Raw genomic sequence first — 72089 nt, 5'->3', positions numbered from 1 at the left:
CTCTTCCGCCGTGCCATCGGTCTCAACGCCATTCTCTGCGGCGGGGAGGGGATCTCGCTTGCCCTCTCACGATGCCTTGAGAGGGCGGGTGGGTTTTATTTGTCGTGGGTGTTGCCATGCCGCATTTAATAGCGAACTTCATCTCGAAGGTGTTTGCGCTCTTTTTGATGCATGATGGACTCCGACTTCAGCACGGCCGGAACTTTAACAAACACATATTCATGTTGCATGGAGCAGGATTCATATATTATGTATTTAGTAATGTTTGTATGCTTTCTTATAATTCGCAGTGTGATGCATATGTGGGTGCTTCAATTACTGGTGCAATGATGGTTGGGGCGGGGGCATTTTAATTTTTGATTTTGTCTCACTGCAGGGCTGCGGCATCAGAGAAGGTGACGCACGCTATATAGCTCACACGCCATGCATTAAAATTAACAATCTAGCGCCTTCATGTAATTTAACTGTTTCAGGAAATACAATGTACAACAAATAATCTTGCATGAAAAGGAACAGTTCTTGGAATATAATTAACTGTGCAGGGTTGAATTGGAGGGGTGCGGGCATAGGGAACTTATGTCTCTAATGTTAGTACTGCAGGACAACAGCAAGAGGAGGTTGTTGGAGCAGATATCATGGGTTTAAGGTGGGTACACAGGTTTGGCGTACTGTGGTCAGTGTGCCGGCAATGGTAAAATAATTGTGGTGCTAGGCGAATAGAATTTTATACTTTCAGATAGGTGGTTGCTGAAGAATATAAACACTGGGTAGACTGTGGAAACAGGATCGGGAGCAGGTATAACGGAAACGCATCGGGCAAGGGTTATTGGATTGTGCAAGGAGGGACTGGGCTCAGTCCTCACTTATAGGTATGATACTAGTGGCAGCATATTATCGTGGTGACCCCATGGGTTCAAATGTATACTTTTTCATTTTATATTCAAGCCATGATTGCTGCTTAATTTTCTTAGGCAGCGACCAGCCACTGATAAGCCAATAGTCCTGACTGTAGGTATGATGCTGGAAATATATAGCTAGGGGTAATGGCAGAGAAACAACAATTGTGCGGCACAATAGGCTAGACCCCAGTTTTTGCTTTTACATTTGCTGCACCTTCTTAATTTGTAGTAGGGGAAGAGGTGTGTCGGCTAGGGCGACTGACTCGAATCTGGGGATCACGGTACGATCCCCGGCACCGGCGGAAGATTAGTCAATGCAACAATTGAAACTTTGGGCAATAGCTTGCTTTATCTTTGTTACTGCAGCAGAACGCCATTTAGGTTGATTATATTTCATTTAAAGGCTAATAACACTGTGGGGGGCCTACTGTGAATTCGGTGTGTTGGACATTCATGGTAGTGCACAAGGAACCTTATCCATAAGACCGTTAATACTCCAACGGTCCACATATGTTAGGAATGTAACCCCAGTAATGGATGGCAAACTCTCTGCTTCCTTTTGGCTACAAGCAATGCCTGGGGAAGCTTTACATAATATTCAAAGTGCCCACCTATATTCTGTTACTTTCACTATTGGATGGTTCCGTCACCGGGCAGGAGGTATTAGTGGAGTTATGCATCCACTAATGGGGGCCCTTGTTTGACCTCTTGTCACGGATTCAAATCAAGTAGAGGTATAATACTACAATAAATGGAAGAAACGCAAGCAATAGAATACACTATATGTAGGCAATGGTGGCACTTGTGCAAGCACCGGAACCAAACACTATGTAATGGGTAGCAATCAGTGTGCTAAAAGAGAATAGTGACGTGTGCATGTTACAATAAATGGAGGACACTTAAATCATTGAACATACGTTACGTAGGCAATGGTGGCACTTGTGCAAGTACCGGAACCAAACACAATGTAAGAGGTAACAATCAGTGTGTTTCAAGAGTATAGTGATGTGTGCATGTTACAATTAATGGAGGACACTCTAAACACAAGAACAAACGTTACGGAGGCAATGGTGGCACTTGTGCAAGTACCGGAACCAAACAACTAAAGAGGTAGCAATCACTGGCTCACAAGAGAGAAGGGACGCATGCATGGTATAAGAAAGTACCTAACACAGGTAGAAGGAGAATACTTCATAAATGGCAGACTCTTATGACACAGGAACACACCGGGAGGACACTTCCATTGTCAAGGGGAATAGAATTTTATATATATCAAGGTCCTTCCATCAGATAAGAGAGGGCATAAATTAAATTGGGAGGTGTTTTGGAAGGAGGAGAACTTTGAGGTCTGTTTTTAAGGCATGAGAGGAGGAGGTGTTTCTGAGCAGAATAAGAATGGGACAAGTTAAGAAGTGACTCTAAATCACACACTCCAAAGGGCAGTGGTCATTATCAAACTTAGCATGTGTATAATTGACTTAGTTTCAGGACGCTACACTTCTGCATCAGGCATTGGAGGTATGCAAGTATGTGCCACACCCAATTCCTTACGATAATGTATTGGGGGAAAACTATTCCTCGTACTGACAAACTAGCCTGGCCTCGGTGGTGTGGGGGGCATTGATGTCCCTGTCTCATTGCAGAGAACCCATATTGATATACGGAGGGGGGCAGGAATGCTAATGAATGTGTTATGTCTCAAACGCAGGATCAGTGCTGGAGAACCACCCAACTGACATGAGGGTTCACCTGAACTATCAACAGGTTTAAGTGGCGAATCTGAAAGGAGCAGGTAGCTCCTGTACAATAATTGGATGTTTCTCTTGAAACATCGCTTGAACCTGGGCAATTTGTTGATTTACTGGGCAAATCATGCATGCCCTGGGACAAATGTTGAAATGCTTTGTCTTTTACACATGTGATGTGTCGAGGCACATTTTGCAACCTATGTGCAATAAAGGAATGTGTTCTTTTGTACAAGCAACTGGGGCACAAGTAAGGGCTCTGATCCTGGCGATCAAGTTAGCAAACTAGTCTTGTATCCGACAAACGGACTTGGCCTTGGTAGCGTGGTGGGCATTGATGACCCCTATCTCTGCAGAGAATCCATTTGGTATACCAGGGGGTATGGCTTCTAATGGATGTTTTATGTCTCAAATGCAGGATCCGCGCTGGAGGACCGTCCTACACTCATGGTGGGCCAACTGAACTATCAACAGGTAGAAGGGTCATAGCACAATGGGGGCAGTGTGCTAGGGTCTGGGGATTCCAGTTTCTCCCCAGATGTCTTTACTGTCCCTGTTGTTGGGCGCGCAGGTTACACCCCATGGAAGTATGAAATGCGTTTTTTTTTAAACAACTGGTGTATCTGGGCATATCATGCATCCCCATGTGCAATAAGGGAATGTGTTCTTTTGAACAGCAACTGGTGCGCAAGCAAGGGGCTCTGAGCCTGGCAATCGAGCGAGCTATAGGCTTACCTGTCAATGCTGGTTGGGGGCTGTTTGCATGGATTTGTTATTTCTTCCATAAACGCACAGGTTTCGTTCTATGTTGGTCAAAGCACGCCTAGCAGGCTGGCCTGCCAGGGTTCAGGGCGGGAACAGGGGAAGAACACACTGGGGCCAGTGTGTGGGTTTCTGGATCAGCACGTCCGGGTTTGAAGTATAACCTGTTTTCTAATTTCAGGACAATCGGATCAAGGACACAGGCACCACTCTGAGAAGGACAGGTGGGAACGGAAGCAGGAATGGCCAGGGGTGCTCCGGGTTCAGAGCATGAATGCTGTTCCCGGTTAAGTGCCCTAGGGGGGCAATGTGTCAACCCGGTTCTGACTTCTTGAAGGGGAGAGTAGAAAAAGTCTCAAGTGTGGAGGTTGAATTATTTCCTTGACTCCCTTACACCTCAGCCCCAGTTGTGCTCAAGTACCCTAGGCGATTACTGGCCTCAGCTCTTAGGTCACAGGAGGGGTAACCACAAGGGTAGATGGGCAGAAGACTAGTAAGGTATCTTTAGGAGGGTGCCCAGGGGTCTTTTCCAGAAGTTGTCTAAGGGTCTGTACTTGTGACACACTATAGGGTTTGCACACAGCAGGGGAGAGGGGACGTATGCTCCCTGGGGTGGAGCTCCTTAGAGTAAGATGGGTGCAGCATTGACCTGGGGTAGTTAGCTCAGACATGCTCCTGGGTTTCTAAAATTGATTGATGTGCCAAGGGGGCTGCACCATATGTTAGTGGTATAGTACAGCACCAAGTGTTCCAGTTCCGTATAGGACCGTCATTAGCAACAGCAGCTGCTTCTGTTAGTGATCCAGCGGGCCTTAGGAAATTCTGTCTCATAACATTTACCCTACTTTACAATACTCACCAAAATCATAATTTTAATACAAGGCCCATATTTGACTGAGACAAGAATTGGCCAACTGAATCATGTGACCTAATTAAACAAACTATTTACAAATCTATTTATATTTATATACAACTGCAGTTTATCTTCATCATGTTTATTAATTAATGTCATTTAATTAAGCCACATAGGCAATGGATTAACTAATGGTAACTAGACTCAAAATAACCAAGACCAGCTTGTCATTTCAAAATCTATTTTATTACCTTTATTTTCAAATAAGGAGCATTTTTAAAATTAATAAATCTTTATTAGCATATAATAAGCATCATTTTAATCAGTAAGGCACATTAGACTGTCAGTTTCAAACAAAATCGATCAGCATGAAAAATATTTTAGCAGAAAGAATTCTCATTCTCTAAACCCTATTTCCCTAACAAAACTAATAGAAACCTAAAGGGAAAAACATAAGTTCTGATATATCTTACGTGAGTCAAAAGTCCATCAGCATCTCAGGCTCTGGAGGATTCAGGAACGAGCCAGCAGGCTCTTCCCAAAGGGCCAAGTTTTGTACCTTTTCTCTATCTAAAAACTAACTAAAAGAATACATTCTAATGACATTCAACGCAGCCATTGGCTGACAGCCGTCAAGCCACATTAGCTCATCGCCTTCACGAACCAAATTTGTGCCATTCAGAGACACCATTGTCTTTCGACACTTCCGAGGAAGTTTGTAACAGTTTATTAAAACAAGTGTTCGCTGCTTCCTCAGCTTGACGATTCCGCCGCTTCCTGTCCTTGGACAAAGCACATCTCCGCACAGTTCCATTTATTAAATTCTTTTCTACGGACTTCATTTTGTGTCAACCTTGACCACGTCCTTTCACTGTGCTCGGCTCATCATAACAGGACAGGATATCAGTCACCCTTTCAGAAACTAGGCCTCAGGCCTCTTTTTCGAAGTAATGAAGAATATTCTGTTACCCACCCTCCTTGCTAATGTTAACCCATTAGTCTATGTTACCCTGCTTTAAGCACAAGAAAAGCAACAAACCTTTGCCACAATAAAGACACGACATTAAACAAAAGCACATTTAAAAATAAGCACATGCTATTATTTAAAACAGCCGCAATTAATGATGACAAAACAAAAAAACAAAGTTAGCTTATTATTCAAACGTACTGGCAAATGCAACAAGAGCACATAATGTTAACCCCTCATGTTTATGAAAGTGCACATTATTCTAGGTTGAATTAATACAAATCATGCAACACTCAATAATAATATTATTTAACTATGGAAGTACAACTCAGCGAGTAAAGTCGCAATCCATTTTAAAAACTAGCTTCATCAACTCCCTCATCTGGTGATTTCAAAATCACCAAACAACACCCAAACATTTTTACCAAAATTTTAATTTAGAAAACATCAAATTTTGAACACTCTCTGTGTTAGTATTTCTAAACCCCTGTCTCATCAGTTTGTCTGGAACTCTCATATTGAGCTCTATGAAACTCTTCCATTTCTATCTCCTTCTCTTGAGCCTTTCTGAGTTTATAGATCCTTCTCTTTTCCCTCACATGCTTCTTCCTCTTGTGAATCATGCAACTAATTTTTAACAAACGTGTTACTATAACTATGATTATTACAGGATAAAGCACTTTGCCAATGATTGAACTGCCAATTTGTCTAAACCAATTCCCAATTGCCTCAAATCTTTTGCCATTTTCCATGGGTTCTATTTCTGAGTGAAATTCAGTGATATTTTTGATAAGCATCTCAATATTCTGGCTTTTGTCTGGGATATATGTGCAGCAATGCTGAACATGCAAAATCCCACAAACTCCTCCTTCTTTTGCTAGCAGAATGTCTAGCGCAAGACGGTTCTGCATAACCATGCTTCTGGAGGCGACAAGTTCAGTATTAACTAATTGAAATCCACTTGCTGTATCTGTGGACAACCTATCTACAATTGTGGAAGCCTTTGTGATTTTAATTGAATTCAGAGTTAGTCCCACCATAGGAATTATTGCACCAAATATGTCACCCATAATTTCTGAGAAACTCTCTCTCTTGTACCTATTCAGGTGTCTGCCAATTTCAAATGAACCTTCTGCATTTCTGTCCACATGAAATTTTTTTGAAAAAAACAATCCAAGGTAGCACGTCCCATACCAATGGTCTGGGAGGTTAAAGTAGGCTTTGTTCCCACAAATAAAATAAATTCCAGGGAAAATTGGGTCTTTTCCACCTTTAAATCCCCATCCCCTACAATACGATAAGTATCTCCACATTGACTAGCACCGACAAAATAATTGTCGTATAATGTGTTGTCTCTTCTAATACAGAATTTTCCACTAACAGGATCATCTATGTGAATAGCAGCATTACTATATCCACCATTAAGCTTCTCATCCTCTTGCTGCCAAAACCTGGATTTTGTTTGTTTCAGCATCTCATTTCTCTTATAAATTGCCCTTCTATCCTCAACTAAATTAAGAAAAGATTTCTCTTCAGCTCTCATTTTGCAGGTTAAATTATTTTTGTAAGCATATTCATAAGTGAGTTCATTAGTCACCAGAAAGAATTCCCTCAGCTTAGCAGTTCTTACTTTGTTTAAGCTATTTACAACTTTCAGGTTAGCAAATATCTCATTGTGGTCTGAGTAATAATACTCCAGACGACCTGTTTGATAAAACAAACTAGCTATCACACTGCACGTTATGCCATAAGTAAGGGGTAGCATGTTATATTTGACCCCTTCAGAAACTGAAGCAGGAAGCTTCACACAGACGTAGCAATCCTTCACATCCATGACCTTTACGTACTCTGCCAGAAGTCTTGAAAAAGAATTAGTAGAAAAATCACCAACAGATCTATCTTGGTGGATCTCTGGTTTATGCTCAATATCTCTATTAGTTTTGCCTGCAACATCATGAATATCTTGTTTAGATTCAGCTTTGCTTGTCATGTTAATCTTATAATCTTCTTCATCAATGCCAAAAGGAAAGATAACTGCCAAAATTAGCCAAACCAAGATAATTAGAATCACACAAATAGAAGACATTTTACAACATCTTCTAAAGATAGCACACCTTGAATTGTCATAAATAGTCATATTCTCTCATTTTTTTTTTTACTTAAAACAAAATTTTAAAAAATAGTAGTAGTACTATATATACAACACCTCCCCTTTTTAATTTTTTTTAGTAACCCTCTAACAGCTTTTCTTCGACCTTGCGTCTTACATCAAAGTGTTTTTCCAGCTAACACAATTTCTTCGACCTTGTGTCACCTAACACAATTTCTTCAGCCTTATGCCAAAAATAAAACCTCAACTTGAAAGGAAAATAATTTCAATCGTTGTCACTAGTTTCTTCCAAATCTTCCTGACTACTATTACTGATTTCCACAACTGGTGGAATTATAATGTAGGTCCACTCAGGGGACTTGTACTTTTGATTTGGTTTTAATGGTCTTTTGCTCCTACTGCTAATTACTTCAATTTTTTTCCAGCTTGACTTTTCTTATCAGAGTTACCCTTTTGACTTGATATCTCATTGACCTGTTCTTTTGCCAATTTGAATTTCAAATTTTCCCTTGGCCAACTGTCTCCCTTTCTTAAGAGTTTCTTCTTTGGCACAGTTTCATTAGATTCAGTTTTCCAAGTTCTTTTTCTGAATTTTCCCACTTGAGATTCTTCATCACTCTCATCAGTCTCATCTTCTGTTTCTGAGACTTGAAATCTTGTTTCAGGAACTTCTTTACTCGGCAGCTTCACTCCGTTAGGAACAGCATCCTTGTAGCTGGTACTCGGTAATTCGTCTTCTTCTTCTGGAATTACTTCTAACTTCCCAGTTTCAGAATTCTTGTTACTGCTTTCAGAGCTTTCAATCTGCTTTTCAATACTCTCCTGATTTTTAATCTTTCTTGACTCAGATTCTTTTTCTGCTTCTTTTTCTAGAACATTTTCATCATTTTCCGAATCTAGAATCACAATCTCTAGATCTTTTTCATTCAATGCCTGACCCACAACAGAATCTTCCAGATGTCGACTACAAGGTCGATCTTCAGAATCTGGATTTTCATATTCTCCTTCAGAGTCTGAATCAGTTGTTGTCTCGTCACTATCCTCATCAGGATTATCTGGAGGTGGTACACAAATGGTGTGACTTGCATGCACCCACCTTTTCAAACCCTTACATTTAACTGCATTAGTTGTGACCAATATCACCTGTCTTGCTTTTTGCCACCTGGGTGCTAAGCAGTTTCTTCTCTGGTGAACTTTTGTCCTGACCCAGTCTCCTGGTAACAGATCATGAGCTTGCTCCTTTTCTTTTGAAATCACATCTGTTCCCACCTAATGGAATACAGAAATTACCACGTCAGAAAGACTTTTACAATAGTCCATAATTGCACTTTCATTGATGGCTAAAATTTTCCCAACTGGAATAAATGCTTGTCTCATTACTCTTCCCATAAGTATGTCATGGGGGCTTAGACCTGTCTTTTTATCTGGTGTGCTTCTCAAAGACATTAAAACAAGTGGAAGTGCATCCGTCCACTTCATACCTGTAGCTAAGCACATCTTTCCAATTCTGTTTTTAATTGTTCCATTAATTTGCTCAACAACTCCTGATGCCTCGGGTCTGTATGCACAATGTAACTTTTGTTTTATGTTGAAGGCTTCACAAATCAATTTTAGCAATCTGTTTTCAAAGTGTGTGCCACGATCACTTTCAACAGTAACTGGAAATCCATACCTTGGTATGATCTCCCTTAAAAGCAATTTTGTCACAGTAACTGAGTCATTGTGACGAGTTGGGAACGCTTCCACCCATCTTGAAAACAGACACACAATCACAAGGACATATCTAAGTCTATTGTGGGGTGGCATGTCAATGAAATCCATTTGCAACCTGGTAAAAGGACCACCCTCCCGTCCTATGGTCACAATATGGTTCCCATGCTCACAACTGTTTTTCTGTTTGGATTAATCTGTTGGCAGATCAAACATCTCTGGCAAAGTGACTCTGCAATAATCCTAAATTTTGGATTATACCAAATTTGCCTAAATGACCTTATCATAGAATCTCTTACCAAATGTCCTGGACCATGGTACATCTGTGCCATGTCAGCAATCATGCAGTTTGGCATTTCCGGTCTGTCATCTTTATAAACCCAAACTTCATCTTCCTCCCTCTGTCTGCAACCTTCTTTTAGCCATGTGTTTTTCTCGTCATCATCTGCCTCATCTTGTAGATCTTTTACTCCCTGCCATATTTCAACTACAGATATTAGCATGAGAGAGTTCAAAATGTGATCATTGTCTTTTTCTTGATTGATTGAAAAATTGTTTTTCGCACAATAACGTGCAATTTCATCTGCAAAGGAATTACCTTTAGTTATATAATCCTCGCCCTTTTTATGAGCTGAACATTTCACAACAGCAATTTTCTCAGGTAACTGAATGCCATCGATCAATCTTTTGATCAATTTTGCATTCCTGATTAGTGTTCCCGCAGAAGTTAAGTAACCTCTTTGAGACCAGAGCTGGCCATAGTCATGGACTACGCCATATCCATACTGACTATCAGTCACTATGGTAACCTTTTTTCCCTTTGCTTTCTCACATGCACGAATCAAAGCAATTAATTCTGCCACTTGAGCTGTACTAATTCCTTCAAGAGTTGAACCTTCAACTACTTCTGCAACCGTGCAAACTGAATATGCTGCTCTCAGAATGCCCTCATCTGTTCTTAAACAGGAGCCATCAACAAAGTAAACAATGTCTGACTCTGGTAAGGGCACATCTTTTATGTCTTTTCTCGGTTTAGTACAGTATTCCAAAACATCTAAACACTCGTAATCAACATCAGTTTCATTTTTGATTTCAGTAATAACACCGTCAGGCAATAATGTAGAAGGATTTAGATTCACGCATCTAGCAATAGAAACATTATCTGATCCTAGAATAACCCTCTTATATTTGGTTAGCCTGTTACACGACAGGTGTTGAGTTTTGCTTCTGGTCAGGAGAGTTTCAACCGAATGAGGTACATACACCTTTACAGGAAACCCCATTATGATTCCTTCATTTTGCTCAAGGCTTACACTTGTTGCAGCCACTGCTTTTAAGTAACCTGGCAATGCTTTAGCAACAGGATCAAGAACAGCTGAAAAATAAGCTATTGGCTTTCTCATTTTTCCATGTCTCTGAATCAGAACTGATAATGCACAACCTTCCCTTTCACTGCAGTACAGCTCACATTCCTTGTCATAGTCTGGCATCCCCAATGCTGGAGCTTCACACAGACTTTTCTTTAGCTTTTCAAAGCTTCTAACTCAGTTTTAGTCAAAGTAATCGGGTCTTTTATGTCTGCTTTTGTCAGTCTTTGTAATGGTTTTGCAATTACTGAAAACCCACTAATCCATTGACGGCAATAACCTACCATTCCTAGAAACATTCTGACCTGTTTCTGTGTTGTTGGAGGTTTTATTGCTCGAATCATTTTGATTCTTTCAACTGTCACTTGTCTGATTCCCTTTGCAATTCTGTGACCAAGGTATTTTACTTCTTGCTTGCAAAATTGTAATTTTGCAGGTGACACTTTATGCCCTTCATCTGCTAAACGATTCAAAAGTGTAATGGTGTCTGGTGCTTTGGCATCCTTAAAACTTTAAGGAAAGTCCTTCCACTTCTGCCTCTAGAAGCCAAGAAAGTGGCAGTACAAGACCTCATCCAGTCCCGCCTGGACTCAAACAATGCCCTATATGTAGGGGCTCCCGAGATGACTCTCCGGAAACTCCAGGTGGTGCAAAACTGCGCAGCACGCACCCTGCTACAGATTCCACGAGCCCAGTCAGCCAGACCTGCATTAAAAAGTCTTCACTGGCTACCAGTCAAGCACAGGGTGACATTCAAGGCGCTGTGCATTGCGCACCGGGCCTTTTGGAAAACAGGACCCGCAATCAATAGCAATCTTGTCATCCCCTATCACCCAAATAGGAACCTCCGCTCCACTGAGGCTTTCCTGGCAGTGGTTCCTAGAGTGAAGAGAGCTAGATCCGGGGGCAGGTTGTTCTCATTAAACACAGCTAAACTTTGGAACACCCTCCCCCTCTCACTTCGTTCCAACCCGGACCTGCTCTCATTCCGTAAAAAGCTGAAGACTTTATTATTCGCCAAAGCCTCCGAGCTCTAATCTGTCACTCAGCATGTCTCTCCAATTCTTACCTCAGCGCTTGGACGCCCTTGGGCAGCAACCGCGCTCTAGAAATCTATTTCTAATTCTTCTAATTCTAATTCTTACACAATTTTCTCGTGTTTTTGCAGCTACTAGCAGATCGTCAATGTACTGAACCAATGTAGAGTTTCCTGTCAAATCTAGATCTTCCAAAGATTTCTTTAACAATTGATTAAAGATAGATGGACTCTCAGTATACCCTTGAGGGATACGGCACCATGCTAAGATACGATCTCGAAATCTGAACGCAAACATTTGTTGGCTCTCTGGATACAGTGGAACTGTAAAGAAGGCATTACATAGGCCTATGACCGTATACCATTCTGCATCGTGCGGAATCTGATATAGAATTACCGCTGGGTTTGGTACAACTGGACAACAAGGAACAACAATTTGATTAATCTTTCTCAGGTCCTGAACTATTCTGTAAGTTCCATTTGGCTTTTTGATTCCCATAATCGGTGAATTACATGGACTACTCTCGATTTCTTTTAAAACACCTTGTTTTATGAATTTCTCAATCACAGGAATGACACCCTCTATAGTCTCAGCTTTCATTTTGTACTGAGGAATGTTTGGAAAATCCATCCCTTGCTTTACAGTAATTTTTACTGGGTCGATATGTTTCATTAAGTCCATTTCATCACCAGTCAAATCCCAAATTTCCGGATTAACCACTTCTTTCAGTTCTTCAGGCAAATTGTTTTTATCAAAAGCAGGAAACAGCTTGTTTTCTTCCTCAACCATTAACATTGTTAATTTGTACAGACCATCTTCTTCTAAGGTTTGTAGCTCGATACCATCCTGTGAGCAATATATTTTACAGTTCATCTTACACAATATTGCCCTTCCTAACAAGTTAATTGGACTGCTGTTACAGACAACAAATCTGTGTTTATCTTTGAAATTTCCCATTTCTATTTTGACTTGCTGAGAAACATTTGGCACATTCACTCTTTGCGATCTATTTACCTCGTCACCTCCGCAGAATCCCGTCTCAGGACTGAACCTCTGTGCATTCACACAATTAGGAAGAGGCGGCTGTGGAATTTGGCTCTGCTGATTCAATTGGCTCTGCTGATTCACTAACTGTCGCTGTAGTTGTTGCTGCTGACTTATTTCATTTAACTGTCGCTGTAGCTGTTGCTGCTGATTTATCTCCCTCTGCATCTGTGGATTTAATGATGAATTTTTAAAATTTCTGGGCGGATTCTTACACTCCCGCTTCCAGTGTCCAATTTCGCCGCAATTAAAACATGGTAGTTTCTGCTTGAGCTCTTCAATATTAATATTACATTTTGGTTTATTCGGATTTCCCTTGAACTTGCCTTGATTCTGATAAAAAAATTTATTTTCTAAGGTTGCTATTTGCTGTTCAGCTACCTTCACCTGTGCCCACATTGCCTTTTCCTTAAGCTTTTTCTGCTTTGCGTCCATCTCATCACTGCAATATTTTGCTTTTCTCAGGATGTCGTCAACTGAAAGTGATTGCCAACCGACAATACCATTTCTAATCATTTCACTAATTTCAGGTCTCAGGCCATAAACAAATCTATATATGAAGTGGCTCATGTCCTTTTCACTTAATTTTTCATAGCCACTGTATTGTTTAAATACCAGCAGTAATCTTTCATACAATGAATGTACTGACTCTTTTGGTTCCTGGTTTGTTCTGTCAATTTTAACCCAATCTACTTCTTTTGGAGGAATCTTGTTTTTCAGCCACACAATTACCTTGTCATAGAAATCCATGACATCAGCTGAAGGGCACCTGTTATTTTATTTCGGGCTGGTTCTTCTCTGGGCCAACTTACAGAAATTTTACATTCTGTCCAAAGATCTGATGGGACAACAATGTCAAAGAATCCATCAAGATCAATCCACAGAACTTTTGACACTTTGATGAATCTGTCTACCTGACGATACCATTCTACTGGTTTTTCTCTCAGCCGAGGAAAATCATTTGTAAAGAGTAAAATATCCTGCCTTGTCCATGGAACATGAACATAACCTCCACCAGTTATTTCCCTCATAAGAAACTCAGTTACGACTTCCCCTTTTTAGGTCTCGGCTATAACGCGCTGAAAAGCACGTTCTCGCCAGAGAACTATTGTCGGCGTCTCAGCAGTCTGAGAACACCGAAGTGAGACAAGACCTGGCCGCGCCCAGCGTTTCCCCTTAGGATAACGTTGTGCACGCGGCCAGGTCATGTCTCCATGGCATCGTATGCAGAGCGGATCGCGTCGCGCGCCTCTCTGGAATGCAGGGGGAGTCTGCAGAGGGGTGCGCGGCGCTGCCTCTTCTCTCACTCGCCCTCCCACCTTAAGCCTCTACCTCTTCAGTTGTTAACTCCTCCTTGCCTCAGCAGCTGTGAGACCGTAATTGATAAAGTGTACCTTGCAAACTGTGTTATTGTTTTAAGGCTCCAAAGTGGAACTGCTTGGTCTAGGCTCACATCGGTCTATCGAAATGTCTACACTTTTTTTGGTAGAGCTAGCGCGGCGCTGGGCTCGCTCAAAGCGCGGCTTTCACAGGAGGCATTGGAGGCCTGAGGGGGGCGGGGCGGGCAGCTTTGCCGGCGGACACCGGCCGGCTCAGGGGCATTGCTCTCCTCCCTCACGCTGACTATGTCTGTAGACTGCTCACACTCCCGGCAGCTAGCCTTACAGTCTATTGTGAGATCGATCCAAAGCTCCTTGTGACGTGCACTAGGGTGTCGAGGGTGTTGCTGTTTGTTGCTGGGTCGGGTGTTTGTAGCCGGAGTTGTGCACTGGTCCCTTCCCACCCAGCCCCGTTGAACAGGTTAGACTAGTGGCAGTAATGCGCCGTTGTGTGAGGTGGGTGTGCCCGAAGGGGTGCTTGTACCATATTATGCATCCCCTTGGCTGGCACTCGTGCCAGCTGCTTTTGTGGCAAGTAGCTGGTGCCAGCGAGGGTTGAGGAGGCATTCGGGGGTTCTGTCCTGATGTGTGCTCTTGTAACTCGCTGTGTATGTTTTCGTGGGCATGGCTGTAGTCAGCACTACTCTACTTCCCTCTGTCAGGCGTGTGTGCAGTGTAGTGCCTGATGCGTGCCCTTCAGGTTATGCGTGTGGTGTGCAGTAGGCAATGTTTATTATGTTACTGTGCTGGATAGGTGTGTGGTCAGCATGACCATTCATGTAGTGCTGGCCACAAAGTATAATTTCTGTTGCCAGTTTTTTAATAGGTGTATTTATCATCCACTCAATGGCATTCATGTTACAAGTCTGACAAGGATGAAAGGCTGCGCTGGGCCCGTATTATCAGAACCTGTGAGCTGGATGTCACACACACAGTGCCCCGCAACAGATGCTCAACCCACTACACTGCATTGCCAGCTTGTTGCATCTGTTGCAGCCATGTCGGGGGGTGGGATTGGAAGTCATGCTTCCGGCTTAGTGTGGTCTGTGTGCAAGGAAACAGTGCTTTGAAGCCGTGCGCACTGAGCCTTGCAATGAAGGAAAGCCTGGTGGTTGTCACATAGTGCTGGACATGCTATATGCCATAGAACTACAGTTACCAGCAAGCCTCAAACTTTCGCTTTTTTAGAGACACCACATTCATCCTTAAGGTTAATGGCAGGCATAGCATCCATGATTCAGTGTAGCTGCAGTGAAGACTTCGCAACACGGATGTGGGATTTTAGTTGTGAACATGTGACTTTTTAAAGGATTATTCATCCGACATACATACTAGTTTACAGAAAAATACCTTAAAGCTGTCTGCTGCTTCAAACCTACTTTACCGCCCCTGCAATACATAAAGTATATGACATGGGGACAGATTTATCTGCTGCAATAAAGGGATCCTGCGAATGGCATCTGTAAACTTCAATATCACATAAGCTGCGCTATAACTTGACATTATTGCATGGGTAAAATACATTGCATATTTAAGGTTCGACTGGCGCTAGACCCTGTTCTTTAATACTTAATATTATAACATTGCAAAATAACACTTTGTTTCACTGTAGATTACATATTGCCTATCTGAGTTGTACACATCTGTGCATCTTCAGAACTATCATACTATCATACTGATTTAGCCTGCAGCGACCATGCAGCGACCATGCCCAGCTGCACATAGCTTCTGCCAAGATCTCTGCAGCAGGCGCACAAGGTCACCAAGCTATCGTACCAGCAGAGTGGTTTATCATCTTAAAAAGAGTCAGTTTAGCACCCCTATCAGTTCTTGCTGACCATTCCTCAAGGTGTAACAATTTGCGCAAGAAATAGGAGTGCAACACAATCGGATATAACAGGGGTCGCTAATGTACGCATCTGCTAAAGAAGAAACACTGTCCTCCGTTGGAAATCGCAGGCAATAAAACAGCGCCCCAGGCCAAAATCAAAACAAACAACGCCCCACCCCAACAAAAACGCATGTACTACAAAAAGTGCGCAACCCCCCCCCCCCCCGCTTCACAGCGCGGGCCCACCATCACTAGTGTTAAAGCGCTATAATAATAAATGTTACTGCCCAAGCACTAACATAAACAGGGAGGAGGGGGTTGGGGCACAAAAAGCCTTTCAGCACAAAAGGACTGATTTTTTTATTATTTATTTATGCTGGTCTCTGTATATATAATTAATGGTCTCATTGTCTTTTCTTGCAAAGCTCTGCTTACTTCAAATTCAAAAAACTTAATTAACCCGAGACCTATTGCATTGCAAATGCTTGTTCTCTTTTGCCTTCTTATCTTTTCTTTGTCTATTTCACTCTCCATTTACTTAATTCACCTAATCTTTTCAGGAACACAATTAATTCTTTTACATGGATAATCCTGCCTGTGGTATTCAGGTTTTCAATGTCTTTCTCTGAGAAATCCACTCTGTAATGTTTTTGCAATTGCTTCTGTCTGCTCAAATCTATGTGTAATTCAGCAGCCATTTCTTCAAATTGATCATATTTGTTTTTCGTTTTCCATTGTATACTCTTACAGATAAACAACAATTCATCATCCTGATATTGTTTCAAACAGTCAGTTCCAATAGTGCCAATAATTAATTTTTCTAAATCTGCTTTTAATTTTGCAACATCTATTTGTTTAGATTCAGGAACTTGTGGAATTAATAGAGTCTGTGTTAAATCTGTTTTATTTATGCTTCTTTCTGAAGATCCAGAATCAGATCCTGCAGCTGATGGTGTCTGGCCATTTGACAAACTTTGATTAAAAGTTAAATTTGGCATTGTTTTTTCTTTATGGATTTCTGATAATTCTGAATAAAAATGTTCAGCTACTTTTTGAATTTCTGCATTCAATGGAACAGTCTGTGCTAAATGTCTATTTTCACTTTGCTCAAAAACCGGTACAACAGGACCAATTGTTACTGGAACTGTTATTGCTTCCATCCCTTTCGTTAATTGCTGTATTAATTCTTCTTTTGCTCTGTAATATTCTGAAATATTTGGTACATTTTCTGGTCTCTCTGCTCTCTTTTCATTTCTCGGGAATTCATTTCTCTGCTCTGGAATCTCTGGATAATTTCTGTTTTCTCTTGGAGTATTAGATGTACTTCTTGACCTTGCTCTTTCAGGTAATCTTAAAAATCTGGGTGAATTCTTCATCAAGATGACCTCTTTTTCGGGTATTCTTTTGACCTGGAGTCTCAGTAACCATTACTCTAACTGGATATAAACCATCACTCATATCATATTTTCTCCAGCGTCGTACCTTATCTTCATGAGTTTCCCTATTAATATCTAATTTTGGGCCTCTTGTTATACCTCTATTTTCTCATTCAAGTTCCATCATTTCAACTTCCCATTCAACTAGAGCTTCAAATTGAGTAGGTCTAGGCTTTGGCACAAGAGTCATCATTTTTTCTCTCAAGTTTCTCAAAACTTTCTGATTAAATGACCCATCTTCCGGCCACGCTAATACACCATCATCCTTGGTATATTGCATCCAATTGTCAAACCAAAGAACAGTATGGTAACCATTTTCACCTTCCATATATGCTGCGGGTGTTTTGTACTTATGAAGTAATTTTCCACCACGTGTTTTAATTTTCTTATCAGAACTGAATACATTTTTTAATTTCTGGAACCATGAAGGCTTCTTTTCCTGTTTTCCGTACCAATAACTCATGTTTTAAAGCTTTTCCGTTTAATTTGAAAAAGATCGTAAATATTTCTTTTGATCCGCTACTTTAGCCAATCCGTGCGCGAAACACACCAACAAGCCAATCAGGTTAAGCCACGTCACTACCTTGCTCAACCAATAGAAATACTGCTTTCAGAAAAGACCAATTAGCTAACAACTCGTCACGATCAAGTGAACCAACCAGTGCGCTTGCTGTGACATATAATAGCCAATCACAGCGCGAACCCTGTGACGTATACTGCCGCTGCAGAGGAGCTGCGCGTGTCACTCCGTAAACTCACCCCTCCTTTATAAAATATTTTCACAGCGCCATTTTAAAAACAATTCTTTTCAATGAATTCAATTAGTAACTACAGAAAAACAAACCATTTGTCTGTTTCGCTAACAAAGTGATAGTTTTTATGAAACATTCAAGTTTTCACACACGTGAAATAGACGACACTATTTTCACAAAATCATTTATACGCACTCAAACGGAAAACCCTAACCACGTATACATGAAATCTTTGGCAGGACTTTAACCAACCAATAGATATCCAGAATCGCCAGTAAGAATAGACGACACTTCCTTACCCTTCACTCAAGCTCGGAAAAATCCTATTACTCTTTTCACAGCGAGTTTTAAAACGGGCTCCTAGTCCCTATGCTCAAAGCTACGATTTCATAGGCAATCCTTACTATACATTTTACCTATCACACCTAAAATCCCTAAACTTGTGCTGTACGTCCACAGCACTAGTGATATGTCAATATCACCATTTTGAAACAGAACAAATGAACTGTGTAACTTCACCTGTCACACTATTCTGCCGGCAACGTAACCAGGAATTTTCGCACTGCTGGAAAAAACTTTTCGACTACATATAAACAACTGAACAAACTTAACATATGTTAAACATGTATCCTATGTATCTTAAGTAGCATGTTAGTTACCATAGTAACCATCAAACTCTGCTACCAGAAAATTGATCCAGCGGGCCTTAGGAAATTCTGTCTCATAACATTTACCCTACTTCACAATACTCACCGAAATCATAATTTTAATACAAGGCCCATATTTGACTGAGACAAGAATTGGCCAACTTAATCATGTGACCTAATTAAACAAACTATTCACAAATCTATTTATATTTATATACAACTGCAGTTTATCTTCATCATGTTTATTAATTAATGTCATTTAATTAAGCCACATAGGCAATGGATTAACTAATGGTAACTAGACTCAAAATAACCAAGACCAGCTTGTCATTTGAAAATCTATTTTATTAACTTTATTTTCAAATAAGGAGCATTTTTAAATTAATAAATCTTTATTAGCATATAATAAGCATCATTTTAATTAGTAAGGCACATTAGACTGTAAGTTTCAAACAAAATCGATCAGCATGAAAAATATTTTAGCAGAAAGAATTCTCATTCCCTAAACCCTATTTCCCTAACAAAACTAATAGAAACCTAAAGGGAAAAACATAAGTTCTGATATATCTTACGTGAGTCAAAAGTCCATCAGCATCTCACGCTCTGGAGGATTCAGGAACGAGCCAGCAGGCTCCTCCCAAAGGGCCAAGTTTTATACCTTTCCTCTATCTAAAAACTAACTAAAAGAATACATTCTAATGACTTTCAACCAAGCCATTGGCTGACAGCCGTCAGGCCACATTAGCTCATCGCCTTCACGAACCAAATTTGTGCCATTCAGAGACACCATTGACTTTCGACCCTTCCGAGGAAGTTTGTAACAGTTTATTAAAACAAGTGTTCGCTGCTTCCTCAGCTTGGCAATTCCGCCGCTTCCTGTCCTTGGACAAAGCACATCTCCGCACAGTTCCATTTATTAAATTCTTTTCTACGGACTTCATTTTGTGTCAACCTTGACCACGTCCTTTCACTGTGCTCGGCTCATCATAACAGGACAGGATATCAGTCACCCTTTCAGAAACTAGGCCTCAGGCCTCTTTTTCGAGGGAAACATCACTTACAACGCAACTTTTACAACGACATACCATTACAACGGAACTTTTACAACGCAAAAACTTTTACAACGCATGTATTTACAACGTAGGTACCTTTACAACGCATACCATTACAACGTAAGTATTGGTAAGTATATAATTATATTTTAAATGTTATATGTTTGGGGTAAAGGGGTATTTTTAGGGTTCAGGGTCAGTTTTGGGTTTTTGGGTAAAGGGGTATTTTTGGGGTTCAGGGTCAGTTTTTAGTTTTTGGGTAAAGGGGTATTTTTGGGGTTCAGGGTCAGTTTTTAGTTTTTGGGTAAAGGGGTATTTTTAGGGTTCAGGGTCAGTTTTTAGTTTTTGGGTAAAGGGGTATTTTTGGGGTTCAGGGTCAGTTTTTAGTTTTTGGGTAAAGGGGTATTTTTGGGGTTCAGGGTCAGTTTTTAGTTTTTTGGTAAAGGGGTATTTTTGTGGTTCAGGGTCAGCTTTTAGTTTTTGGGTAAAGGGGTATTTTTGGGGTTCAGGGTCAGTTTTTAGTTTTTGGGTAAAGGGGTATTTTTGGTGTTCAGGGTCAGTTTTTAGTTTTTGGGTAAAGGGGTATTTTTGGGGTTCAGGGTCAGTTTTTAGTTTTTGGGTAAAGGGGTATTTTTGGGGTTCAGGGTCAGTTTTTAGTTTTTGGGTAAAGGGGTATTTTTGGTGTTCAGGGTCAGTTTTTAGTTTTTGGGTAAAGGGGTATTTTTGGGGTTCAGGGTCAGTTTTTAGTTTTTGGGTAAAGGGGTATTTTTGGGGGTTCAGGGTCAGTTTTTAGTTTTTGGGTAAAGGGGTATTTTTGGGGTTCAGGGTCAGTTTTTAGTTTTTGGGTAAAGGGGTATTTTTGGGGTTCAGGGTCAGTTTTGGGTTTTTGGGTAAAGGGGTATTTTTGGGGTTCAGGGTCAGTTTTGGGTTTTTGGGTAAAGGGGTATTTTTGGGGTTGAGGGTCAGTTTTGGGTTTTTGGGGTACAGTCGTACAGGGTAAAAATAAATTAAAATTAAATTTAAATTAAATTACATTAAATTATATTTTTTAAAATTAATTTACGATTATAAAATTAATATATATTTACCAATACTTACGTTGTAATGGTATGCGTTGTAAAGGTACCTGCGTTGTAAAAACATTCATTGTAAATACATGCGTTGTAAAAGTTTTTGCATTGTAAAAAATGCGATGTAAAAGCATGCGTTGTAATAACATGCGTTGTATCATCATATATCCCTTTTTCGAAGCACTAATAAGCAAGGAAACACAAGACATAAATTAATTTCAGTAATGAAGAATATTCTGTTACCCTCCCCCCTTGCTAATGTTAACCCATTAGTCTATGTTACCTAGCTTTAAGCACAAGAAAAGCAACAAACCTTTGCCACAATAAAGACACGACATTAAACAAAAGCACATTTAAAAATAAGCACATGCTATTATTTAAAACAGCCGCAATTAATGATGACAAAACAAAAAGACAAAGTTAGCTTATTATTCAAACGTACTGGCAAATGCAACAAGAGCACATAATGTTAACCCCTCATGTTTATGAAAGTGCACATTATTCTAGGTTGAATTAATACAAGTCATGCAACACTCATTAATAATATTTTTTAACTATGGAAGTACAACTCAGCGAGTAAAGTCGCAATACATTTTAAAAACTCGCTTCATCATTAGCAATATACCTCTTTTGAGTTCGCCCAGGGTTGGAGCGGGCAAGGCCAGCAGCTTGGCAGCCGGGAACGGAGTAGAGAAAAATCATATCCGGGACAGAGCAATGTGCTCTCGGCAGTCAAGCAAACTATGTGTCAACTAAACCCTGATACACTGTCTGGATTAAATGCAAGGTTATGGGCTACACAGAGACAGGCATTGCCTTGTGCAAGGGGCGCGAGTGAGCCATTCCCAGGAGGGTGCGACTGGCCTTTACAGTGCTAAAAGGGGGAGGATGGAGCAATAACAGGGATATCTCCATAGCATAGTTTGCAGTGATGATTGAGAGGTTCAGGGACATCACTGATACAGTTCACAGTCCTGTGGAGTCGCAGAACTGATGGAGCATTTTGGTTGCTGGACAGCCTGCTGTCCAGAGGGGGAAAGGTCATGTCCTTGATCGAGCCGAGGGAGGCCTCTGATTGAACAGGCTATAGGTAACTAGGTCTTGGCGCGGACACACTAAGGGCCCCATTAGGATGGCTGGCGGGCTTTGCCCGCCTGCCATCCTATCGGAAATCGGGACCGCCCGCCCTAAGGGCGGGGGTCCCGCACGCACCACTAGGATGTGCCCGCCACAATAGCGGGCACATCCTGTATGTATAGTATTGTGGCGGGCGGAGCTCTCTGCTCCGCCCGCCACAATACTAAAAATGCTTAGCAGCATTTACATAATCAAAGCGGCAGGCACCGCGCGGTGCCTGCCGCTTTGATTATGCAAATGCAGGGGGGTACCACAGGTACCCCCGTGTGCCACCCCCCTTTGGCCTTCACTTCGGTGGCCCACAGGGGGCCCCCAGAGTGAACACCGCCTGCCTTTCCGTGGTGGCATTGCCGCCGCGGAAAGGCATTGCACACTTGCCATTGTAATATGGCTGGCGGTGTCTCATAAACACCGCCACCATATTAATCATTTTCCGCCCCGGCCGCAATACGACTGGGGCGGAAAAGTGGCGGGCGGTGTTTCCCTCCGTTGCGGTCCCCCCGCCATTGTAATATGGCGGGGGGAAAAGTGTGGCGGGCGGTCATTTCTGTCGGGCAGGATCGCCACCGCCACCATGGCATCCTAATGGAGCCCCTAGTGTTGTGGCGGCATTACTAAACGATTCAATGGCTGTAAGGTACAGTATGGGTACCCTCCAGGGGAGCACTGTAAGGGTGCGAAAGCCGAAAATCCACAGAGAGGTCCTCACATTGGACCCTGGAGGAGCAACGGGGCTTTGAGGTTCAGGGGATTCACCTGCCCAGAGTTGGAATAGTCCTATGGTTGCTAGAATATGGCCAAGCAGTGGCAGCAGCAGGCCGGAAGTGAAGGGTCAGGGGCTGGGAACTCCCGACATGCACTGGAATAGCTGAAGCGAAAAATTCCTCAAACGACAAAGGGGACTCAGCACCCGATTTATTGGTAGACATCTAAGGGGTGATGAGTTGGTTTCAACTGGGGCGCAGGGGCCTGCTGCAGAGGGTGAGGAGCACTTTGGGCGAATTGAGCGGATCACTGACAGAATATCGACATCATAAATATCGACCTACAAGAATATCGAGTCAACAATATCGAAGGCAAAAATATCGACATCCTATCTACAACATGGTAAGTACAAAAATATCGAAAAAATAATATAGATGTAAAAAATATCGATGTTAAAAATATCGATTTTTTTTCTTTTAATATATAAATGTAAAATTAAGTATATAACACTAATAAATAAAATATACATATTTAAAAGTATCTAATAATGTTTAAAATTAATAAATAATACATATATATTAATAATACATTAATTAAATATATACAGTAAATGTATAATATCTATGTACTGAACAATAATTATTAATAATTATTTTACTAATTTATAAATTAATAAAATATAATCTAAATTTGTAATACATTTACAAACATAAAACAATAAATAAATAAAATGTAAGTAATATAAAAAATAAAATAAACATTTACTTTTTTTACAATTAATCATATAAAACGTTGGATAGCGTAAGGGTAAAAATTACTATTCCCACTCCAGTGGGTGCAACAGTAGGGAAAACTGACCCTGAACCCAAAAATATATCCCTTTACCCAAGAACTGAAAACTGACCCTGAACCCTAAAAAGACCCCTTTACCCAAAAACCCAAAACTGACCCTGAACCCTAAAAATACCCCTGTACCCAAAAACTGAAAACTGACCCTGAACCCCAAAAATACCACTTTACCCAAGAACTGAAAACTGACCCTGAACCCTAAAAATACCCCTTTACCCAAAAACTGAAAACTGACCCTGAACCCTAAAAATACCCCTTTACCCAAAAACTGAAAACTGACCCTGAACCCTAAAAATACCTCTTTACCCAAAAACTGAAAACTGACCCTGAACCCTAAAAATACACCTTTACCCAAAAACTAAAAACTGACCCTGAACCCTAAAAATACCCCTTTACCCAAAAACTGAAAACTGACCCTGAACCCTAAAAATACCCCTTTACCCAAAAACCCAAAACTGACCCAGAACTCTAAAAATACCCCTTTACCCAAAATCCCAAAACTGACCCTGAACCCTAAAAATACTCCTTAACCCAAAATTAATTAATATTACAATTAAACTACTTCCCACCCTATTCCCCTATAAACCCACAACCCGCTCCAGTAGTAAAACATATAATTTACTTAAAAATATACATAAATTATCAATTAATTATTCAATTAATCAATTAAAATAATTAATTGTCAATTAATATTTAATTGCAAAATAAATTAATCATTAAAAAATAATTATTTAATTACAAATAAATTACTTCCCACCCTATTCCCCTATAAACCCACAACCCGCTCCAGTAGTAAAACATATAATTTACTTTTATATATTTTTTATTTATAAAAACATATTAAACAAATATTATAACAATTAATTTAAATACTTAACTAAAATTTCTAACACATATTAGTAAATCGAAATTACTGACATCGATATATATGCTATCGATATAAGTAATTTCGATATTACTTACCTTAGGGTCGATATTCTGGCCATCGATATTCTGGACATCGATATTCTGTCCCTTCGATATTGGCAACTCGATATTAGTGTAAGTCGAAATTAAGGATTCGATATTTTGACTGATTACCGAATTGAGCAACTTCCGGGGGACCTGTGAGTTATGGTGTTCCGAATTTACCCGACGAAGACCTTGTTCATTTTTCTGAAATAGGGATGGCGAATGTTCTGCTTGATATAGCGGAAGCAATGGGAGCAGCGGGTTGTAACTAAAGGAAAGCTAGTATGGGGGGGGGACTCTGGGGCGGCGGCTGCCACACCCAAAACCATGGCGGAGTTACAGGGTGATCCAATGCAGGAAGGTATAGAAGGGTACCCTCTACAGGAGCACCGGAAGGGTGCCAGAGCAAATTATCCCCAGGGAGATCCACGGTGGGATCCTGGAGGAGTGACAGCGCCCCGTTAGTACTTCGGGCAGTTGTGGACCTGAGCAAAAGGGGTTGCCTGCAACGCTCCGCCCCCTGGAGGGGGAGGGGCGTGAGTAAGGGGTGGACTGGAGGTCCGCCGGGGGGAGGGGTTAGACCCTCCCCCAAAACTGACAACGCCCTGCGGTTAACATCACGGGGGTTATGGCTCATCAGGTGGGCGGGTCGCAAGGGGCGGCCTGCTCTTGGATCGCCCGTAAGATAACCAAACATGTTGGCATAATGTATATGCTAATAAAGCTGAAACAACTTTCTCCAACAAATCATAGTGTGGTGTCTGTTAATTGGGAAAGTTAGAGGAGGAACGGTCTGGGGTATGAGCCGATATTGGCACTATAGGACTGTATGGAATAAATGTACTTATGAACCTACTTCAGTATCGTGGAGTCTTTTACTACAGAATTGGTGACAAGCGAGATGCAGCCTTAGATGCAGTGAAGTTCTCTTACCCAAATGTACATAGCATTGTGGAACTTCGCCACACGGACGCATCTGGGCCAGATTTGGAAATTAGCTGTGCGTCGCCTTCACAGACATAGGTGATCCAATGTGGCAGTGGGTGTCGACGCATGAATATCTACGATCTGGTCTTGGACAACCTCTTTGAACCAGAGGGCCTGACCAGATGACTTGACGTCACTGCCAGCTGTACTGCATTCCACAGAGGCTGGGCCAATGGCGAGCATGAATGAGTTCAGCTCAGGCTAGTTGGCTCACGTACGCGTGCTATGTTGTAAAGTGAATGCAGCTTCGTGCTACGCCACAATCCTAGCATTCAGAGTGGTGGCTGACGTTGGAGTTTGTGCAGCAGAAATTATCGCCACATCAGCGCATTCACGGAGAAGTGTGCAGCGAATTGGTAACTGTGTGCATTCAATAGGTTGTCACGCGTATCTCCAGGCTGGGAGCGTGTCTGCTCAGCACTGGGGTCATTGGAAAGCAGGAGCTCGTTAGTGAGGTCTTTTATTTCTATTTTTTATTTCAAATACTTTATTGATTTTCAAAAAGAAAGATGAAAAAAAAGAGCGATCACTGTGTCAAGGTTAGAACATCATATAGATAAAACAAACAGTTCACACATATAAAGCATATATTGAATTATTTAGTCTTATAACGAACACATGGAAACTAACCCCTGATTGAACAATAATGAAGAAGAAAGAAAAAAATTGAGAAGATGAAAGAAAAAAAGAAAAGGAGGAAGGTGAGAGCAAGAGGAGAGCAAAAGTCAAATACTGAAATTTAGCTGGGGTCTTTTGAAAGCAAAAACACTTTGGGAGCCTATGCCTTCTCAGTAACAGTGGCAGCTAACAAAAGAAAATGTTTAACTGGTACAAATGTTGTTTATAATCTTGTCTACCACTACTTGTTATTAATAGTTCTGGTTTGTACCTATTTAGGTAAACAGCTTGAACAGAACAGACTTAACTGCAGTGTAAACATCTTCAAAACCTTAAAGCATTTACTTTGCAGTGTAAGCTGCATATTATTCAAATGTTGTGTTCAGGCAGTGTATCACAAGTAGTTTAGTGAGACTGTCAATAATGTGGGCTGATCGACATTTAAAGTCACCAAAAACAACCAATGGCCGTGGGAGCTGACTTAGTGATCTATTTGTGCACTGATGGTGTAATCTCTGCAAACGAGTTGAAGCTGTTTGAGCTCTGGCAAAAGACCATCAACACTCGTGCTTAACATATAATTCAATGTCCTTCGGCTTTTGCTGCAAAATCTAACGTGTGTCTGTGGACGACCTAAGATCAACAGCTAACCCATCCCATTCCCCTTATGCATTAAACGCTTCTTAGCACACTCAGGTACCCTGACCCATTTCCTTTATTAGAACATTGGAATGTTGAGAGCTCCATTGAATACAATGGAGCAGCAGTGGCATATATGAACTGGTATAGGCCCGCTCCTCTCAACATTTCAGTGTTCTAATGCACAGCCTCTGCCTTTCTCTTTCCCCTGTCTCTCGAAAATATATTAAATAGGCAGAGGAAAGCAGAAAGGCAGTTGCAAGGGGACACACACAGCCTTCACCATACAATCAGGGTCACTAGGACTTGAGAAGGAGAGAGGGGTGTGGGGAAACAGCCTTTACATTGCAGTTTAAAACACGCTCTGCCTTAACAATGTGGTCCGAACCAGGAGTGCATCTTTAAAACGCATTCCTCTACTACACAAGTCGTTACAGCATCTTGCCTTAATGAAAGCGTTGTTGGACTGATGTTGGACTTTAAGTCCAACACTCTCCCTACTGTTGCGCAAACTGGAGTTGGAATATTAAACTATACTATTAAAAAGTCAAGCGCTTTACCTAAGGTAAATCGTTGTGGTTCGGACCCCATTGTTAATGCAGGCATGGTAAATGCCTTAGTGGTTCCAACATACATGGACGCAACATTAAAACATTGTTTTTGATTACATATACCCTGTTTAGGTCTCATGATTTATGTACATGGCTTCCTGATGAAGGCGTACAGCCGAAAAACGTGTGGGATATAGAATCTCTACAGCCACGCCAGAAAAGAATGTCCTCTCATAAAATGAAATGAAAAATTGTATATTTTTAGATCAATAATTAATTACTTGAAACATGTTTTCATATACATAAATGTGTACTGTTAACACTGTAGATAAAAATTCATAGAGCAGTGCTTGGATTCATGATAAGAAATATAACCATATTAAACAAAACAATTGCCAGTACTGCTCGAACAAATTAACCATAGACTTAATAAGATGAGTTGATAATTCTCAACTTAGAATGACCACTCTTTCAGTCCAATATATTTCAAAAATATTTTTTATGTAGGTATCTTATTTCCTACTTACAAAAGTTTTTTAGGAGCTTTTTTCTTTGTTTATATGTATCAACAAAAGACAGAATGAATTAAATTTTTCGTTCTAGAATCTTATTCACAACGGGGGGTGTGGATATGTACAATTTGGTCTGGTAAGGGGTTGTGTAGGCAACACGGGGGGAGACAAACCACATATATTTCAAACTTTACTAATCCACCTCGCAACACTTTCATTCATCCCACAATTATTCTGGATAAATACACAACACATACAAGTGGTGGGGAAGTGAAAAGGTATGTGAAAAAATGTACAGGTATGTGAAAAAAGGGGGGGTTTGTTGAAAAAAATGCTATTTAATATATACAACTAGGATAAGCCTACATAAATACAAATGAAACAGAGTCGGCCTCAGTAAATGAAAATAGATGCATACATTTTGAATTTATCGTCGGTGGTCTTGTTCCCATGAACCTCGTTTGGCAATAGATTCTGGCGCCAGAATCTATTGCCAAATGAGGCCGACTCATAGACGCCATTATTACAGAGGATTGTACGAACAGACCTCATTTCCACCAAAGAAATCTAGAAGAAACCCTGACAGATTGTATCTGTTTTTGGTCCTGAGGAGAATCCCACGGATTCATGGGATTCGAAACGCGTCGACCCATTTACATTTGAATATCTGTTTCATTTGTATTTGATGACTGTGTGTCATCTGATTTATTGAAATGCAACTAAATGATCGCATGTTGTGCATTTGATTCATTTAATTTGTGTTTAATCATACTCTTTGAGAATCAAGCTCTCTAGGCTTATCCTAGTTGTATATATTAAATAGCAACACCAAATTGTACATATCCACACGCCCCGTTGTGAATAAGATTCTAGAACGAAAAATTTAATTCATTCTGTCTTTTGTTGATACATAAAAACAAAGAAAAAAGCTCCTAAAAAACTTTTGTAAGTAGAAAATAAGATACCTACATAAAAAATATTTTTGAAATATATTGGACTGAAAGAGTGGTCATTCTAAGTTGAGAATTATCAACTCAGCTTATTAAGTCTATGGTTAATTTGTTCGAGCAGTACTGGCAATTGTTTTGTTTAATATAGTTGCGGCGTAGCCTTACTGCGCTTAAGCCAAACCCTTCTTTGTTTCCAAGAAATATAACCATGTCATGTAACCAAAATGTGTGAATACAGTGCATGACCTATTGTAGAGGACACACATTTTTCTGTATGTTCTCTTAAATTTGTTCGGAAATACAACTGTGTGACGAACCACTGGCTGCTAACCCCTCCTCCCTCACCCCTTTCACTGACCAAATGCCACCTTACCTGTCACAGAATCCCCTCCTTTCTTTTCAGACTCCTAAGTCTAGGGCAGGCTTTCCCTTTAAGATCTCGCTTTCCCCAGCCGTCTGCACCAATCACGTGACTGCATCAGCTGACGGTCCCGCCTTCAAAGAGCAAGAGACCGAGGAATCGGTGTCTTCAGCGTGGAAGGATCTAGCTACGTGGAAGAAGCCGGCGCCTGAAGTTCAGACCTTCCTTGTCCCACCCGGATTAGGAGCGTTACGGAGCCTTGCAGAGTCGATGCTGTAGCCAGAAGCGGCAGTCGAACCGAGCGAAGGACGAGCAGAGAAAGAGCCAGGAAAGAGGGAGCCGGACCCGCTCCGGCAACGCGCTGAAAGCCGCCACGGCCCTGGAGGGTCATGGCTGACCAAGGTACGGGACCAACTGGGGACCGTGTGGGCTAGAGGGAAGGCGGAAGAAAAGGGCGGGGCACCTGTTAAAGCACTATAATCACAGCTGCATGTCACACGAGTTTTATACACCAGAAAACTAGAGCATCACTGGTGGCGGTCGGGTGCTGACTTCCCCCCACTCCCTCACCCCGAGTTTTCTACGTCTTAAAAAAAACGACGTTCCCCTAACCAGTTCTTTTTTTTTCTTTTCCTTTTTTTTGTTGTTGTTTGACTGAGCCACGGACTGTTGGGCGTTGCCTGAAGACCTACTCCTTGTCGGTGGGAAAAATCCACGAGAACTCCTCAAGTACCCTATGCTCTTTGAAGCACGAGAGCGAAGATTGTAGTTAAAACTTCACATGTTCCTATTGTTTTGACCTATAGTTTGTCTCCGGAGGGAACGCATAAAAGAAATAAAAACTTTTTTTTGTTTCTAAATCAGTCATTGTCTCCTTGGTGTCCCTTCCCCTGAGCCACAAACTGTCTATATAAATAATATAAAATAAAAAATATTTTTGATACCTTACTCTAGAGGGTGTATGTATATTATACTATGTATGCTGTTTAGGTCCATTATTATCTTCTACTTACCTATTTTGTTATGTTTACACTAGGTTCCGACATACAGCCAGCGGTGAATGCTGCTCAGCTCCTGGGTCTCCCTGATGTGGCTGAAGTACAAAAAGCAGTTCAGCCAAGTCAGGGAGAACCAGGGCCTGCTTTCAGCTCCCTTTCTGACTCTTGTTGTGAATGTTCAAAAGCTGACAGCTGGGGGCCCTGCACATGGCTGTTAACTGTAGAACATTCACAGCAAGAGCTGTGAACAAAGGCTTCAGAGCCGAGGGGGATTTCAACCCCCTCTGGCTTCGAGAGGTCTTTGTTTTTCTAATTAGAACATTCTGCCCACATGGGGCGTATGTCCTCATAGCTTTATTGCCTGCTGTAGCAGGGCTAGCCTGGCAATTAAAGGCCAGCTCCCTTGTTAAAGACCCCCCTTATCTAGGACCTTTAACACTGGAGTGGGCCTTTAATGGCCGGTAGAGCTCCTTTCAGTGGGCCATAAAACTATAGTATTAGCTCATCTATCTCTAAGGTGAACTTCCTGACGTTCCTAGTTCCTATTGTTCTCCATCTTTTTCAAACATCCCCACATTCCCATCCAGCTTCTACATGCGAGGCTCAAGTAGGGTGACCAACAGGCATAGGTGCAAATTCAGGACGGTGAGTGTAAAAATTCAGGACAAAGGGTCAAAATTCAGGACAAAAATTCAGGACAAAAGGTCAAAATTCAGGACAAAACGTCGGGACAAAAGGTAAGTTTTACAGATACGTCAGAGGTGGTCGCGCAATAGTATATATGTAAGTAAATAGCCAACCATCTAAGTACAAGTCAAAATAGGTTCATATTAGGTTGAGGCAATCGTGCACTTCATGGTTTTTCACTATGGCTGCAGCTTGCTGCCTTAGACAATTTAAAATTTGCATCTTGCTCCAACAGGTACATTAATCACCAGACAATGGTGAACCACACCTGAATATAAGTGAAGCCGCTTTTATTGTTGATTGAAAACTACTGGATATATAAGGAACTTTGCAGTGCCAGCTCCCAGTAACAAAACCGCTCCCCCCCTTTCCAGCCTCCCAGGGAAACACCCGATGCCCGGTCCGGCCAATCCTGCCTTGCTATCACCCTTCAATGGTGCCCCTCATCTACACTTAGACCGTCTCTCATGTGTATTTAATTTCTCTTATAGTGTTACTCATCCCAATTATGTAGGGCAGGGTGTCGGAGTGCGTTACATCACACACATTATATAGAGACAATGACTCATTAACGTGAAAGTCAATGTATAGGAAAGGCTACTTAAGATAATGGGTGCTACAAGGTGTAATCATTCTTTTATCTATTATTCAGTCTTTCACCATCATTCTGTCCTTTTATCTATGTGCCCATTTATATCCAAACATATTCAACCATTTGCAAACCTATCCACCATATATCCTTCCATCCATCATTACACTCATCCATCCCTCCATCCACCCTTTCAGTCATCCATCCATTATTCATCTATCCACCCTTTCACCCCATCCATCCGTACAGTCATCCATCCACTCTTTCACCCATCCATCCATTCACTCATCCATCCAGCCATTTACCCTTTCACCCATCCAGCCATTCATTCACTTACTCATTCATCCACCCAGTCACTTATCCTTCCTTCCATTCACCCTTTCAGTCATTCATCCTCCCTTTCTCTCTCCATCCCCCTTTCACTTATCCATCCATCCATCCATCATCCACCCATCCATCCATCTACTCATTCATTCATTTATTCCATCCATTGATCCTATTACTCATCCATCCTTTCACTCATCCATCCATCCTTTCTCTCATCCATCCACCCTTTCACTTCTTCACTCATCTATTCATCCTTTTTTCCATCTACCCCTTTCACTCATCCATCCATACATTCACCATTTCACTTATCAATTCAATCCATCCATCCTTTCACTCATCTATCCACCCATTCACTCGCCCATCATCTAAGCTTTCACTCATTCATCCATCCTTTCATACCCCCATCCATCTACCCTTCCACCCATACATTCATCTATTTACCTTTTCCCTCATCCATACTTCCTCTTATCCATCCATCCTTTCTTTTAATTATCCATTCACCCTTTCATTCATCCATTCATCCTTTCAGTCATCCATCCAGCCATTCACACATTTTTTACTTATTTACTCACCCACTTTTTCACATTATGAGCTGAGCCTTTGTCTGCAGAGTTGCAGGCAGAAGAGGCCCATGAAGAACTTCACCTCGCTGTAGTTCCTAAAGCAAGGGGTGGGGTGGGGTGGGGGAAAGTTCACTATGCCCCTGCACATAGGCAGTCTGAAAACGTAGAAGTCATGAGTCACACATGATGCACAGTGCCAGGATGTGAGGTGACTGTGACATGGTGGTGTTTCCAGGGCTTGAAGTGGTGTAAAAAAAAACTGGGGGGTCTCTTCAAAGGGGATGTTCGAAGTAATTAAGGGAGTAGTTTAAAACACCTAGGCTAAAAATCAGCGCTAGCGTAGTGTTCCGCCCGACTGGTATTATGTTGTTTCTGTCATTGTATCCAGATATATAATACAGCAAGTATCATTACACCAACAAAAACCAGGACTATTGGCTTTGTCAATGGTTGTTAGTTGCTTAAAATAAAAAAAAAGCAGCAACCATGGCTTTGTTGGATATAATATTGAAAATACTTCAGTTAAAAAATGATGAGACAGTGAAAGAACGATAACCCGTTCTTTTTAACTTATTTTACAGGCATCTTTATATAAACTGTTTTCTTACGTTGCTAAAGTTGCAGCATTAGCGTTTTGCCTTTTATTTTACAGAACGCCCTGCTGTACACCGAGGCATGAGGAGGCCACCACATGATTTACCAGCCCAGACTGCCCCATTGACATTCTGTATGTGGCAATCAGCCCCATACAGAATGACAATGGGGGGGGAGGGGCTGCTCTTTTGCTCAAGGAGGAGCGCGGGCGCCCCATCAAGAAGGTGAGGCCTCTCACAGGGGAGCAGTGCTGCTCCCTGTGATGGCCAAAATTACAGACAAAAGGCGTCCGTAAAAGGTTTCCTCACGGACAACGGACGTGAGGTCCAAATTACGGACTGTCCGTGAAATTTACGGACGGTTGGTCACTCTAGGCTCAAGATCCCAATTTATTCCACTACAAACGCTCTCTCCCACTTATCCTGATTCAACGACTTTGCCTAATTGCCTTCTAAATAATCTGAGTTCTCTCTATCCCCCTGCTTCCGGTGACAACTCAGAGACACATCACAAAAAGTCTGCCACGCCTGCTTGATATCCCTACAAAAATTGTGTACTAGGGTGTGAGGTGGAGGTTCCAGTGCAGAAGGAATTATTTTCTCTCTGTGCATGCAACAACATGCACCAGTAGTGTGGCAAAAGGTCGCTGTGCCTCACACATTTGTGATGTGGCCTCTTCAGTCCACACTCAAGCACTCTGGTTGAGAGGGTAGTTCCCTTCCCTTTGTCTAGGTTCCTCATTGTACCCAGACCTAAACACCACTATAATTAATTGGACAACGAGGAGGCTGACAAATGGGAAATTAATTTTTTCATCATTTGTAGTCACGAATTAGTTGTTAATGTATCTGAAATCTTTACAAATGAATATGTGTATTTACATAACATAAGCACTCAACATTAAACACTTAGGGGCTTGCTTATGAAATAATGGCGCAGTGCAGCGCAACCTGCTGTGCTGCACTGCGTTACTGAGAAATGTCAGAAATACGCCTTATTTAAGGCATACAGTGCATTCCTGACTTTTCCCCCTGCACTGGCGCACAATGTGCTGCCTAGCACCAATGCCGGCACCACGGCGCAAGCCAGTGTGCCTTTGTTGCAGGCAGGATTGGTTTTGTGCAGACACCTTCCTGCCAAAAACAATCCTGAGATGCATTTTCCTCTTCCCATGTGTGGTGCATTCTGCAGCACTCTTAGAAAGAGGAAGTAACAGGAGAAATAAAGATATCTCTCCTCGTTACGTCTCTCTTGTGGCGCATTCCCAGGTTTGCGAGGTCTTGTGAATATAGGAATGCGTCAAAAACCATGTGAGTTGTGTGGGAACACCCAGGCAACGCCCATGGAACACTTATTATCCAGGGCAGAGTAATGCATCGTAGCGATTTGCGCTGCGGAACTCCAGGTTTTTGGAGCCACTCAATGTTATGCAAAGTTATGCAAAGTGGCTTTTAAAATCTGACTTACGCTTTGCGTCTCAAACCGGGTGATAAACATGCATCCATTTTCTTCTGTAAACTGCCATATTCATTTTAAGCGGATTCTTCCTGTTTCCACATATTCTGTATTTTTTATGACCGTAGCGAAAAGGTTATTCAATATTCAGAAGTTGAAAAATGCATTTCCGATAATGATGGCTAGAACTGAACTTTGGAATTAATGAAGCAAGAAACAAAAGATACACTTAAGTCTTAACTAAATGAGCACATTGTGTTAAAATAAGTCCGTCGCCGTCCGAGTGGCCTGTCTGCTGACAGAAACCGGCCACCCAGCTCCCTCTGGACTGGATTCCGGATCATGGCTCTGCGCATGTGACGGACCGCCACGAGCGGAGTTTATGGAAAGGAGTTATCTGTGAACTTCAAGGGCAAAGATTGTAATAAACAATGAAAGCCGAGAAATCATTTACTTGCTGACGCAACGTTTTCTTTCACGTGCCCTGGAGGGTGAACAGAAGACAGTGGTGGTTAAAAAGAGTTCAGTTTAAAACCGGCCATTTGCTGCAGCCACCCATAAATCTGCTAACTAGAGGCTTTGGTGGCAACTACATTATTTGCAATTATATATAGCGCCCACATGGCCCAAACGTATCAGAGCGCTTTACAACAAGCAGGATACATTGGTTACAGTGGGTTACAGTTATAGGAATTAAACTGAGTCGAATAAAACTGAGAGCATTAGTCACCACAAGAGACAGTTAGCAAGGTTGGGCAGAGTACATACTTGGTTAGGGAATCGATTTAGATGGTGGGGGTCATACAACAAAGCTATTTCCGATCACAGTGGAGGGAGTACTTCTGTCTGGTTCAGGGTGATTAACCAAGATGTCTCTGTCCAATAGGAGGAGCTTGAGACGCTTTTTGAAGGTGACTGGGCAGGTAGGTTAGGCGGTGGGAGAGAGGCAGAGAGTTCCAGATTCTAGTGGCGCTACCAGAGAAAGACTGGTTCATTAATAGTTCTTCATAGATCTGGGGGGTTCAAGGATGAGGGATTGGCCATTTCTGGAAACACAGTTTGCTCCAGAGATTTTTTAGTTTCTTGTTTAGATAGGAGGGTGAAGGTGAGTGTAGCTCCGTGTGGGTAATGTAAGTGGTTTTGAATTGGGCCCACACTTCAATGCGAAGCCATTGGAGTTTTAGCAGGGCTGGGGTAATGCAGTCAAATTTCTCAAGACCTAAAATGAAGCGTGCTGCAGCATGTAGTGTTGCTCTCAGTGAACCTAGGTGAACTTTCGGAATTCCTGAGAGAAGGCCAATTCCATACTCTAGTATGGAGAGAACAAGAGACTGCACCACTGTTTTGAGGTCATGTCCCGGAATTAATTGTCTGATGCCCCACAGCTGCCTTCGTTTGTGTTGTGCGCTGGTGGCCATAGCTGCCATGCATCTGTGAATGTTTAGATGATTATCAAGGGTGATGCCAGGTGATTTGGCACTCCGGACAATGGTAGGGCAGCCATCTAGGGTGGGAAGGTTAGATATCCATTCTTGTACTGGGTTTTTAGAGTTCCGCGCTGAGATCAAAAGAAACTCTTTTCGTTGGGTAGATTTTGAAATGGTGGGTGGACATCCAGTTTTGAATCTTTGAGAGTGTATTTGAGGGGTGGGCGGCATTTTCCGAGGATGAAATTTTCATGTAAATTTGGATGTCGACAGCATAGAGGTGGAAGACAATCCCAGACTTTCTGGGAATCACACATAGTGGCTCTAGGTATAGGTTAAAGAAGGTTGGGGAGAGGATTGAACCTTGAGAGACCCCTTGGTGAACGCTGACTGGTCTAAAAAATGTCTATGTAGTTTCGAAAACCTATTCTCTCTGTTCAAACTAGATGAATACTGCTAAAATATTTACTCTATTATACATAATGAATACTTCAATGAGACAATTTCATACCTTAATTTTTGTGAATAATTTTCTCTAGAGAAATGCTTTGTCTATGCTGTTTTCTCTAGGTATCGCTCGCCCCTTAAAAAAAATCCTGAGGCACAGCGCACACGCCGATTGTGCCAGATTTTAAAGTTATTACAGCACTTAGAATGAGGCACCAAAGTAGTACATTTTGTCTATTGACAATTGCTGCAGTTTCTTTCCTCTGTCAGCTCTTTATTACCACCTTTTCTCCTTCCTCATCCCATTCCTTATATCATGAGTCAATGTGCCCAATAAGGATGCCACCTTTCCAAGAAGTAAATGCCGGTCATTTGCTGTTGTTTTAAGAGTCTGAAAAGGCCCGGGCTTGATACTAAATAACAATTTAAACAAAATTGTATGTATTCATTTGTTTAATTAATTTTCTGCCTTTATGTACTTTAATTCTTTAATGATTAGACATGGATGTTAAGGCAGCCTTAGGACACATTCAAATGTTCTTTCTGTTTATATTTGCTGTTTGAAGTCTGTAGAGATAATGGCTAAAATACAAGCTATAGGTGAATTTGCTTATTTTTTGTACCAGCCAGAAAACCGGCAAGGTGGCAACCCTGGTGCCCAATTAATACACCTTGCTTTCGATTTTCAATTTTTATCCTCAGGATAGAATCAACCTATAAAGCACCTCACTCCCCTCAACACTTCCTGATGACTTTTTATGTGCCCTGTGTGTTCTATGGCTTTTGAAGTTTGCAGAAGGGAACTTTCATCATGTTCTTGGGTGCAATGGCCTTTTGATTTCTTCTGGTTTAAGCAGGATACGTGATTTATTATTTTTAAAGGGTCTGTAGGTCAAAACCTACCAGACAGTGCAGCTTTATGGTTTGCTAGTGACATCTTGGGGACATTTGGAAAACTTTCCTGGGATTGCATTCTGTTGTTTACCATTGGCTTTGTGGTTTGTTACTCACATTTGCTTACTTTCTATTTTCTGGCTCAATTTCTTTTAGGTTGTCCAGCTTTAGTTTGTCCCTTCCGTTGTCCAAACCCTATTCATTGTATTCTTGCACCAGGGCTCAATTTCTGTAAACAGATAATTTTTTTCTTATCTTGCCACATTTACTGTGCACTCAAAGACAGAGGTCAAATGTCAGGCTCCATCTTCCATGGAGTTTGGCGTTTACTTCTTTTTCTATGACTTCAAAGTAAGAGGTTTTATGTAACAATCATGTTGACTATTGGGATGCGCTTGAGGAAGGTTGTACGATGTTATTATTTTTTTCTAGCACATAATAAAATATAAATTAAGCAGACTTCTTGGTAATTCTGAAGTGTTGCGAAAAACAAATATTTTATTAGGATCAAAGCAAATCAATACACTAGGTGATGACATTTCCACACATTATTGTTTGTGCGCTGTATACTTTTATCAGTAAAACTGGATATCTGTGCTAATGTAATGGTCCTTTCAATTAAATATGTGTTGTCAGTAAGGAGGGAGGGATCTCCCCTACTGAAGGAAACCTGTCATGAAGTAACTAGCCTGAGAAAAATTGTAGCAGCTCATAGTCGAATAAACAAGGGGGTCCAAAGGGTTGTCCATCACCACTGCAACATGTTAGGCAAACAACGCTCTGATAGTTGTGTAAGTCATTATTTTCAAAAATGCATATTTGCTGACACCTTCATCGAGTTATGCACTAGCACACTGCACCATTTTGCCACCACTCAATAATTTGCAACCAAATCAAATACATGACTTCATTTTTCGTTGTTGTCCTTGGTCTTGGTTGGTCACCATATTTATTTATAAATGGAAAAAAAAATTACTGCAATTATTGTATGAAGAACAGCGATGATTCCTCGAGACCCTCAGGGTAGTAAGTTGGAATGTCAGAGGTGCCCTGGATAAGATTAGGCAGGGGGAAATTCTTCAGTACGCTAAAAGCGCCCATGCTGATATCCTTATGTTACAGGAAACACACCTATGGGCTCGGAGGCACTCTGTTTTCAGAGACATGGGTTTACCCAGGTGTTTCATGGGGCTTTTCACCGGGGGGGAAATGATCTTGATCCACCGCCGCGTCCTGTGTACGCACATCAAGACGTGGGTAGATATTCAGGGGCGCTATTTGTTTCTGCGGGGCACAATCAGGGAGGAGCCAGTGGTGCTGGGATGTGTATATGCCCCCCCTTGTCATGGGCACTGGTTGAGCGGCTTATGGCTATATGGAAAGATATGCCGGATGGTCTGTTGGTGATCGGGGAGATTGGAATGATGTCCTAGACTTCGCCTTGGATCGTTGTAGACCCGGGGAGGGTGCAGTAGTTTACCAGACTATGAAACTCTCTGCGCTGGTGTCGGGGTTGGATAGGGTGGGTCCCTGGCACCGGATGCACGACCTGGCCCAGGGCTACACCTATCTATCTGCAGTACACAATTCCTTTTGCCGTATTGATTATTTGTCTGTCCCAAGCGTGTCTGCCACCCGGGTGGTGGAGGTGGATATTCTTCCAAGGGGCTTATTGGATCATTCACCGATTACCATTGCCCTGCAAATGGGTTGGGCGGGAAGACTCTTCCGCTGGTGTCTTTCACATGGAATCATCAGAAGACAGTCTATAGGGAGTGCCTAAAGAATGCGAAGGATCAATACTTGATGCTCAATGTGGGGTCGGTCTCAGATGCTGAACGTATGTGGGAGGCGATGAAGCCTACCTTGCGGGGTGCAGATATTTCATATTGCGCGACAGCTTGTAAGACTCGGAGGGAGGCTCTGCTACAAGCAGAGATGAATATTGACGATCTCGAACAACAGGTCCGGACTGGCTGTTGCGGGCACCGGGCAATCCCCCGGTGCGCCGCAAGGGTGGGGGCCGGTGTTGGACCCAGGGGGCTGTTTTTGTTACAGGGCCGTTTTTGTAGCATAGCTGCAAAATCGACCCTGTAACAAAATCGGCAGAAAACCGTCCCGCCAAAGAGCTCGGTCGCACCCCCAGGAGGCCAGCCGAGCACTTTGCATGGGCCGGTTTTGGTTCTCAGTCCGGCCCTGTCGAACAACGTAGTCGGAGCGGGGAGGGACATCTTATACGGCAGCAGTTATTACAGGCGCAGCAAAATTACGCTGCCCTCCTGATGGACGTGGCTCGACTCGCCTGGTTGGCTACCTGCAGCTGGATATATCAATGGGGAGACAAATCCGGTAAGATGCTCCATAGACTCTGTGAGGGGTTGTTCCACGCAGCCCCTTCCTGGGATAGTGGGCCCAGATGGACGGCCCCTTACGGACTCCCTCGAGGTAGCCAAAAGCTTTTCCACATATTTCACGGAGCTGTATGCCCCCAAAGAATGTCTCAGTGAGGACGAGATTGGCTGGTTTATGGATGACCTGCCCCCTCGGGCTTTGCCGGAGGACATGAGCGTGGAATTGGACCTTCCACTTACGGAGGAGGAATTGGGCGCAGCCCTGGGCGACCTCAATTCGGGCAAGGCCACAGGGCCCAACAGGTTCCCCTGCAAGGTATTTTAAGAAGTTCTTTCTACAGTTAGGGGCCCACTATCTTCTGGTAGTGGAGGAGTCACGCGAGCGGGGATGCCTTCCATGGAACTGGAGGCATGCTGAAGTTGTGATGTTCCATAAACCAGGCAGGCCCCCGGAAGGACATGCTTCTTATCACACCATCTCACTGCTCATTGTAGAATCCAAAATGTTCGCCAAGGCGTTAGCCAATCGCCTGCAGGCTCATATCACTACGCTTGTCCACCCAGATCAATCAAGGTTTATGCCGCAGCGGGCAACCCAACACAATATCCCTCGTGCTCAGGTGGCTGTGGAGGCCGTCCAGGGACGATGTGAGCAAGCGGCGCTGCTGCTGGTGGGTATGGACCGGGCATTTTGATTCCCTTAGTTGGGTGTATCTTTTTGCTCTTTTACGCCGTCTCAATCTCGGCCCGCGCTTTCTGTTCTATCTTTGCTTTATACCGATCTTACTGCCTCAGTACGGGTGGCTGGCGCGGTCTCCTCCACCTTCCCCTTGGGGCGTGGCACCCGGCAGGGTTGCCTGCTGTCTCTTTATCTCTTTGCGTTGGCAGTTAAAACATTGGCTGCCTGGGTTCGTATGGATGCGCAAGTGACGGGCTTTGAATGGGATCATGGGTTGTTGGACCGTATCGCACTTCATGCCGATGACGTGTTATTTTTTTTAACAAACATGAATAGAACTGGTCCGCGACTGCTTCGCATTATACAGATCTTTGGAGAATCATTTGGCCTCTACATGAATCCAAGCAAATCCACGCTATGGCTTCTCTGGAATGCGTCGGCTGTAGGCGACAGGGCTGACTCCGGGTGGTTACCAATGGTCTGAAGTATCTTGGGTATTCGTCTCTGAATCTCCCGCTGTGGCCTGGGAGAGGAACCTGTCTACTATCTGGGAACGTGTTCGGGATGATCTGAAGGTCTGGTTGCGCATGCCGCTGTCAATCTATCTACCGATTGGCCATTTTTAAGATGGTTGCACTGCCTCGCTTATTGTATCAGCTGCAGAACTATCCCTACCCGATTACCCCAGATGGTTCCGACAGGTGAAATCATCTCTGGGGCAGTTTTTGTGGGCAGGTGGGCCGGTACGTGTCGCATTGCGGACATGTTTCCTATCCATGTATTACGGAGACTTGGCGACCTCGGATGTCCTGTCCTATTACATGGCATCACAGCTACTTATCCTAAATGAGTGGTGGTGTGGGAGTCGAGATGACCCAGCCTATGCTGTGGAGCGGTGCCTCATGGGGGATCTCTCTCTCCACATGATCCTATACTCTGCTCCACCACGCAGGTCTCTGCTGTCGGTGACTCGGTGGTTTTCATGATCTGGGGGCAGGCATTGCGGCGAATAGGGTGGTGGAACACGCTGACCCAGGAGACCCCACCGTGGAACAACGGGCGCCTGCCACAATTGGCTGCTGTGCTAGGGTTTCGGGGCTGGGATAACATTGGCATTTCTACTCTCAGTGATGTTATGAGGGGGACCACCTTGAAGTCCTTTCAGGACTTGCAGGGCGACTATTAGATATCTCCAATTTCGTCACGCCCTGTGTCCTAGTCAGGTGGATCTGAAGACACTCGCCGAATTCAGTCCTGTGGAAGCCAAGATATTTATGGGGGATCTTCATGACCACAACATTTCCAAGATCTATCAGACATTGGTAACGCACAGCTCCCCCACTTTGCAGAATCTCAGGGGTACATGGAAAGAGGATCTGGGCTCCCTGGATGAGGAGGACTGGACGGAGGCTCTGGCCTCCCCGCGAGGGGAGGGGCTGTCATTGCGGTACCTCTACGTCTCATCCAATTCAAATATCTGGTCTGGTTATGGAGGGCGGGCATGGTGGCTTCTCCGATGTGCCCTTGATGTGAACAGGAAGAGGGGACCCTGATACATATGGTCTGGCATTGCTCCTCCCTGGCGTGGTGCTGGTGAGGGGTGATGTCCTGCCTCTCAGAAGTGTTGGGCTGGAATCTTCCCCGGTCACCAAAATTGGTATTACTACACGTCATGGACGGGATAGGGGCAACATTTATAAGCGTCATCTTATGATGCTGGGATTTACATTAGCACAGAGGGATATCACCAGGGCTTGGAATGCGCCGGCGCCACCTTTGGTGTCGGTATCGAAGAGGGGTCTGAACCTTTGTATGGGCTTGGAACGCCCTATCTTTACAGCTAGAGGTTGCCCGCAGAAACATTATAAAATCTGGAAGCGGTGGGAAGACTATTGTGGGCTGATGTGTGAGCCGATTGTGGGGGGTTCTCCCCCTTCCAGTTTGATGCTACCTCCGCTATTGGGGCGGGGGGGTGTGGTGGGAGGCCGGATTTTAATTGTGATTAAGAGGTTGGTTGTGCGACTTAGGGTGGAGGGGGGTTGTTGGGGGACGGGGCGTTTTCTTCTTTTAAAAGAAAAAGAAAAGGAGGGGGATTATTTTTCATCTGTATTGCACTTCTTCATCCTTGCTACATTTCTTTCCCTTTGTTTTAAAAAAAATTCAAAGCTATGATGTTGATTATTGATTGTGCAGAGGCCTCTGGGGTAGAGAGCCCTGCGATATATGTGTCATTTGATGAATAAAATGTGTTTAAAAAAAAAAAAAAGAACGGCGATGATTGGTTAGATGCAATACTATACCTGACACATTGGCGTGCATATTGCTGTATGAGATAATAAGGAGATGAGACGGAGGATTATTATAATGGATCTTAATCAATGGTGTTTCAAGCATTTACATTTTACCAACTGCCAGTCATTACTCATCTAAAAAGTACATAATGATGCAACTGTTACAGCCCCTGAAATCATCCACATCAGAACAGGAAATTCAATGAAGCGTGCTTTGATTTTCTCAAAGTTAGCTCCTCTTTCACCATGTCACTCCTGCAGAATTTTTCACCAATTGCGAGGTCCATCGATTTATGGTAATGTTCTGTCTGCTGTGCATTCTGGGAAACCAATGAGGACGATCTGCAACCTTGAAATGGCAACCAAGCGACAGAAGCAGCAACCAGCTACAGTGAAGAAATCGATGGTGCAGGCAAACGCAAAGATCTGAGTGATTTGTTTTTACTTATTTGCAAACTTGCCCTTAAAATAGCAAAAGGCATGGGAAATTCACGGATTTGTATTAATTGTCATGATTATGGACATTGTTAAACCATGGTTCTACTTTTACATAATAAGGGAATCTGAATGTAGTGTGCTTTTTACCTCAACAAATGGAGCATTTAAACAAACTATTAAACAGTAATCTGGAAATTCTTGGCAGAGTAATCTACTGGAAAAAGCAGATAAAAAGTTGCATGTGCATTGGATGGAAACTGTGGGAACTTTTTCAGGAGACACTGAAGGTTTCTGAGCTGAGACTGTGTCTATCAGAGTAGTTTCCCACTGTTGTTTGGGGTATTCACCTTATTTCTGGACCCAAAAAACGCCTGTTCACCTCTTTAGCACTTGACGCACAGAGTAGCGAGATCGAGCAGTACCTTTAGTTTACAAAAACTAAAAAGTATTTTATTCTACACGACACAACATTATACATAACATCAAAGGGCAATAATCACATAATCCTGAATATCCTGAAAGTAGTTCAGATAAGACCAAAAAGAAGTCTCAGCAGGATTTACCCCGGGGTTATAAGGGAAGACATGAATCTAGGGGCTAACCCAACCTTATTTGTGCCTTTATGCATCTCTTCTTTCTTCTTCTTTTTCCCCCATATCCTCTAGTTTAGTTTTTTCCCTTGAGCTGGTTGTACGGTGCCTTGTGTGTCCACGTTTAGGCCATCCTTTACAAGAGTTTGGCGTGGGACTGTACAGCAAGTTATCTTGCTGAGCCAGCTATACCAAAGTGAAAGGGCAGGAATGCACCGTATTTATGCAGTACTCCATTCCTGTCCTTTCTCCTTGTGCTGGCGCCATTTCAGCAGCCGAGCGTCAAAGTAGGCACCCTTGCACCATGGTGTAAGGGTGTCTCTGTTGCATGCAGGATTGTTTTTGTACAGCAAAGGGCTCCTTTTTGCACAGAAACAATCCTAAGAACTGTTCGGCAGCACATATAGAAATAGGAAAAAACAAGGAGAAGTAAATATCTCTCTCCTTGTTATGCCTCACCTCAAGGGACATAAAGATTTGGCGCTTCCCCAGGTTTACATGATTTTGTAAATCTGAGGCAGCGTCAAAATCCAGGGGTGTTGCATGGAAACACCCACCGCAACGCCCATGGAAGGCCTCCCGGGCGCAGAGTAATGTGACACAGCGATTTGTGTTGCGTTTCCTTATTCAGGGTTTATGAGGCCACTCAAAGCCACGCAGGGTGGTTTTGCATAGATTCATGAATTTTATTCAGAGCCCTGAGTCAATGCATCTACCACTTTTATGTGGTGCAAAAGTGACACAAGCTCTCATAAATAACCCCATACGTCTCTAGCTTGCAGGCCTCCTTTTCAACCACTTGTACCTCCTTTACTACCCACTGTGGTCTGCATGGTTACTTTCTTATGAAGCATACTGATGAATTCACTATGGTTCTAGACCTATAAACGAGCTCCCTATAGCAACTATTTGTTATAGAATTTGTACATTTGCCTTCCCGGATTCTCATGAATGGCTGCAGATTTCCGTTTCATAAATACTTCCTGGTGTACTCTGGAAATACTGCTGAGAATTCCTATTTATGTGCGATCTGGGGCAGTTCTATGTAGATGTGCACAATGTATGAGTGGGCCTGCCAAAAGGCCTTCATGTCAATGCAATTTCCCTTTATATTTTCCTCAGGGAAAGTTTTTTCCCGCGAATAAACTCCTTCCCCTACACACCCTCAATTGTGGGTGATTTCTTTTCCCATTTTTAGCCTACCAATGGATTTACTCCGCCCAATGACTGCAGTAAATATCTGATTGTCTCCCCAGATGGAACAAGTTTGTGAAAACTAACACATTCCTGAGTGTGTTGGTGTCCACAGACGTTCATGTTATCTAAGCTCTGAAACATCCACTGGCTGCCCACGGGGGATAATGTGACTACGGCCCTAAGTTCCTCATCTGAGAATTTGCCCTTGTGTTTTGTGTAACTCGTGGCCTGCACATTGAGGCACGCATGTACATTTTTGCAGTCAACAGATGACCTGAGATGCCTTCTGTGAGCACAAGGCGATTAACTGAGCAAAGAAAGGTTCTCTGCTTTGAATGCTATATTCAAAATGGATTATATATAAAAAGTACAATTCCAAGAAAAAAGTTTGTTTAATTCATGTTATAAACCTACAATAACGAAATGTAAAAAAAAAAAAAATCGAATTGAAATTATACATTTGCATTGTCCTTAGAAACGTTTAGGCCAGCCAGAGCAAATTAAAGTGCCCATAATTTAGCTGCTATTCCCCAAAAATAATTGGCCCCTGTGCCGCTGTCAGAAGGCATGAAAAAATGAGAACTAACTTTACTTGTAGCACAGCTGTTTTTCTGAGGTGTTGCTAGCGCTACTGTACTCGCAGTTCATCATCGTCATCAAAATAAAGACACTGCTTTAAATGGGCCGGTACGGAGTACAAGCACTTTTTAGGTCTCGCCTGAGCCAGCGCATGTGCTGATTGGGAGACATTTAGTGGGTGGCTTCTAAAAAGTCCTAGCACAGCTTTTTGGCTGGCATAGAGCCTGCGGTTATGCGCACAATGACGAGCAGAGGCGCCATCTGGCTTTCCTCTCTCGCAATGGTGCGCGCACATCGTGCACCACTCGCTAGCCTGCTTTCACTTTTGCTGTTGCGCGCGCACATGCGCACCACTCGCATATCGCTTTCAAGGCCGCGCGGCCGCGTTGCTTTCACGGCCGCACGGCCATTGCTTGTTTTGTGCTTCCTGATGCTATCTTTACTCATGGCGACCCTTTGGAAGCGATTGGTTTTACCAGCACAGGATAATTCTGCTCCGCTTGTCTTGACGAGTAATCATTGCCTTTAATGCTAATATCTGTGCCCCAGGCCCTAGTGGTGAGAGGGCACTTGCTGCGCATCATTTATGTCCGTCTTCTACTACCCATTAAGTATGCGTCATTGCTCAAAGGGAAACTCCAGTTACAAGGAGCGAGACTGGTGCGTTTTGTTTAGGATGCGTGATGCATTTGGGCTTCGCAGCTCTTTAATTATTTACACACCTCCTTTCTTCCTGACGGTGAAAATAGGTCCACTCTGTCAATGTCAATGCGGCGGGCTGTGCAGGGCAAGATGTTTACCATCGGATGAGGCAGTGTCAGCCGCCCCGTGCCTGGATGCAACCTGATGCCTTGCAGAGGGCCCTGTGCTCAGTCACTGAAAGGCTGGCATTCAGAGCCGTGAATCATCATTCTGTATATCAGTATGATAACCCTTTATCTGCGTGTTCAGTACACAAAGTGCAAAACTACAACTTTTTTTGAGCTGCTCTAATCTAGGCTAGTTTTGCGCCATTAAATAGGATTTCCGGTTTTAGCATTATGTGTTTACATTAATAAAGCATGCTGTCAGTAAGATATATTGCATAACCACCACATATAAATCAGGTGCCTTTGTGCTGAGCAGTTAGAGTCGTTCCGGGTAGAACAAGTCTTATTACAATCACTATGCTGTAAAAGCATATATATTTTCTCCTAAAATAGCTCATATCATGTCAGATAAATAACGTATTAACCCATTAGTCAGTAATTAAAGTTGTATTCTGTTAGTATATGCATTTGTAAGTTGCTTAAGTGTAACAGAAGTTCTAGAAGTATTTTTAGAATTGACCTCGGCCAAGACCTTTTAAGTTTACTCAAATTATATATTCTATATACTTATAGCAGCTTTCAATTGGCCTTCTTCAATCTGTTGACCTGTTGTTGTCATTTACATGGTTCTTCTACCCTCTGTAGCATACAGCTTGAGGCAATGGTTCAACCCACTTCAGCCACTGGCACACTTCAAAGTGATGCCATCTATCTATCCTATCTTGCCAGTCATTATGGGTTCATAAACATTCTCTTTTAGCACCAAAAAGAAAAGCAACAAGCATTGGCATAGCCAATAGGGCTGGCCTTTGGGACCTTGTAAGTATTTAGACATGCAACAGTTGTTGTTGCACTAAGAATATTGTGCTGCATACCTAAATACTTATAAGGTCCTAAAAGCAAGACCTATTGGCTATGCCAATGCTTGTTTATTTTGAGAGGAGAGTACAGACACTTCTCAAGAGTGACGTAATACTTTGAATTGGAGAGTACCAGCACTTCTCAGAAACAAGCAGGTACTGTGATACAGAGTACCTGCACTTCTATTTTTCCATTTCAAGCTCCGAACATTTTGTTTACTGTTCGATTGTCCAATAAGATGCCTCCTCCCAATTTATTTTAAAATAAATGGCTTGATGGTCAATTCCTATAAAAAAACAGTGGGCACAAAAGTGAAATCACACACAACGGCCTTGAGGTTTAACCTGTTGTCCCACCTTTCGCCTCTCAACATTGCTCTAGTTGGTGCTGAGGGGCTTGGGGAAAAGCATGAAGTGGAAACCACAAAAGGTAACCATGATTCTACTTCCTGTTCCTCTTGCTTCCTTCACCTAGTTTGAAACCAGGGGCAGCAAGGACAGTGTCAGGGGAATTAAGGGGCAAGTCAGTTACAGCAGCTTCTCCCCCTTGACTCCCATGAATCATGTCCAGAGAGATATGACTATTGCCCAACTCCAGACAGTCCTGCTCTGCTACTGCTGTTGAAAACCAACTTTTATAGAGATACGTAAAATTAAGAACAAGATTAATTGATGGATGAGGTGAAGTCAAGACTAGACAGTCTTGGTACTCAGCAACCACGTACATTTGGCAACAAAGTAGCAGACTCCTTAGAAAAACCTCTGGCTCCTGCACTTAGGTTTTATGTTTTTTGACAGATTAGGGTCACCACTGAGCCTTTCCTTCCTATGAGCCCCCTTGGCCAAGGATTTCTTCTGGTACCCCTTAAGTTCCAGCTCAACATATATGCTTTACTGAAGGCCAGAGGTTAAAGATGTGTGTTCAGGTGAGTGCCTTGCTGTGGGTTGAAGAGCTGTAGGGAACAGACACTGATCCATTGGTACGTACCTGAACAGTGCTCTTGACAAAAGTTCACTCACAGATGCAAATTTACTGGCCGAGATATTGTGGGGCCGTCCTCTTGGTCCTTATTTCTCTATGCGAATGGAGGTGGTTGTGCCCTTACTTCACATAGCGTTCTATATGTATCCCCTATAGAATCAGCAGAGAGGCTGGAGGTGCAAGACACCAGCATCCCCCAGTGGATGAACTATGATGGAAGCTCAGGTAATATCCGCAACCTTGGACGTGGAGTCGATGGTGGTCCCAGAAATCAGATTGGTGTCTTTGACCTTGAACTGCAGGCAAAACATCCCACATCTACTTCGAAAGGAACATACTACTAACTGGCACACGGATGGCTATGCGAAATTCCATGGTAATATTTTTTCATTTTTATAGGAAATTGGGTAAACTCTGCAGGAATGATTTAAGAAATCTGCGGAAATTGCTGTGATTGTCATTCATTTTTCTCAGATCAGTGGCAAAATTATATTTAAGTGTACTGATTGTAATTATTTTAAAGATTTCTGAGCTCAAGAAAGCAAGTTCATTTGTATACATGGGGCCTCTGCCCTGCTCCGGTCATGATGTCAAGGTCTCTACATTTTCTCTTGTGCACTTATTGCTCCACAGATTTTCTGTGTTCCCCTTGATACCAGGGTGTCGGTTCCACACACCTTTCCTAAACCTCATCCAATCCTGGCATTTTTTTGTATATGACCGTGGTTTGGAGGAGGTTATAAAAAAAGTTATTATTACTTATATATCACATAGCAGAGCTGCGTTGGCTGAAGGCCTCGATTTCTGATGGTAACCTTCATTAATCCGAGGTATAGCCTTCCTCGCCACAGTCCTAGAACAATGAGCCTTCTGTCTCCTATGCCAAGACCTCACCCATAAAAGAAACAAATTACACAGGTGCCCCTTCCAGCATTGCTGGCACAGGACTTTGATACAGTGAAAACCATCAAGGAGGTGCTAACCAGTGTACACATCCTGAAATTACCAATCTTTTTCAACAATAGCAATTTTTTTCTCACACCTTTCTCCAGACAAGTGAGGGAAGGTGAGAAAACCAGGGCTGTGGCGAGGAATACTATGACTTGGAGTATTGATCACCAGTAAGTAATCAAGACATTTCCTTCCTCTTCCATCTTCCTTGTCACAGTCCTAACATAATGGGCCAAGACTTTGTAAAAAGGTAAAATGGATCTTTACACAATTAAAATAAAGCCTGAAACTAACATAAAACCGTGGATTTATTTTGCGACAATGTGATCAAACTCTTTATTGAACCGCTGCAAGAACTGCAGCCCCGGTAGAAGTAGTAAATACATCCACCATCATGAACCTATAGTGGAAGATGAAGGTGTGCAGAGATGACCAGGTATCTGTCCCACAAATCTCTTTTAGGGATGCCTCATTGAATGTCACCCAAGAGGAAACATTCTCCTGGTCAAGCGGCCCTGACTGCTGGAAGGTTAAACCACTCCTGCCTTTTGATATGCCAGGTAAATATCCATACTTATTTAACGACTTAATGTGGCAGTTGTTGGACAATGACCCTTGCTTGCCACACCAAAAGTCACAAACAGGAAAGCCACTTCTCTAAAAGAATCTGTTCTTTCCAGGTGACACTCTATGCAAATCTAAAGAATGTCAGAGCATCTTGTGGTTCGAAGACAGGGAAGGGAAAAACATGGAGGATTAGGTCATGAGAAAGATGAAATGCTGAAGATGCCTTTGGCAGTAAGGATGGGTCTGTCATTAAAGTGATCTTATCAGGAAAACCTCTCATAAAGGGGTCAGGGCAAACAAGAGCCCCCATATCCACTAGCCGTCTACCCAATGTTATTGCAGCTACCACAAAGAAGGTATAAGATGTTTAAGAAATTGAGGGGAGAGATTCAAAAGGAGAATCCTGAAGTATATTTAGAACCAGAGGCAGATCACCTGAGGGGACTGAAGAATGAATTATATGCTTCTTAAATGGAAACCTCTGAGGAGATGAGAGGCTAAAGGGTCAAATTGAAAAATAGTAGGACCCTTGATGGCTTTGATGGCTGCTGATTGATTGTTAAGATGAGAAACATACACAAATAAAAGCAAGCCATCTCTTAAGAATTCAAGAATTACTCCCCACCCTCGCAGGATAAAAGTGGTACTTTCCTCAAACTACACCATTCACAGAAGCTTTTGAAATGCCTCTTGTAAACCTTTAAGGTGCTTTCTAACCTGGAATTCTGGATGGAGAGAGCTACCTTTGGGGTACATCCAAATTCCACAAGCCCTTGCCTCTCAAAAACCTAGGGAAGGCATTTGAGAGTCTTCTCTGGCAACAGAGCAAACCCCAAGGAGGCTGGACGGCAAGCTCTAGAAGAAGAGGGAAACAGGAACACTGATTCTAAGACTAAACCACCACCAGCACCTCATACCCTCCTACCTGATTTTACATAATAGTCTGCTGATCACTGCAAGGAGAGAAAAAAGATCAGATGGCACTTTGGCCACTGGAAATTCATAGATCCACCTTCCATCGCCCTATATGGAAAGAGGGAGCCTAACCTGGGAAGTAGCACATTCTCATGAGCTTCAAATAGGTCAACCAAGGAACCCTGAGCTTCCTTACTTTCTCCTGAAACACACAGGGGGACAGAGACCTGGGTATAAGGAAGGGGAATGTCTAACTCAAGAGGTATGCAAGTCTTTCTCACTCCCCGGAATATAGAGCGCTGTCAATGATAACTGATTCTCCTCTGCCAAGATTCCAATCTGGTACCTCTGCAATTGTCGAGGTACCAATAGCATGGCAGGGATTGGTGCCAAGTTCAGGGTAAGTCATCAGTTCTTGCGGTGACTACTCTCTTCTGTCCTCCTTTAGTTCCCATGTTATGAATCTGAATACCTGGTGTAGACGGGGATCCTAAATACAGTATTTAGGGGTGTTAAGGGGGTATAGGGTCGGAGCCAATTGGCAACTTACCCCTGGGATGACTACACCCCCTATATGACCACTTCCCCTCAGGAGTGGGCATCATTTTGAACCAGAGTTCATAGTTTCACCTTTTTCAAAAGGGTGAAACCCTATCTTGGCTGTCCACTTCAGGTGGCCCACTTTAGGGGTTTACCTGGCCTAAGAGTGTGCCACACCTCCTGACCAGCTAATTTTCCCCTCTGCTCTGTAGCCAAATGGGCCCCACAGCAAGGGGTGGCATTCCTCAGGTCTGGGGAAGCCAGGTTCACATATCAAAGGCGGCAGAGGCTTTCAAGCTGCTCGCCTTGCTATGGTAAATCATTAGTCATTTGCTGGAGGAGATGTAAACACCTCCTATCAAAACAGTCTTTGTTTCTGACCTCTGAGAGTGAGGGTTGCCCCAGGCAGGGGGTTAGAAACGCATCTGTGATGGCAGGCTGGTAGATACAAGTCAACCTGCCCACTAGAGACCAGTTGGTTTTATGAGAACCTCCAAGGTGCCCTCTGGGTGCATGTCATAATGAATCAAATACTGGCATCAGTATAGATTTATTGAGATGAGGTGTTTGATACCAAACACCCTTATTTTCAGTGAAGTCATTATGTAGCTTAGTAACTCTGTATGACAAGTGCCCAGTACATACCTTTAACATGGCTTCCTGATCACCTGCAATGTCTTAGTACCGGAACTAGACATCACAGGGGCATATCTGCTCATGCAGATGTGGTCTGATATGTAATATAACACACCCTGCCTTAGGGCTCTGAGGCCTGCTGTAGGGGTGACTTACATTTAAGACATGTAGTGTACATGGGCATTTGACTGCAGCAATGTATAACGTTCTTTCTTTATTGAAGTCCTTCATATGAACAGAAACGTTCTATCCACAAAGCACTCCAACAGCAACTGATAATTGAAGTTCTAAATAACAGATCACAAGATATACATTCCAGGACGTCTAAAAGTTATACTAAGAATGTTGAAAGCCTGCAGGCACAGACTATGTTAATAATACATTAATACCACAGCATTGCACACAGGGACTGTGAAATGACTTACTTTCTGAAGGGCTTGCGCCCTGTCATGCATCCTGCAATGGCAGTTTGCATGTAGTTTTTGTATGGGTCCCTTTGGGTGGCATAATGCATGACCCTCTTAAGTACCCATACCCTGGGTACCATAAGTAGCATTACCAGGGACTTACAAGGGTGCTAAAGTCCTTGCCAATGGGATTTACAATTCAACATATCAGTTTAGGGGAAAGACAAATGGCACCCGAGCGTGGTTAGCAGGCTTCAGTGCACCATTAAAGATGAAAACCAGCATCTAGTCCAAATGGCAAAAGGTGGGGGGACATCTGTAAAGAGAAGTCCAGATTCCTACAGATCTCAGTCAGTATCCTGGGAAGCAGATACTTTAGGTATCTTTATCACAGGCTGACCGCCACAATCAGTAAATGCTGCACTAGAGCATTTTTTATAAATAGAAATGTATGCAATTACCATGTAGAAATACCGGGTAGGCCTCCAAACAAAAAGTGACACGTAAAATGCAAATGAGAGCACTAGGCTTTCATGGCTGCATAAGTTAAGTTAGAAAGACTTATGAATGCATTTTTTTCTTTTTCCTTTTCATCTGACATGAGGTTAGGAATGTCAGTAATGAAAAGTGCAATGCTTTCAAGGTTACAAAAATGCTGAACTGAACATGAACTAATGGGAAAGTTAGATTTCACCCTTCCCATAGAGATATGTTAATATAATACAATAATGTATTACAATGTGTAGTGTGATTTCCATAGAATGTTTCTTCATGAGTAAAATTCACAAGTTAGAATGCGTAAATTGCATGATTTCATCTGTGTGATGTAGAGACCTAACCATGTAGTAAAAATGAAAAATGGGAAGCTAATCTTAATTTGCACAGTGTTATAAAATGTTTAGTTTTAGCACTTAATTTCTGTAAGACGTTTTGTCCTGAACCGCATAGACAACAGATGTTTTCCTCTTCCCAAGATGACACTGCTTGGGGATTGGCTGAGACGACAGAAGAATCGAACATTTTACCTTGGTGCTATATATCCAAATGTTATATTAGCGTGTGTTCCTAGAGTAGAGTATGGAGATTCTACTTTCTAGACTCTCTGCAGAACCCTTTTCTGAGATATTCTCTGATATCTGACAGACATATTAATTTCTCTTGTGAAAAGACAGACAAGGCTAATTGAAGAGTACGACCATTGGTGGCGCCTGCTGTGTGTCACGTGTTATAATTTCCGTTATATATCTGCAACGGTGCCCCAGAAAGGAGGAATAGCCTGAAACCCCCAGCTTGGACCTAGGTCCTAAACACAACAAAACATGGGATCTGTGCACACGTCAATTATTATACTGCATAATATCGACAGTTGAGTCACACACAAAACAATTCAGAGACAAAGAATGTTGATTTAGTCTTGATTGCTGTGGTCTTCAATTTTAATTTGCAACGCCCAGCCAACACGTGTTTCGTCAGAGTGATATACCCTCGACTTCGTCAGGGCTCCAAATGGGCAGAGATATTCCAATGACTGTTGCAATAAGTTTGTTTGCTCTCCGCCGGTTGTACTTCCGTCCCGGCTGCCCGGTTCAGACGAATAAAAGATTAACTCCGCTTATATCCAGCAGCTAATATCAGTATCGATGTTTAAGGTTGTAAGGCACTTTCGTATGTGTAAGGTCGAGTTCAGAAATAGATGCCGCAGCTCCAGTACCGCTGCCGGTAAATCAACATTCTTTGTCTCTGAATTGTTTTGTGTGTGACTCAACTGTCGATATTATGCAGTATAATAATTGACGTGTGCACATATTAATTTCTCTTGTCTGAAGCTATGCTTCTCTGAGACTACTGAATTTCGTGAACTTCTTCTTATGTGAAATGATAACTGATTAAGAAGTGCTTTAAGCTTTATGCTTTCATCTCTCGATTGGAACTCTTTATGGGTTCTAAAGATACTTTTTCTTGCATTTCCTAGACTTAGAATAGAGATTTAATGGTATGGAACGTGCTTTATGCAATTGTTTTGTATTGTATTACTGATGAATTGATCACCTATTTTGAGAACATATTAATGAAGTTATACTATCTAAAAGACTCAATAAAACTTTGAAAACACACACCAAATCTCACCATTGACTTTCAAGTAGTGATAAGTAAACTGTGATGTATTGATTGATCTTGATTTGCAGCTAATGATTAATTCTTACTTTCGACCAAGGTTTTTCATCCTTGGGCCCAGCAAGAGCAGGGACTTTCCTCCAGATAAGTGGTAAAAGGTATACCATAAACTAAAAATGTATTTAAAACCCCTAATCCCCCAGCTGCTTCAACAGCTTTATAAATTATACTTTGCTGGAGTTCCATCTCAGGGTTTGGATCTGAATCGCCCACCACTGGGGTAGCTTCATAGTCAGAACTTGCCTCTGGGAATTACAACATCTTTGAAGAACGTTTTCCCTCCATGACTGCAGCTTGTACTACTGACTGGAAAAGTATGGCCTGCAGTATTGTACTGCAAAGGGTAGTATTTCACATGTGTCCACATTACTAGGCAGTGGGCAGCAGTATGAAAAAGTCTTGCAGGACCTCGGCCATCTTGAAGGCAGGTGTCACACTCCCGCTTATATGAACATATAAGGGAAATACAACTATATTGGCTGAACCTGTGTCCTCAGTCTAAAACAAGAATATTTTACTGGGCATGAAAGGCTTCGGCTGCCCCCTAGCTGAGCAGAGCAGAGCAGGCAGCCCATGTCAGCCTAATACTGAGCAACAGCTGGAGCCACTCACTCAGCGGGGCACCAGGCCCATCAATTCAAAGATTCTTACACAAAACGTAATAAACAATTAAACCAAATAAAAAAGGGCTAAATATGCTTCTCTTTTCTGCTGTGGGTGACGTTTAGCCAACACACTGAAGAGAAACAGGATGTGTACACTAGTTAACTCCACCTTTATGGTTCCCACAGTAACAACTTCCCTTGTCAGCCATGATGGGAGGGGCACTGGTGTGTTCTTTTTCTTTCATGGGTGAAGTCTGTGCATAGAACAAAACAGGATAGTTGTGTTAGGACTGGAACGAGGAAGACGGATGAGGAATGTAATGAGGCATGCTATAACGCATTCTGTTGTATGTATAGCATGTACTTTTTGGAAAGACGCTATAGCCAATTAGAAGGCTTTGGTGGTTGCATACATGCCAATATACTCTATTCAGGCAGGAGACTCCCTTTTTGCAGACAAAATGGCTTTATTTCGGCATTCTCCCACCAGAAATTGTCTCTGCTTCAATAGAAGCAAATGGGGAAAAAGCATTCTTTCGATTCTTTTTTTTTAATCTTCCACTTTGCTCTTCTAAAATGTTCGCATGTATGTGGGTGTGTGAGGGGAGTGTTGTGGTTAATGTATTCTTCTAGATGACTATCAGCATCATTATCATATTTATATGATACGGAAAGGAACATGTAGTATAAACAGGTACGAGTTTTACCAATGCAATATATAAAACATGAGCATCTAATACCTAGATCGGTAGCAGTTACTAAACAAAACTCAGTCTGCACTTAAAATATGAAAGAGTTATAACCAAGTTTAGGCCCATTCACACAGCCGCAGTCTGGATGGGAAGTAATCTACTATAATAACATCAGACATCTTTTTTTTAACCTTTATTAATCAGTTTTATATAACATAACATTGCAATGATAAGAGTTACAAGTACAGTACACAGTAGGTGGAGCATGAGACAATTACAACAGGCAATATGTTAAATCACAATAAGGGTAAAAAAAGGTGCAAATAGACAGTTACTCGTCACTGTTTCCCAAAAACACAAAACACACACCCGCACCCCTCTCATTGAACAACACAAATCTTAAAAGAATAATGCAAATACTGGACAACGACCCAGCCAGAATGGATGCCTCTTTCCAAAAGGAGAGGTTTAAGCCGAGCTTTCATAAATTGACCTGCCATGCGGCGGGGGGAAAATGCATGACATTCTTGATGTCAGAGGAAGGGCACAAACCTTTAAATCCCTTCTAGGCCTTGCGCTCCCACAGTCCTACCGTGACAATCACAGAAGGCTGGTAGCCAAAATGGCAGTATAGCCATTGGTGAAGGGCTTGGAGTTGTGGAATAGCTTTTGTAGCTGGGGGAAGGCTTGCACTCCAAATAAGCCAAAGGCGGGTCATTGGCAGAGGCCCACATCTTGTCTTCCTTAAGTGCCAAAACTCTTAATGTATCCTTTACCCTCGGCTTATCTCATTGTCTGGCAGACTTCATAGAGTCCCACAGTGAACTTGGCCTCAATCAATTCTTGCAATCAGCAAACTACACTGACTGGCACACGTTATCCAGTCACAAAACCTCTGCCATGGCAGTTCTATACACAAAGCCACATTTGTTCTCCAGATACACTAGTTAAACAAAACTAGGTTTTACTGCAAGTCCTTCTGTCTTAGAGCTACCCCCTAATTCAACACTAATAGCTCTCTCAGTGATAGATCAAGGGACACCCACCACCAAGTGCAGAAACTTTTTTTGTTTAATTATAAGTAATCCATTAAGTCACAGCTTACCCACTGTTCTGTCACGCGGGCTTCTTTCACAATGGCATTGGCCTGGTACATTATCTGGGGTCTTCTCCACAAAATACCCTCTAAATTAGGAGCCAGAGGACACTACACCTTCTGCCGTTTGATGGAGATCTTCCACTCACTATGCTTTGCTCATACACCTGTCTCGGAAAATCAAAGTCCGAGAAGGTCAAAAGCCCTAAATTTCTCCAGGGCTCCACCCATAAAGGTAGACTTGAATACAATCACCCAAGGTCCATTGCCGTAACTTTAGACTTGTTTCATTCATGATGAGCTTTTTCCTTCAAGAGCAGGCATCAAGGGAAGAAAGCAGCAGCCTCCAGCCCATGGGGGTTTAGCCAAAATGGGATAACGTTGTCCGAAAACAGGAGGACATCAAAGTATTTACCAATCAGAGAGGTGCGATCCAGGGCATTAGAAACCAGCGTTTCCTTGGGGTCCTTGACATACAAATTGAAGTGGAGAAGGCAGATCCTGCCCTAGACGGGGCAGGGATCAGCTCTGGTCTGGCTCTCCTCCTTTCTGAGGGACCGCACTCAGGCGGTCCGGCTAGGCGACTTCACGGCCACTCCTCTCCCTGTCACCTGTGGTGTTCCCCAGGGATCCTCTCTCTCCCCCTTACTTTTCAACCTTTACATCTTTCCTCTCATCTTCGCACTCCAGCAGCTGGAGGTCACCGTCTATAATTACGCGGATGATCTCCAGCTCATCTTTGATCTGTCCCCTTCCCCTCTCTCTGTCTCTAACTTCCAGTCAACTATGACTTTCATCAGGGACTGGATGAACCACAACCACCTCAAGCTGAACCCGGATAAAACCGAGCTGGTTCTCACTGGTGGTTCATCCAGCCCCTGGAACTCTCTCTTCTGGCCCCCCTCTCTTGGTCCCGCACAGACTCCCTCCACCACGGTCAAAACTCTCGGTGTGAAAATAAACAACCAGCTCACCCTCCATTCACAAATTAGTTCTGTGGTATCCTCCTGCTTCCTCACTCTCCGCACTATCCGCACTGTTTCCCGCTTCTTTTCCCCCCAGGCACTTAAGATCATCATGGCCGCATTGGTGATATCGCGACTGGACTACGCAAACGCTCTTTACCATGGCATCCCCGCGTACAGCTTGCGTAGACTCCAGACTATCCAGAACCAGGCAGCCCGGCTGGTATACGGCCTCCCTCGTTGTCACCATTCCACCCCCCTTCTCAGGGAGCTTCACTGGCTCCCTGTAAAAGAACGTTCCCTCTTTAAGATCGGCTGCATGGTCTTCCAGGCCCGACAGGGCACTGCCCCCGCTTTCATCTCTTCATTAATCAATCCTTATGTACCTGCAAGAGAACTTCGGTCTTCCTCCAAGTCCCTCCTTCAGATCCCTCGCTTCACACGTAAAAAGTGGGGCGGGCCAACTTTTCCACCCTGGCCCCAACCTTTTGGAACTCACTCCCTGACCACCTCCGCTCTGCCACTCAGTATCTCCCCTTTTGTAGAGATCTGAAAACGTTCCTCTTTAGCCAGGCCTTTCCCACTTAAACCCTCTTATATCTCCTCTTATCTCTCTTTCTGGTCTTTTTGCCTCAGTTGCCGAACACCCTAGCGCCAAGAAACCGCAAGGTGTACGCCGCGCTCTAGAAATATTTTAAATTAGAAATTATGGGATAACGTTGTCCGAAAACAGGAGGACATCAAAGTATTTACCAATCAGAGAGGTGCGATCCAGGGCATTAGAAACCAGCGTTTCCTTGGGGTCCTTGACATACAAATTGAAGTGGAGAAGGCAGATCCTGCCCTAGACGGGAAATGTGTAATGAACCCATGCAGAAGTCAGGGAAGTTATGGCCCTCAGCAACTCTGGCAGATATGTTCAAACCAGCCCTGCTCGCTTCCTCCTCGTTCTGTATTCTCTCTTGTCAGTCTCCTCCCCGCCCCATCACCCCTCTCTCTTTTTCTCTCTCGCCTCTCTGTGCCTGCCCTAATTAACTGGAGAGAGTGACAGAGGGACAAGGCGTGCCCCCATTTCCTAACAAACATCCTCCCAAAGGCTCCAGCCCACTAGGGAAATGCCTAGTGGAAACAAGCATTGCCAAAGCCAATAGATCGCGCCTCTGCAAGATTTGTTTTTTGCTCTGTTTTACAGAAGTGTGTGTATAGTAAGTGTAGATTGTATGTGTTCTTGTCAATAAAATAGCCTTTCATGTTTTGCTGAATAATTGATGCATGTTGGATGCTATGAGTGTCTAAATAATGCGACCCAATAATTATTTTTCTTTATATTGCATGTAAACATTTATTTGAAATTGTAAGTAATAAAATATTTTTAAAGCAGTAAGACGTATTTACTATAAAGTGTTTTTATTTTTTTATTGACAGTGTACAGCTTTGAAGCGCACTTCTGGATGGGAGTGTAAAAAGAAGTGTTGTTTACTTGCTTACTTTCCAACTAGATTTTAAGATGGTATAGACACTTGTTGCATTTGTTTCTGCTAGGAGAAGGATTTTTTATTTCTTTTTTTTTATTTTAGGGTTGGGATGAGATGTGCATTTGGGGCCAGCAAGACAGAATCTCCTCTCCTCAATGGTATAATGGTTAAGGATGAAGAAACCATGTGGTATGTATGCCATTTGGTATTAGGCATCTTGCAGTCCAAGTGCCTGAAAGCTTGCATTTTGCCATGTATAAGGTGACGAGGCGACCCAATAGCATTGGGGACAGCAAGTTTCAGTCCAATAGTTCCATCAACAAAACAATGCCATCTAGAACGTTATTCCAGTAACTCAAAATAGCCAAATCCTGACCACAACTCCAAGAATTCATAGGATTATTAAACTAAATCCTCGGGTTGGGACGTGGAGTGCCTTGTTACATGGAACCATTAGCTAAATTTAGGCATACCAGCAATCAATCACCCCTGTGTTTACTGTACTCACTGGCTTTACGTGCAATGTGTTAATGAAGTTGTTCTTCTATACCAGCCATTTAGGAAACACCCAAATTGACAGGGCATTGGACAGAAATAGAACTCACTGGGTAGAGGTGGAGGACGATATCCGAGCACGCTTCATGGTATTAAATATATACAATGAACTATAGGCCGCCTGAACCTTATCCGTGCTGCAGGCCCAGATAATATCCCAGCTATACTATTCAAGATGTGGATTGGATTGTGGGCAGACCTTTTATCATGGTTATTTTTTCATACTTGATATAGGACAATTCCCAGAAAGTTAGAGAGGGGCTATAATAAGACTTATCCATTAAAGAGGACATAGAAGACTTCCCAAAAACTATAGGTTGACCTAGATGTAGGCGAAAAAGTATTTGCAAAACCTATACTTGAAATACTGAAGGACTGGGTCGAACTAAAATCAATAGCCCCTCCTGAACAAGGGGGCTTTAAAGAGGGCCACTCTACAGTTGACCATTGCTTTGCGCTTTGGTCTACTGCAAGGAAGTCAGTCAAGCAGAGAGGATGATTGTATTGTTGCTTCGTAGACTTCCGTCCTGCCCTTGATTTGGTGGACTGGGATCTCTTATGGAAAACAATGATAAATTATGATATCCCAAAGAGAATCCTAGACATAATATAGGAGTTACAAAAACATAATTGGGCCCAAATTATTATTAACACAGAGGGGCCATTGAAGCAAAAAATTTAAATTAATAATGGATTAAGACATGGGCACATTGTTATCTCTATATTTGTCGCTGACCTCCCCAAAATACAGGAAAGGGATGGTAAACATATATCGTGCCTTTTGTATTCAAATGACCTGGTAATTTCAGACCAGACGGAGATGGGTTTATAGAGTAAACTGGATACATTCAGGGATTATTGTAGCCATAAACAGTTAACAATAAATATGGACAAAACTAAAGTGGTGTGCTTTGGTAAAAAAGCTAATACATTCAGTTGGCATCTGGGAACCACTAAGTTGGAAACAGTCACTGAGTATAAATACTTAGAAATGTAGTTTTAAAGGTCCCTGACCTGGCATTCCCATCTGGAGACCCTAAAAGCCAAGGCCCTCACTTTGATGATATTCAAGCGGGTCTATTGGGAGATGTGACATAGACCATTTCTGAACGTTTTTTTGTCATGATACCTCCACAACTGCTATATGGAGTTGAATTACTCTGCATTAGCATTAAAAAATGATGGGATCCCATGGATGGGAATTGTATTAAGACCTTAATGTCCCTGCCAGGCTCCTCCATGGTGCAGGCCATTAGACTAGAGGCGAGCCTGACCTCTAGGACTATAGTGGCACAAATGGCTTCAATAGGATCTTGGAAAAAAAACTGGGTCGGGAAGAGGAACAGAAAATCTCCCATTGGTTTAGAAATGAGATCCAGTATAGTGAACTACAATGAGCCAAAGGGGTCAGAAAAAAATCTGACATCTGCTTGTAGGGGCATGAAAGGGAGCCTCTGTCATGAAACCCTGCAAGTTGAAGTCTGTAAGCGGGAGTTGATATTTATAGGAAGATAACTATCCTGGAAATGGGCTGTCAGTATCTGGGAGGGAAAAATCAGTTCAACTTATGCTAAACTCTTGGCAGAAGGGAGCCTGGTTCCCTTACTTTGATATTTTACCAAATCGCTGGCTGAGGTGTGAAGTATTGAGAGCTAGAATTTGCGTTAATCCTTACTATGCAAATGGAAAATAAAAGCAGAAATAATCTGATGGTACCTGCACATGTGAGTTACACACAATATGCGATGTTCAGCACATATTTGTGGATTGCTTAAAGGTGTTGCCTTTGTGGAAAATGTTTTTACGTCCATTATTTTTTAAATATGGAATAGTAAACCGAATACAGGCTGTACAGTTTCTTACTGATATGTGCTATTTGGACACTGCAATTGTAATTGGGAGGTTTATGACTGCAGTTAAAAAGCTATGTATGGATGAATTAAATGAATAAGGTGGTCTGATGAACCATCTTTTGCAGTTACAATATGATACGAAATGGAATATATATATATTTGGAAGTTTAAATGTTATTGTTGTATTTTGGTTTTAAATGAGAAATTTTGGAGGCGCTAACCTTATATAATAAAGTGAAAATGCATTCAGTATACAAAGTAAATGGTGAGAAAGTTAAGAATGATTACTACACTTTTAAAATTAGGAGCTCTGTGAATTTGTATAAATGTTTTATTTATTGGAGTATCGAGGGGTATCTAACATTACAGTCTTTTACATCATATTTTAAACTTGAATGGCTGGGATATGAATTTATGATGATTGAATTTAAAATATTGTAATAATTACTATTTAATGTTTAGATAAGGTGACTATATGTGTTTTATGTTGTTTAATGACCATTGGTCTAAATAAACATTCTTTTTTGACTTGACTTGACAGGGCAGTGTGATTAATATCGGTTGTGTTTCCAGTCAAGTGTTCTCTGCGGGAGAACATATTAGAGAACATTTGAATTTACGGCACATGAGATTTGTTGGTAACGGAATGCTGAAACAAAAGTTATTGCTGTGCTATTGATTGCCTTGGGCAGCCTGGAATGAGGGTTATATCACATACCCTGAAACAAGTAAAACAATATGCATTTGCTTGTAAAATACGTTCCATTGAAAGACTCCGTTGTTCTGGTGAACACTTTAAGAATTACAGACTAGCAAATAAGAATCTGAGGCACAAAACCTTGAATATTCAGAGAGACTGTGCAGTTACAATTGCGAATTTTGCAGTGAAAATAATCTTCATTGTGAGATTGGACACAAGGCCCCTAGCAGTTCGAGCCTCACCATGAGGAATAGCGTTGAAGTTCACCCCTCGTTGCCAGCTATATACTCTTGTTTGTAGTCCTCAAATTTTGCAGCTATGGGCCTCCATTTAAAAAATATTTTATTGTGAGAATTGTAGTAATTTGTTAGAATCCAAATATTATTATAAATGTATCTAACAGCAATGATTTGTAAGGGGAAGGCAGGGGTGAGCTATACAGACATGGTGTGATTTTGAAATTCTGTCCACTCTGTTCACCTAGGCTGCCAGAGCTGCAGACTTTGAAACTTGGGATGCAGGTTCAAGTTCTGGCTTTGGCTCAAAACCTTGAGATTCAGGACAATACACGTTATCTACCTCAGCTAGTTTGCCCTAAATAAAAAATGCAAAAAAGGTTCCCTGAGGTATAGAAATGGTGTGGCCTCTGGGCTGTGGTTTACAGCTCATTACTGTGTGGACGTTGAGATTCATGCAATGAGAGAGTCTGTTCCCCTGTTTAGCATTCTCCTGACAAGTGCACTAGATGCTTTGTTTCTTTTGTGCACCTTGCAGTGTTTCAGCTGCACTTCACACCAGTGATGAGGAAGTAAGACAAGACCAACAGAGCTTATACAGTCATGGCAGATGGCATGTGTATCAAGGCTTGATGATGGAGCATTCTAGCACCACATATGGGATTTGGGAAAGTGACTCCATACTGCTCAATGCCGAGATTCACAGAACTTGGAACATGAAAGAGGCATCAGTGACACCTACCAAGCACACAACCCCTCCCATCTCTGATAGAGACAGGAAAGAAACTACATTTCACGTTACGAACAATGAGGGTCTCTTAAAAATAACAGATTTCTCATTCGTGGACGCACGTTTATCAATATGATGTAAAACGTAACTTATTTTTATTATAGTAGAAAAACACGAATATTTTGCATCTCTACTACAAGTTTTAGGAAGAAAAGATATACCATAATGTCTGGCAGTATATCAGTATTCAAAATTCTGCGACGCAGTCAAGTCTGTGTTGAAAGTATTAACAGCAACAAATGAAAAAAATGAACAAATTGAGGAATCGTTTTCTGCTTGCCAGTGGGCGCCGTACGAACACTGGTTTGCCTAAAATGGCCAGTACACCCGCTTCATGCTAGTGGCTGCCTAACAAGAAGAGTAGCTTTGTTTCCTATTTCTGTTGGAAGTTGCATGTACGTGTCCTGTAAAGTTCATTGAACAAGTTCCTCCTTTTCTAGTGCACCAAAACAGAAACAAGCGAAAAGGGGGCTAGCAGCGACGAGTGAGGGGTTGGGCGGACGGGGCTCTCACTTTGAAGTCAAAGAAAGAACAGGTGCCCTGGGGGAAATAGCTTATGACATTTGGGGCCAGATGTAGGTAAATCCGATTTACCGACTTTTAAATACGAGTCATACCGATTCGGTATTTAAAAGTCGGTAAATTGGAAGGAGGCAGATGTAGGTAAAAAATTACCGAATCTGTCAGAGTCGGTATTTACAGATTCTGTAAATACCGATTCTGTATTTCCCATTGATTCCTATGGGCCTTGAAGCCCATAGGAATCAATGTGAAATACAGATTCGGTATTTACAGAATCGGTAAATACCGAATCCTGCAAGGGTGCAGGGGGTGTCACTTTGACACCCTCTAGCACCCCAATTCTGGACTTGTGTGCAATGTGGCACACAGACATGCCCTAAGGGCATGTCTGTGTGTCACAGTGCACAGGTGTGCATGCACAGATGTGCATGCACACCTGAATTCGGTATTTTACCACCCAATAGGATTGGGTGGTAAAATACCGATTTTTAAGGGCCAGTGGCACTCTTAGGAGTGCCACCTACATATGGTTGTTCTGAATCGGTAAATATACCGATTCTGTAAATTTACCGATTCGGTAACTTTACAGAATCGGTAAAATATAGGCCCCCTACATCTGGAAACCCAAATACCGGTCGGTAACGGCCGAATTCGGCCGTTACCGACCGGTATTAGGGCTCCTACATCTGGCCCTTGATCTCGGTTTTTGAATGAACAGCAAACATGACGAGATAAGAACAAGAATTACAGCCCTGTTTACAGAAAAGCTTGGAGCGAGTGAAAACAAGAGTGCTCATGTGAAGGGCTCTTAGACTAAGAAAAAAGAAGTTCCTATAGCATTTGCTACACTGGGACATGTGTAAGGCTACAAGTAATGGAACAGAGCTCCGTGGGAGGGTGCAACTCGCAAAAGGAGGGACAAATAGGAAAAACTAACCACTTGGAAGCAAGACTTTTTAAAGGATACTCGAAGAAACAAATGAAAAACAATGGGCAGGCTGTAAGCCCACAAACGATATATAACATACCACTTTAGAGTGCTATACAAGTAAGAAAAAGATGCCATGAAAAAGAGTCCCAGAGAGAAAGGGATTTTTACATTGAGAAGTACTGTTGAGAGGGATATGATCACAGGTACAAAGCTGTGATGCATACATGTGGCATGTTCTGTCCAATGTGTTCTGCAACCTGTTTATTGATGGTATTCCTTGTAGGCAAGTACTGTTGGTAGCAAAGAAAGCACCAGCTACAAGGCATATGTTCCTCATGTATCTTTCAATGCTGCAAACATTTTGACTATTAAAATAAAATAAATCACAATTTACAGAAGATTTGCTAAAGGAACTGAACCTAAAGTGATATGTCTGTAAGGTAGCACATGCTGGTGATTAGGTTGAATGTGCACAATTTAACATGGCATTTCGCAAGATTTGAATGTGTTAGTGGTTGCACCCACATTGCTATAGTGACTAGGCAAGGCACCCACTTTTGAACAACATCCACCTTAAACTATATGCATAGTTCACACTTAAAGATCTGTGGAGAGGCCTGTTGTAAGTACTTTGACATCACTCAAAGTTGTCAAGGTCGAGTACTGTCTAAACATCGGGCTGTTTTTCCTGTACCAGATATAGGGGCATATATCTCTACAGCCCATCCCTAGGTGGGCATCCATGTCTCTGTGTCTTTTCCCACAGGTATGCCCACATTCATGCAGCTGCAGGGAGATGTTCCTTACAGCTAGGCACGTGATTGTCTTGTCAGAGTGAGCTGAATGAGGGCTCAAAGGAGGGCAGAAAGCAACAGCACATGCTTGATCACTAGCCGCATCAAGTATCAGGGCCTGGAGAATCTTCAGTTATAGAAGACATATGGTAATACTCAAAAAAACTCTGTTGTAATTTGGCTAATTTGCTAGCTCTTACTGGAAGTAGGGGCATGTGTGTTTCAGTGTGTGTGTGTTACATTTGTTTTTCAGCTGCTAGATGGAATACATAATATTTGTGGTGAGTTACAGATTTTTAAAAATAACAAAAAACATAGAAATGCTAAAACAATTCTGAAGAAACCCTAAATGTTATTATGTGGCTTGTTGCAGTAAATTTAGGGCCCAATTTCAAAACCCAGCTTTTTCTACCTGTCGATTTTATTTGACACAGTGGTTTTCTAAGAACAGATTAAGCATTCCAAGTTTTTGGCACCATGGGTGCAAAAATATGTTTCTCTTTATTAAGTATTAGGGTTCACCACCCCACTTATGAACCCCGCCGTCCAACCTCCACAGAAAATGTAGGATCCATAACCAAGTTAATTCTACTTTGATGGAAAGTGTTATGTTTAACAAGGTGGTGAGTAAGAGGTTTGCTTTTTTAATCTAAAAGGTGGCTGCATCTTTGCAGCAAGCATTGGCAGTACCAATAGGTCTGGCTTTAAAAGACTGTTGCAAGGTAATGTCAAGCTTCCCAAGTAAATAACATGAGAATGCATATTTATTTGTGAGGAAGCAAAGAACTGTAGAATGATATTGGTATCAGTTGCATTGTTAAGCCAGATCTAAAAACCCACGTAGGTTAATTACTTGCCTCCTTCCTTCTATGCCGCTGCCAGAGAAAAATGACATAAATTGTCCAGTTATCTAAGACACTTTGATAGCATTTTGAATTCATGTTTGTGACCCTGAAAGTCCATTCTCAGCCAACTGTGTAAATAAACAAAATAATTACAGCTGTGTACTTGGCATGCACTTTTTTTGTGGCAGCACCAACTTCTGTCTCATCAAAATATGTACTCCTGGCTCTCAACATGTGAGCAACATGTGGTATATAATTCATCATGTAAAAATGTGCCAAAGACTCACATTTCAAAAAGCATATTTCTTTAACTTGGAAGCATTCCACTTAAGTACACTAAAAATAATTTCTGCATTGACTGACATTTATCAGAATTCACAGTTTCCAAACCTAAACTATGAAACATTCATGCCTGCGAGGAGGATGCTACTAGCAGGGCCGATGGAAATATGCAATTCAGGCATTTTCAAATAATATTGGATATGTTGCATTTGCCACATAATCCTTTATCTGCTGCATAGTTTCTAGATAGTGACAAAACAAAATTGTTTCTGGCTCAAACGGATCAAAATTTACCAACAACATAGCTATGGCAATATGTGTTCCTGTGCTCTTCAGTGGCGTAATGCTGTATGTAGATGTTAAATTGGTATTAATAGGGTGAACTCTATCAGAGACAGTGTTACAATGTGTAAAAAGGATCAAATAATGAGGTTATACTATCACAAAATGTGGCGCATTATGCCACATAATTTGACTTTTCTTGACATAATTTAGTCAACAATACTGCATAAATTGGTTCTCCTCTGCCACATAATTCCAGAGGCTCTGGCTAGTAGTGAATCAAGAGCCAAGTCAGTTGTCATGTGAACCCCACTTAGATTTTTAGAACATATAGAGCAACATTAAAGTATATTAAAACATATAAAAGTGAAGTTATTGTAGAGAGCACATGCTAAATTGAGTTTTTCAGGTACTCTAAAAAGGGACAATAGACTAGAGGGAGGCACAGTGAAATAAGGTCATTAACGAGGGTGGAACACACTTTCGATAGAAGGTAAACTGTGTCTGAACCCAGGTTTGCTGGTTTTACGGTGCACAATTTAGCCACTAGATGAAGGGGAAGGAGCTTGACTGACATAAGGGTGAAGGTGGCAGAATCCACAAGAATTCTAGGCCTGAAGTTCCAAGAGGACTTTTTCCAGAGCTAGAGCTCAGCATCTGGTTTTGGCCTTCAATGTCTCTTCCACCTCAAGAGGAGTTACTTTCAGCGTGTCTGAAAGGCTGACATTTCGTTGAAGGATCAGGTTTGTTAATCACAGTTCATATTACAACCAAATCCACACCTGCCAACTGCCAAGGATAAGGTGAATTATTTAGTGAAATGAAATAAGGTATTTATAGAGCGCACGGTGGCCAAACGGCTTCCTGGCGCTGAGAGCTCTACTGAACAGAACAGACAGGGCCGAGGAAGTTAGCAGGGGTAGGCCTGGGCAAACAAGAATGTTTTAAGCGCTTTACGGAAGTGTGAAAAAATGGGAATAGAACGCATGGAGAGAGGGAGGGAGTTCCAGAACCGGGGGGCAAGGACAGAGAATCTGGTTCCACCAGTGCGGGATTTACGAAAGCGGGGAACAGTGAGGAGGGCAGAGGTAGATGAGCGAAGGGTACGGGCAGGGGTGTGAGTGGAGACCAGAGAATTGATGAACGCCGGAGCCGAGCGATCAACAGCCCGAAAGACTAGACACCCTAGTTTAAACAGGGATCTCTGTAGAACGGGGAGCCAGTGGGGAGATTTGAGGACAGGAGTGATATGGTGAGTTTTGGGAAAATGAAAAATAAGTCGGGCGGCCTGATTTTGGATTGCTTGGAGGCGGCGGGTTTCGTAGGCAGGGATACCCACGAACAAGCTGTTTCCATAATCAAGGCGGGAAGTGATGAGGGCCGAAATAATAATTTTGAGGGAATCAAGGGAAAAAAACCGGGAGATTTTACGAATCAGACGGAGGGAAAGAAAGCAAGAAGACACTACAGAACTGACCTGGCCGTGCATAGACAGGTCATGGCTGACCTTAATGCCCAGCGTTTTAATGGAAGGAACAGGGGTAGGAGGGGGACCAAAAATAGGGGGCCAGAAAGCAGAGGACCAGGGGCTGGATGAGCCACCCGTCAAAACAAGCTCAGTCTTGTCTGGATTGAGCTTGAGGTGATTGGCGCTCATCCACCCGGAAATGAAAACCAGAGTGGAGCGAAAAAAGGATAAGGAGTGAGAAGAGGAAGAAAGATCAAAGACGAGCTGGAGGTCATCTGCGTAGTTGTACACAGAGACCCCCAGATCGAGAAGAGAAACAATAAGGGGGCGAATATAAAGATTGAAAAGAAGGGGGGAGAGAGAGGAACCTTGGGGAACCCCACAGGACACCGGGAGAGGGGAGGCAGAGAAACCAGAGAGGTGAACAGCTTGTGAGCATCCTGAAAGAAAGGACGTGATCCAGGAAAGAGCGGAGCCCCAGATGCCCGCTGCGCTGACACGGTCAAGAAGGATGGTATGATCGACTGTGTCAAACGCAGCGGATAAATCCAGGAGAACCAGAGCTTGAGGGGAGTTGGTGTCGGCCTTGGCTTTCAACTCATCGAGAACCGCAAGCACCACTGACTCGGTCGAGTGGCCCGAGCGGAAGCCTGCTTGGTGGGAAGCAAGGAGATGGTTCTGCTTAATATAAGAGGAAAGACAGGAGGTGACATAACTTTCGAGGATTTGGGCAAGATAAGGAAGAAGAGAAATAGGTCTGAAATTAGAAGGGAGGGAAGAATCAAGACCAGGTTTTTTGAGGATGGGAAAAACAATCGCAGATTTAAATGAGGAGGGGACCAAGCCAGTTGAAAGGGAAGCATTAAGAAAGGAAAGAGGAGTAGTAGGGCAAGAGGTAAAGAGAGTTCTCAGCACGCGGGCAGGGGCACAATCGGCAGGGGAGCCAGACTTGATTTTGATAAGTAAAGCTAGAAAGGAATCCAAGGAAATAGGTGGAAAGGAAGCAAAGGAAGAATTAGACACAGGAAGGGCAGGATGAAGGGGAGGGAAGGGAGTGGTAGGAATGTTGGATTTAATTTTAGCGATCTTCTCGATAAAGAAGTCGTTTAAAGAAGAACAGAGGGCCTGGGAAGGGATAAGCTTGGGGCAGACACGATCAGAGGTGGCCAGATTAGTGACCAAGGAAAAGATCTCTTTAGATTTATTAGCGTATAATGCTACCTGCTCAGAGAAATACTTGGTCTTGGACACAAGGATAGCTTTCTTATAATCATTAAGGAGACGTTTATATTTGGCCTTGAGATCGGGGCAGTAACTGCGGCGCCAAAGACGCTCAGAGCGTCTGAGTTCCAGTTTAAGGACCTTGAGTTCAGAGTTGAACCATCTATGGGCCTCGTGTGGGCGAATAGACTTGACTATTTTAGGAGGGGCAACTAGATCACAACCAGAAGATAACCAATTGCTGACTGCGACGGCCTGAAGATCAAGGGAAAGGCCGTTAAGGTCAGGAAGAGAGGATGTCAGGGAGAGGGAAAGGGAAGGGAGGTCCACGCGGTTCCAGCTGCGTGCAAAGATGTTCTTGGGGCGAGAGGATTTGTGAAGGGAACCGAGATTAATGGTGATGAAAATAAGAGAGTGGTCAGACCAGGTGCAAGGAAGGATGCTAGGGGGAGAGACAATGTCCTGAGATGACCAGACTTGGTCCAATGTATGACCAAGATTATGGGTGGGAGCAGAATCGTGAGACAGGAGGTTAAGACACGAGAGGGTGGCCGTGAAGTCCTTGGACGCCAGATCCTCCCTGGGGTCACTAGGCCAGTAATTGAAGTCTCCGAGCAGGAGAACCGAGGAGTTGTTAACTACTAGGGTAGCAAGGAGTTCCTGCAGGGAGGCCACAAACAAAGGCATACTCAGGGGGGGGGGGCGGTACACAAGGACAACTGTCAGAGGGGCGGGAAGATTAGTGGAACGGGCAACCAAAAAATCCACTCCAGCTATGGAAGATTGAGGGAGAAGCTGGAATTGGAGACTGGCCCGAACAATCATGGCAACGCCGCCTCCGATCCTGCCGTCAGGGCGATCAGCCCGGAGGGCGTAGTAGGAATCGGGGAGGATGGCCAGGATATCAGGGAGTGAAGCCTCTGAGAACCAAGTTTCTGTTAAAAACAGAATGTCAGGGGAATCGGAGGTAAGAAGGTTAAATAATTGCAGTTGATGCTTGCCTGCCGAGCGAGTGTTAAGGAGGCAGGCAGAGGCAATGTGAGAAGGAGAAGGTGTGGTGGTAGAAAGCATATGATCCTGAGAGGGCAAGGAAGGAATAGCTCGCGGGGAAGTTGCACGGTCAGGATGGGGGGCATAGATACCAAGGGAGGTAAGATGCTGCGTGAGGGAATGGGGAAGGGGCACATCAGCAGAGTAGGAGAGAAGTTGCGCAGAGGAGTATGCGAGTAAGGAGGCAGGGGCTGTGGCCCCTGGTCCCGGCCCGTCGCGGATGGGCGCAGACGGGCTTAACTTAGGCGCAACTTTGGCGCGCCTTCGTCGCGCCCGCTGCGCGGCCGGGATAGGAGAGCCATGAAGTAGGCCGCCGGAAGTAGTAGGGGCGTGGCAGGGGGTGGAGGGACAGAGGAGCTGCCCCACCAACCACAGAGCAGCCCAAGATGGTGGCCACGCCCGTCCCTGCCCCAGTGACCTGCCCGTCAGAGGGGGGAGAACGATTAGCGTGGGGCGCTCTGGCAGTGGGAGCCAAGGGGATGAAGTGGCGGCAAGGGGTGTGCGATGTCCAGAGCGCAGCCCCAGAGCAGGAGGAGGTAAAGTTTTTAAAAAAGTCTTTCCAGGTTTAAAACACAAAGTTGCGCCACACCAGGTAGCGTTGTTGCTCCCGGCGAAGCCTCGGGAGATCTGGTCGTCAGTAAAAGCTGGGGCGGGACTCAGCCAGTCCGGAAGAAATTGCCAGGGGGGGAGGGACAGAGGAGCTGCCCCACCAACCACAGAGCAGCCCAAGATGGTGGCCACGCCCGTCCCCGCCCCAGTGACCTGCCCGTCAGAGGGGGGAGAACGATTAGCGTGGGGCGCTCTGGCAGCGGGAGCCAAGGGGATGAAGTGGCGGCAAGGGGTGCGCGATGTCCAGAGCGCAGCCCCAGAGCAGGAGGAGGTAAAGTTTTTTAAAAAGTCTTTCCAGGTTTAAAGCACAAAGTTGCGCCACACCAGGTAGCGTTGTTGCTCCCGGCGAAGCCTCGGGAGATCTGGTCGTCAGTAAAAGCTGGGGTGGGACTCAGCCAGTCCGGAAGAAATTGCCAGGGGAGGAGGGACAGAGGAGCTGCCCCACCAACCACAGAGCAGCCCAAGATGGTGGCCACGCCCGTCCCCGCCCCAGTGACCTGCCCGTCAGAGGGGGGAGAACGATTAGCGTGGGGCGCTCTGGCAGCAGGAGCCAAGGGGATGAAGTGGTGGCAAGAGTGCGCGATGTCCAGAGCGCAGCCCCAGAGCAGGAGGAGGTAAAGTTTTTAAAAAAGTCTTTCCAGGTTTAAAACACAAAGTTGTGCCACACCAGGTAGCGTTGTTGCTCCCGGCGAAGCCTCAGGAGATCTGGTCGTCAGTAAAAGCTCTAGGGCTACATCATTCTGCATTCACACAACTCGCACTGGTTCATGAGGCATCCGCCGCTCACATGGGCACATCTTTTACTCTCCCCATCCATTCACAAGAGCACGCTGGTCACAGAGTTCTCACTCGGGCACACCACTCACCCTGCACTCACAACTTTCACCCTGCACTTACACAGACATTACTTTCACCATGCACTCATACTGCTCAGCCTGCACTTACACCACTCGCCATCACTCAGCACTTCCAGACCACACCTCTAACACAGAACACATGAAACTACTGAACAATTGAGAAGATGCCCACATCTACAAATGCAGTCACGGAATAACTTTCCTTCCCACAGTACTAGATGCTTATAATGTTCCATACGTAACTACAGGTGTAATGCAAGGGGGAGAGTGTACTAAGACTGTGGGATGGTACGGGAAAGGAAATTGAGCTGGCGCTATGGGGGATGGTGCGGGAGCCGGGATCAGTCTGAGGCTTTGGGGATCAGCCAAGAGGGAGTGGTGAAAGCAGGTGG

Source organism: Lissotriton vulgaris, chromosome 1_1 (genome assembly GCF_964263255.1).
Source record: "Lissotriton vulgaris chromosome 1_1, aLisVul1.2, whole genome shotgun sequence".
In the NCBI taxonomy this organism is placed as follows: Eukaryota; Metazoa; Chordata; class Amphibia; order Caudata; family Salamandridae; genus Lissotriton; species Lissotriton vulgaris.
The sequence above is the reverse complement of the archived record's forward strand: the minus strand, read 5'-3'. Positions refer to the sequence as shown.